Source organism: Bidens hawaiensis, unplaced genomic scaffold, assembly GCF_021521415.1.
Source record: "Bidens hawaiensis isolate Kalapana, Puna unplaced genomic scaffold, B.hawaiensis_p1.1 tig00007137_1, whole genome shotgun sequence".
Lineage (NCBI taxonomy): Eukaryota > Viridiplantae > Streptophyta > Magnoliopsida > Asterales > Asteraceae > Bidens > Bidens hawaiensis.
The window spans coordinates 240486-312574 of record NW_027491491.1 but is presented as its reverse complement, the minus strand read 5'-3'; the positions used below and the strand labels follow the sequence as shown (position 1 = coordinate 312574).

The 72089-nt window shown below is 36.3% G+C and overlaps 5 protein-coding genes and 1 pseudogene across 9 annotated transcripts; 2 read left to right on the top strand and 4 right to left on the bottom strand.

Annotated features, from left to right (window-relative positions):
• The first annotated feature begins 1988 nt into the window (after positions 1-1988).
• Positions 1989-4331, top strand: LOC143634608 (vacuolar protein sorting-associated protein 9A pseudogene; annotated as a pseudogene). The gene is made up of 2 exons (XR_013153891.1): positions 1989-2171; positions 2761-4331. The product of XR_013153891.1 is annotated as a vacuolar protein sorting-associated protein 9A pseudogene (transcript).
• Positions 4332-4499: 168 nt separating this feature from the next.
• On the bottom strand, positions 4500-5924 carry LOC143634609 (uncharacterized). The gene is made up of 3 exons (XM_077102646.1): positions 5734-5924; positions 4857-5193; positions 4500-4763 (listed from the first exon to the last, which is right to left on the bottom strand). The coding sequence occupies exons 1-3, from the start codon at positions 5877-5879 to the stop codon at positions 4698-4700; spliced, it is 549 nt and encodes a 182-aa protein (XP_076958761.1). The 5' UTR covers positions 5880-5924; the 3' UTR covers positions 4500-4697.
• A 14235-nt stretch (positions 5925-20159) lies between these two features.
• LOC143634596 (LOB domain-containing protein 1-like) lies at positions 20160-22342 on the top strand. Its single transcript, XM_077102626.1, has 2 exons — positions 20160-20716; positions 21408-22342. The coding sequence occupies exons 1-2, from the start codon at positions 20423-20425 to the stop codon at positions 21735-21737; spliced, it is 624 nt and encodes a 207-aa protein (XP_076958741.1). The 5' UTR covers positions 20160-20422; the 3' UTR covers positions 21738-22342.
• An 11964-nt stretch (positions 22343-34306) lies between these two features.
• On the bottom strand, positions 34307-38007 carry LOC143634607 (uncharacterized). The gene is made up of 7 exons (XM_077102645.1): positions 36586-38007; positions 36093-36510; positions 35872-36016; positions 35661-35776; positions 35505-35583; positions 34933-35166; positions 34307-34865 (listed from the first exon to the last, which is right to left on the bottom strand). The coding sequence occupies exons 1-7, from the start codon at positions 37673-37675 to the stop codon at positions 34524-34526; spliced, it is 2424 nt and encodes an 807-aa protein (XP_076958760.1). The 5' UTR covers positions 37676-38007; the 3' UTR covers positions 34307-34523.
• Positions 38008-39858: 1851 nt separating this feature from the next.
• On the bottom strand, positions 39859-41646 carry LOC143634595 (mitochondrial import inner membrane translocase subunit TIM14-1-like). Its single transcript, XM_077102625.1, has 3 exons — positions 41567-41646; positions 41127-41305; positions 39859-40240 (listed from the first exon to the last, which is right to left on the bottom strand). The coding sequence occupies exons 1-3, from the start codon at positions 41567-41569 to the stop codon at positions 40084-40086; spliced, it is 339 nt and encodes a 112-aa protein (XP_076958740.1). The 5' UTR covers positions 41570-41646; the 3' UTR covers positions 39859-40083.
• A 2919-nt stretch (positions 41647-44565) lies between these two features.
• On the bottom strand, positions 44566-46956 carry LOC143634606 (protein IQ-DOMAIN 3-like). Of its 4 annotated transcripts, none has more exons than XM_077102643.1 (6): positions 46786-46956; positions 46416-46527; positions 46000-46312; positions 45675-45902; positions 45487-45606; positions 44566-45385 (listed from the first exon to the last, which is right to left on the bottom strand). In XM_077102643.1, exons 2-6 carry the CDS (start codon positions 46448-46450, stop codon positions 44825-44827), a joined length of 1257 nt encoding a protein of 418 aa, XP_076958758.1. In that variant the 5' UTR covers positions 46451-46527; positions 46786-46956; the 3' UTR covers positions 44566-44824. The 4 variants fall into 4 exon arrangements, with proteins under 4 accessions (XP_076958758.1, XP_076958756.1, XP_076958757.1 ...); XM_077102641.1 differs by having other exon boundaries at positions 46000-46329; positions 46434-46527; XM_077102642.1 differs by having other exon boundaries at positions 46416-46956.
• Between the last annotated feature and the right edge of the window lie 25133 nt (positions 46957-72089).

The following is a 72089-nucleotide window of genomic DNA, read 5'->3' as shown; positions in this document are numbered from 1 at the left end:
CAATTCCAATTCGAAAGTTGTGGTTTTCTAGGGTTTGCAATTGAAATTGAGGCTAACCAGATATACCATCACAGAATCTCATTTTCTTTGAAATTGATTATTTGAACATAAAGATATTATATTCAGTTTTCTATTTATGAGTTATCATGAGCCATAAAAATGATATTGTTGCATTGAGTTCATAGTCCAGTGTTACTGCAACATTAAATATGAACATTGTGTTTTAATGATGTTAATGATTGCATTATGATTTCAATTTTCAAGCTATAGTTTCATGGTCATAATTCTTTCACTTTAGCTCAATTTTGCAATTTAATTTGCTGCATTTTGGTGTGCACTTTGGCTGCGTTTTTGCATTAATTTACCTGCAATCTCTCGTGAGGTCTAGTTTAGTGTATAATAGGAACTATGAACTCTTTTGATTTGTTATATATATGAGGTCTAGTTTGTTTTTCTTGAATTTTCTTATATTTTTATGTGTAGATGGCAAGATCACCTTCCAGACAAAGAATAGTTGCCATAGGTGCATTTTATGTCATTTATGTTACGATTCGTTGGTGGATGTTGTGTACTTATCATTTGCGTTGGTCGATTGAGTCAATGACTTTACGTAAAAAATATTTAATGAGTTACCATAATAGGCGTGAAAACATGGTGAGGATGGTTTATGAAAGTGATGTTACGAGTGTTGTTAACATAAGAATGAATATACATGCATTTACAACACTTTGTGATATGCTAGAAACCAGGTTATTTAAATGGTGTTCAACAATTGCTAGATGTAAGTCTTCCTAACTCTGGCCTCAAAGCAGAACCACATATAAAGTCTAGGATGAAGACATGGAAGACACACTTTAGCATTGTATATGATATGGTGCATACAAGTGGGTTTGGTTGGGATGAACAAAAATGTTGTATTATTGCCGATGATAGTGTTTGGAATGAATACGTGAAGGTATATTCTAAAAAATATATTTTTAGATTTTAAAATTTTAGTCTAATTTATTTGTAATTGTCTTGTAGTCTCACAAAGGTGCTGTGAATTTTCGTGACAAGTCATTTCCTTTCTATGACAAATTGTGTACCATATTCGGTAAGGATAGAGCTACTGGTAGTAAAGCAGTTGACCTTGGAGAAGAAGATGTTGTTCAAGAGACGCAAAAAAGCTCACCTGTTGATATTGAAGACTTTGATTTTGTTGATGAAGCCGTTCCAAATGTTGATAGATCTGAAGGACAAACAGGAAGTGTAACAAGTAAGGGCAAAAGAGGTAGAAGCACGGATGCAGATGAGATATATCGAGAGTCTTGCAAAGATATCAAGGAAGTTTTGCTTCGATTTGGGGAGATGGTGGGTGAACAACTTAGCAAAGAAGGTATGGAGGCTCGTGAAATCTATGAAAAGGTTAGTGATGAGTTGAAAGCTTTACCAGGTATCACTACGAAAAAACGGTTCAAAGCAGCTCATTTGATTGGTAAAGATGTGGATCTAGGACGTTCTTTTCTTGCGTTGATAATAGAAGAGAAAATTGAGATGGTCGAGTTGTATACCGATGGTTCAATGGGATAGTTGTGTATGGTTGAAGTATGTTTTGTATGTGAATTGGTTTTAACTATGGTTGATGTTTTTTACTTAAAAACTATGTTTTGTATGTGAATTGGTTTGATCAATGCATATTTTGGTTGGAATTTATGCATCTTTTTATATGTTTTTTATTTTTTAATAGTTATTTGTTATGAAAAAAATACTTGTGCTAATGATAAAGTTGATATAATTATCTGTTTATTTCCTATGTACCAAACAAGAGAAATGATTCTCAGCTATATTTCTCTACTAAAATCTCTGTACTACCAAACAGAACAGTCAATTCTCATTCTCCTGACCAATTCCATTTCTCTGCAATTCCATTTCTCTATTCCATTTCTCACCAATTTCATTCTCTTTACCAAACACCCCCCTAGTTTCACTCCTCACTCTCACAATCACAATCACAATCACAAGATCCGACTCCAATTCCCCTAAAATCTTAATCGCCCACTGAATCGTCCATCAGTTACATCATCACCTGATTGTTTCATCTATGCCTACCAAGTGTTCGATCATTTGCCTCACTGAGCCCTTCAATTAAAACTTGCTGGAATTGGTTTATCTTCATTTCGGATGCGACCCAGGTACCCGATCTACCCAATTAGTTAGTTAATCAATGAATCTTGATTGGTTAAATAGATGCTAAACATATTGCCGTATTTAATCGGACTCGGTAGGAATGTAATGGTCTAATAGTTCGTATAAATAAAAGATTGTTGGTGGTATTTCATTATGGTGATGACTGATGAAATATGTAATAATCTATAGTAAAAGAAGAAGATAATATTGTGATAGTTTCGTATATTAATAGTGGAAATATAATAGGACTTGGGGATTGAATATGTTTAGTTATTTGAAAGTTTAGTGTCGGATTTGTTAATCACTCCCGTGTGTCTAATCCAATACCTGACATGAAACTTGGTTAATCGATATTGACATCTAAACTTCCAAATTAACGATGCATGTTCAGTCCTCAATGTCTGTTATATATCCTCTTTTGTATACTAACTGTTACAGTATTACATTATTATTCTTTTGCTATGCGTTATTAGTTATTACACTCTTTATTACTGTATATTAAACTATTAATGCGATCAATAATCCTTTAACATATTTAACATAGAATCTTTGCTAAAAATGTATCTGTGATTGGTTAATCACATGCTGGTACAGGACAAAGCTTCATTATTTCACAAGCTGATAATCTTTAAGCCTGGTTATCATCATGGACAATGTCGAGCCCTTCAGTGCCTCAACCGCACCGTTGACATGGCACGACTTCTTGGAACATATGCGACATCCATCCGCATCAGAATTTGTCAAATCAATAAAAACCTTCATTGTTTCCTTCTCAAATAACACTCCAGATCCTGAAAAAGACAGTGCAGCCGTACAAGAATTCCTTGGCAATATGGAGTCTGCTTTCTGGGCCCACCCACTTTGGGCGGGCCGGTCCGAAGAAGAGTTAGAAAGTGCAGGTGAAGGGCTCGAGAAATACATCATGACAAAATTATTCACACGTGTCTTTGCTTCACATCCTGATGATGTAAAAGTAGACGATGAACTATATGAAAAGTTGGCTTTAGTTCAACAATTCATTCGACCCGAACACTTGGATATTAAACCGACGTATCAAAACGAGACATCGTGGTTGCTTGCTCAAAAGGAGCTACAAAAAATTAATCTTTACAAGGCGCCACGTGACAAACTCGTGTGTATCTTAAGTTGCTGTAAAGTTATTAGCAACTTGCTGTTTAATGCTTCGACTGATACAAACGAAAGTCTACCTGGCGCTGATGAATTTCTTCCAGTTCTTATCTACGTTACCATAAAAGCAAACCCGCCTCAGTTGCACTCAAATTTGTTGTACATTCAAAGGTACAGGCGGGAATCTAGGCTAATTGGAGAAGCGGCTTATTTCTTCACAAACATGCTTTCTGCTGAGTCGTTTGTAATGAACATAAATGGTGAATCGCTTTCAATGGGTGAAACAGAGTTTCAGAAGAACATGGAATCGGCTCAAGCTCTGATTTATGGATTATCGGGTGATTATGATGGTGGTCAAAGTGGTCAAAGCATACCAGAACCTAAGGAAGTCAAGAAGGAAAACAGTAGTACTGTTGCAGTTGAGCCAACAACCGAAGAGTCAAACGTGAAAGACCAACCAGTGAGTAAGATCCCATCAGTTTCAGATTTGGAGACAAAAGGAGCGAGTATGATCTTGAAAGATGAAACGGCGATTAAAGAGTTTAAGAATTTCCCGTATTTGTATTCGCGTGCGGGAGATTTGACTGTGGGTGATGTGGATGATTTGCTGCACTGTTATAAACAACTTGTGTTGATGTATACGAGTCTTGCGAAAGGGGTGGGTGTTTCAGCCTCACCGGTTGAAACCCAAAACAATAGTGTAGCAGCTTCACCAGTTGAAACCCAAAACAGTAGTGTAGCTACTGATGCAGCAGATGAGGGGAGTACAGGGGTTTTCAGTGGTAGTTCTGAATCAAAATTAGCCGAAGAAGTCGTATCTCAAGCCGAAGACAAAGCTCAATAATCGAGTTTTGTGACTTTTGTCTTTTAACATACATAGAAAGAAGCCGAGGTCGCGTCGTGGGTGTGATTGGGTTTTTTGTTTCTTGTTTTTGATGATGGATTTTGTGTTGTTCACTAGGACGTTAAGTTTTTGGAGATGTAATCTCAATTGTTGTATTGTTTGCAAAATTATGCAGGAATACCTTTTACTTATATCCACCATTTGTTGATGTACTTGCTGTATAACATAAAAACAATCAACATTCTCTATCACATAATACATTATTATTTTGGTACCCCGCTAACCAATAGGATCATGTAAATCATCATTTATGCTTCATAAGTTTACGGTAGGAAATCGTTCAATTATAATAACACGCATATACTAGTAACTATGCAAATGAAACAAATGGGAAGGTTTCAAAACACAGACATGCACAAACATATAGTAACACATGAATTCCAGTCATAGTAACAAATAGATACTATATTTACTTTGCAAATGAAACAAACAAGGTGCCAACATGTAGATGCACAATAATTTTAGCCAATGTCTTCCACTCGTTTTTCGTTAGTATCAACTAGTCATCAATCACAAACATAGTCGCGTCTCGTTTCTTGAAATTATAGCTTGTAAAATCCACCACCTATACAAACACAAAAGGAGGAGCTGCAATCAAACAAAGGTATACAAGAATCCAACACGAAATGTTAGTTAGGTGTTGAGTACAAGTACTTACATTAGTATTGCTGAGTTCAAGATTGTAGAAATCCATGGTGTGTGATTTAAACAATGGCCCCGCATGCCAAGTCCCCCGATGCAGCTTCAAATACTTTGAACCCGTGACTTTGAAGACCTGAACATCGTCAACAGCAGGAGGCACATAAAAGTGACCACTCCGTGCTTTCAAAACATTATCGCCCTTGTTTTCCTGTTTCGTATCCACAACAGACGGCTTAGCAACTCCAAGATACCAACCATCCCCGCCAATCGAACCGAGGCATTGGGTCACATTTGCATGATGTGTTATGCTGGAAAACTTTAGAGGCTGATCTTGAAGATGCATGATGTGGAATCTGATAGAACACAAAAAACAACATAAATCTCAACCAAGATCGACTCTTTTTTATTATAATTCTTGACACACTTACCGTGACCCCTGACCCATCTCATACCGATCCTCCTTAAACTAAACTCAAAACTCCTAAAAACTATAATCTAGATGAATTTGCAAAACATTTAAAAACTAAACAAACAAATACAAACTATCCTAACTAACTAAACTAAACTTGCTACTTCAACCCCTCTAACATTCTTCTAACTCGTTTCAAGATTAACTCGTAAGAAACCGCACTTACAACTTGAGATTTTCTTGTTTAATTGTTATTTCCCCAATCGCATTATTATTGGTCAAAAATATGGAAACAAGCGAACTCGTTTCCATATTTTCAATCAAATTTCCATCTAATATAATCATTACATTTTGTGACCATCTATTTATATTAAATAACTTGGTAAACAAATTATTATGACTGAAACTCCTAATATCTATTAGTTAGTTAATTAATTGAAACAAACAACTAGATAATTAAATCAATGAAACAATTTAAATAAACCTAGGAGTGCCTTGAGAGAGGTCGAGTTGAGCATCGTGAGGACCGAACTCGTCTCCGTCACGTGATGCCTGAATCACTTGACCGAAGTCTTTAAAGGTGTCTGGTGTTGCTTCCACGGCCTTCAGTTTCACTACACTCGGTTCCATAATCTGATCAATCTGGTCTGGTAAACCACTATGGTTGACCCATACTACAACAACACAACCCACCAAACTATTTTTATTATTATTTTCTTGGTTTTAGTTTTTTGAGAAAATCTTTTGTTTTTTCTATTAACTGTATATACAACAATTAAAATACCCCTAAATATTTCTTTATTATAAAAAAGGGAAAATGTCATTGATTCATTGAATATTAACAGTTTTAAAAATATTTCAATTATATCACTCATTTTATATTTTCTCAAACCGGATCACTAAATTTTCAAGTTAAGTCTTACCGGATTTTTTGTGCGTCAAGAAAACAATGGAGGGTAACATGTGGTGGTCAGGATTTGTAATATACATACTTATATTTAAAAAAAAATAAAAAAAAAATAATTATATTAAAATTAAAAAAAACTCACATCACCAAACATTGGCAACGTCAAAAAATAGATAAAAAGATTTCTTATGAGAAACAAAAAAGAGAAATGTAAAAAAAACATGCTAAAGTCTATAATTTAAATAAAATTAGAAGCGGAATGACCTAATTAGAACAATTTTTAAATTTGAGTGACTTAACTGAAACATTTTTAAAACCGGGTTAGTATTCTATATAACTATTTTATATTAATACCTAACTAATAAACATGAGCATCTTTATTTTTATCCTTATCTCAAATTTTAGTAGAAGTTATTATTAAATTATTGTAATTTTACCTATAAATCGGTTTCCCATCTCTAAATTTAATGGAAAATGGAATAGTAAAACATCGAATTTGGGGTTTCACTATTCATCTCTTATAATTATTTTATTATAATTTTTTGTAAACAATTGTAAGTGAAAGAAAGAGAAAAATAATATAAGTAGAATAAATAAACATTATTTAATTGAATATGATATAAATATGAGGAATGAGATGTGAGAGGTTTCTTAAATATGTTTAAATTTTAAGTATAAATGAATTTTTATAATTAAATAACAGTAATGGGGACAAGGAAGTTATTGTGAATGCTCTATGAAATATTGTGTGGTGGTAAGATGCTCATCTTTATTTTAGATATGAAAGTTCAAATCCTACAAGATGCATGTATTGATGGTTTATAAAGATAGTTAGGAGTATTAATATTGTTAGAAAAGTTCACGTAGCAACATGCATTGTGACCTTGTGGTCATGGTTTCAAACGGTGGGAAACAATCTCCTACCCAAAGTATAAGGTAAGAAAACATACATTAGATAGCAAAATGATTGGGCCCCTCTTCACACCCTGCGCAAACACAAGAGCTAAGCCAAGCACCGGATACACTCTTTTAAAAAAAATCATGCGCAATAAAAATTTTAAACTTTAATGATATATTTATAAAGCTTGGTTACTATTAAGCTATTTAGTGAATTATTTTTTCCTTTTAAAATTAATTCAACAGGAAAAACTAAAAACGTAACCACCAAATACCAACAATAGAACTTGTTTAACAAAGAATAATTTTGATTGAAAACTAAGAGAAGTGCACTTCGGTCTTTCTCACCTTAAATCAACGAAATACTACATACAAGTATATTATATGATTCTCTGCTTAAAATTGTTTCCGTATCAAACACGCTTCTCGACTAATACTTACCTTGGTACAAGATCTTCGATCTGTAAATACGAAATATGCATAAATTGTTGGTCAAATTGATAAATTATAGTTGTATGTCTTTCTTTCTTTGTTAACAGGCCCTAACTGGATGTATAAATGGAGAAAGTACGATAATGGATCACGTCAAAGAAATAACTGTTGTCGATATTTGGATAAGTACAACATGTGAATCTAAACCAGCAAAATGGCAGTTTTTATGTCCATCAGTCCATGATACTTTTAGCCATATTTATAGCAGGACTAACTGGTTTCATAAAGGTATATTACCAACAAGTGGCATCATGTGAAAAAAAAATATTTCGCAGACACGATGAAAATATGACTACATGATGATTTAACATGTATCATAAGATGACAATGTAGTTGTCGGTGAATATATCGGGTTCATCTCAAGAACAAAGAAATGGTTGATCCACGTTGACAAACACACTGTGTTAGATCTAACATTGGTTTAACACATGTTTTCCTACTTTGTTATATCCAACATTCATTTACACATGTTTGCCTATGTAAAGCTTTTGATCCTTACTGAATAGTCAACTGGTGAGAGTATGCACAGAATTTACATAATGCATGTACTTGTCATTCTATTTGAAATGTATCTTATTATAATACAATGTAAGAATAAATTAAAATAAAGGAAAATTTCTATTGGTAGTGAGGATGTGTATATTTCAATTTTCAAGACCAACAATACCTACTTTCTTTGTATTTCTAGCCAATGTCAACTATGAACAATAAACCATATACATATATAGTGCAAACATCTTTCATTAGAAAAATTGGGTCCTATCTTGTGGGCCCTGTAGTGTGTGTGTATATATATAATAAATAAAATAACCCTTCGTTACTAAGAAACAAGTATGAAACCTAGAAGTAGATCGAGACTAAAGAGTAAATGAACATTGTATAAACAAATGAAACCTAAGGATTATGTGCAACCAGGAGTTCATACTGTAGAATAGGAATGTCACTCTCACAAGTTGGCTCTTGACCATTAAAGAAGAACAAGGACCAACATGACTTACTAGTTGAGCCTCAAGTCACGTCCACCCAAAGCCGGCTCACCTCTTTCTCACCAGCTTTCATATGTTTTAGATAATATACGCGATAAATTTATTAATGTTACATGATCCCATTGGTTTACAGGGTATTCACAGGTCCAACAAGATTAGTGTTAAATGTATATATTGTTATGTCACGTATTTTGTATTTATTATGTTTATTTATTTCTCTAGTAGTTCATGTATTATAGGATTATAGTTGTAAATCTCGTGTATATATCCGGTTGATTTGGGTGCATTACATCATTTTTTGGAATATTGATCAACAATCACAATTATGGTCTTTTTTCTATCACAAGCTAATTATGCATCTCGTCAACACGTCTGCCAAGTTAAGCGTTACAGACGAGAACTCTTACAGGATGGAGCACTATATATCATGAAGCCTAGCCGGTGCTCTTCACTAGTTAACCGTCACCAGACCTGATATCTCATATGTGGTACAACAATTTATATTTCTAAAAAAACCCAAACCAACACGAACGTACAAAACATGTGGAACTTGATACTCACTTTGTCAGAGATAAAGTATTGGAGCAGTTCGCGTCTTACACGCTCAGGTAGATTATCAGTACGCATATATATTCACAAAGGGCTTACCAAAACAATTATCCCATTGGATAAAATCCAGTTTAAACATCCGACCATTCACCGTTTCGACTGTGGGGGTGTGTAAAATGTATATTATTATGTGGCATTTATTGCATGTATTATATTTACTTGTTTCCCTAACTAGTTCTTGAATTGTAGGAATGTAGTTGTAAATCCCGTGTAATAAGCTATCAAAACATGCCTTATCGTGTTAAACAGGTTATAGATGACACACTTAACACTTGTATCAAACATGAATATGACCCAATTAACTATTTTATATCTCATATCAAACGCAGTTTTGAGTTTCATGTGCCAATTAGGAGAAACCATGAAACCTAACCTACTAATTTCAGTTATTCGAAAAACAAAAATCACATAGTGTACTTTTTTATTAACAGGTTTAATCGTGTCTTAAACAAATGCCTAAGACAGACTCTCTGTATATATCTGGTTGATTCTCATGAAAGTTTATTGAAGAATTTAAACCTTTTCAAATACGAGTAACAAGTTCTCTCGATTAAATAAAAATTGTCGTTTGTTACCTGATTTTGTTGGTTAGCGAGGAATTGAGTACATGTCTCATAATACCGATAATAGGTTCTGATGTTTAAAAGATTTTGTTGTTTGTTAAATAAAGGCCAAAAATGCTGCTGATTTTATTATAAAAAAAATAAGTTGGTTATCATTTGAACTTTTCAACCAATACACCATATTTCGCTGTTCAAAAAAAAAAATACACCATATTTTATCTTTTTGAATGAAAAAAGATTGTTTACTGTGAAACCGTGTCGTAGAAAGATGAAAATAATCTGCAAGAATGCTCGACAGGCTATTGTCTACTTATGCTTTACATGTTAAATCCTTTTCTTAGAGTAAACCTTTCACATCATATTTGTTTATTGTCAAACAAAGAAAATAAAAAGTCTAATGAGATTATAATTGCATTCGCATCATTCATAGACTTTTATCGCTTACTATTTTTGTTTTCTTTTTCTATTAAGTAGATGAGTAAGTTGCATGCCGGGTCACTATGATTAATTTCATGTCGTTTGTCCAGAAGGTAACGCGTCCTATGATCAAATCATCAAGAATTTTCAAAGTACATTCGTTCTATTTCACTCTTAGTTAGTTTGATTTTTCATCTAGAGGCTAGAACCAAGTTTGATATTTAAAGTATAATTTATTTTAGCATCGACATCTGCGTCCATCTGGAAGAGTTTTCAAGCCGGGCCTGAAGCGTCAAATAATCGGGAACGGTTGAAATCCAGATAGACGCAAGAAAAACACCGCTAAATGAAAATATGCTAACATGTTTCGTTTCAATTCAAGAGCACTTTTGCCAAATTTTATGTCTTATATTTGGTTGTGATAATATTTTATTAATCAAGCTATATATGTGATTAGTTAAATTTTAAATTTTCTTTGTGGATGTGATGTTAATGTTAGCAGTCACGTTTTCTCCTTCTTCCAATTAGTCACAAAGAGGACTTTGAATTGTAGGAAACACCTTTTTTCTATAAATGTGTCCAACTATGATTTTTATTAACTCTTGATGGTGATTTGTGGATAAATTACTGTCTTTTGTTGAATCCATTGTATCAATGTATGGATTTCTCTTAATGGCCAACTTTTAATGGATGTAGATGGGTAAGTATTTATTTATATACAAATGTACATTTATATATACAGCTACATCATGTGAGTATATGGAATTGTATGATAGAGACTAAAGATGCCTTTATTTACAAGTTGAAAACAAACCATTATTAACGAATTATTGTTCACGGTAAAAAGTTGTTACTAATTACCCACTAGAAAAATATATAAATATCCGTCTGTGATTATTGACTGATAGTCTAAACCTATAAATAATAAACAAAAAAAATCACCGATGAAACTTAAATAGGATAAATCCCGACAGATTAGCGAGAGACGATTGTCGATGAACCATATAAGATTCCTAGTTAGATGTTTTTTTTTGCTATGTATTGTTGTTGTCATTGTTAGGTGAAAGCGTTGGCAATGATAATTCTATACTTTCATTGGTAAAGGTGATGATAAAACTTCAATTCCGTCTTTTCAGATTCTAACATCAATTACCTCGTACAATGACTAAACCAAAACTATAAAATGACCTGTTGATCTTTTTCTTTGTTCTCTGGTGTAAGCAACTTAAATCCGAGCTCCTCCATATGTGATAGAACTAGAAATGCAATGTGATGATTACTATTCGACGACTGCATATTCTTCACAACAAATCTAAAGAAGCTAGGATCATCTATTAATCATTCTTAACGTAGGGTTTCTTTTTCTCTTTTTGAACAACTTAATATATATATAAAACAGTCACTGACTAACAATGGCATTCCATGTCCTAGCCACAATCTCACAAGAACCAAACAAATGCTCCATCATCTCCACCTCTATTATACAATAACGGCAGAGATATTAATACCTTTATTAACCAAAATTAGTCTCGGTAGAATACGTTCAACCAAGATCTTCCAAGCAAAAATATTTACCTTTCTAGGAATGAATTTATTCCACCTAGTCGTACCACCCCCATGTGGAAAGATAATACACTGTATGTACTTTCTCACATTGTTCATTGTAGACGTCTCTTCAATCTTCAAAATTACAAATCCGCCTATCTGGATGTTCTGACATTGGTCTTCTAACAAAGACTATAAATCAAGTAGCTATGAAGCCTCGCCGTCTCCTCTAAGAGGTCGCTGCCAATTCTACTTCCACCCATCTCTACTATGATAAATGGACACTCTTAGCTTATTGCATCAATAATGTGTCAATAACCTAAGGGTATTTGTAATGATTTCATTAAAAAGTGAAAAGCGTTGTAGGTCAGTGTCATGCAGATACAATGACTTTCACTAACCGGAACCACTAAAGTGTATAATGATTTCAACAGTGTTCCACTTTCGAAAAAATATTCTAAAGATTGATGAGTTGAAAAGTTTTTATTGGGTTATAAAATAGTGTCAGTTTGTGTATGATGTTGTCGGCCATCGTTTATAGTGCCTCGTATAGCCCTCTACGGGTCGTATAGGCCTATACGGCCGTGCAGACATTTTTTTAGGTATATTATGTGACTTACACCATATTTTTTTAACAATTTTAAACGTTCTCCTTTTCGACCATTTCATGTGTTGTTTCACTTATATAAAATTATGTTTTATATTGAACAGTTGAATGGTATGATATTTTAGAATATAATAAATTGTCTATTAATATATACATAACACGTTTGGCTAAGTAATTTGTAGTTGTACCCCAATAACATATGTTTAAGATTATATTATGTTACACTTTATAATAGTCCATACACAATAATCAATCAACAATTAAGCAAACAAGAAAACATTTGACCAAATCTGTCTATACGGGTCGTATAGCACCATACGGCTCGTATAGGCTCGTATAGTCGTTTTTCGATACCGATTAAGGCAGTCTGAATTTTTCTACAAATATTTTCTATACGATCGTATAGTCTTTACGACAATATAAGTTTTATGGTTTGTCAGGGAGCAATACGAGTCATTTAACGTCTGTACAACTCGTATAGATCTATACGATCGTATAGGCTACACTAAACTGTTTTTTTATTTTGCCCCATGTCAGTCATTCGTACCCTATACAGCCGTATAGACATGTGAGGGTGGTGTATGAGAATCATATCCCATAAAACCAAGTTCAACACACACAAAGGCCCAACATGCCCAAAACGCCTAAAAACAACAATGAAGAGCAGTGCTCCGAGCGTTATCAATCCGATGTGACGAGGGTGTTCCTCCGTTAATCCTATATATAGTTGCAGAAAAGTTAGATCTACTTTTTTACGGATATCAGTGTGGCTAACTATTAAGTATTAACTATCAAAAGAATAATTAAAAAGAAATTTATTTATCATTCCATTAAAAAAAATTATGTGTTATAGTAAAGACTTTAGTAGCGACAGTCGTACTCGTTCAACACGAGCCAACGGTACTTACCAACCGTCAAATAATTTCCACGTACACCACGCTGAGCTGTCCAACAATATATTATTTTTCTGAATCTATTCACACGTGTCATTCCTTCATTAGTACACACCACGTGCTAACACCCCTTTCATACAAAGCATACACACTTTTTTGTTGAATTTGATTCGTATACTGTGTGTATAAACTTATAAAGTTGTAATATCAAAGTTATATATAGCCTGAAATTTTATCAGGTAATTAAATATAAATGGGGTTTATCCTTTTTGTGTTTGTCTGTAACAAAAGTTCTTTACTCGCTTCGCGGCTCGTTTGCACTTATTAATACTAAATGTATAGAGGGTTCGTTTTTGATACATTAATGTTGTAGGTTTTCTTTACTTTAATAAAAAATAATTTGAAAGTTTAGAACCGTTCAACAGTTAAATGAGTTTTGAGCGAATGAGAATATTTAAACATGTTTAGGTTATGCAAATATGAGTTTATAAAATGTAATTTACACTAACAATGTATGACACGGATATTAAATTGTTACTAAGCTATATATTTGTGATCATGCATTCATGATTCATACGTAAATTAAGGTTGATGAAACTTATTTTCAGACATAAAACTTTCATTTTTATGTTTAGTTTTTCACTTTTTCATTATAACTATATTTTATATAACATATATAAATATAAAGATTAAGGGCCTTTAAAATTCTTGTAATTAAACTTAAATTCTAAAATGAAGCTACATAGGGAGGATACATGGTCATGCATTCATATTATTTATTATTTACACAATGTACATAATAACAAATAAAAAAAATCTTTTGGTCATAAATTGGGACATTCGTGGTCCAAACTAATACAAGTACTAGCAACTAGATAATCTCATTATCACATTTGTTTTTACCGTTGCCCACTATAGATGAGACGAGTAGCACCTTTTAGAAAACCAAAGTTTATTAAAAAAATTAGGATCAACGCACATGCCAGAACTCGAACACTAAGCCTTTTAGGAAAAGGCACCATTTTACATAACTTCTTGATACTATTAGGCCAAATATCCTTTAGTACAGCAGGTGGTGATTGTCTTGTACTCTTGTTTCATGATTTTTTTTTGTTTTTCTCAATGTTTTTAGCTTCTTACTAGTTTTTTCTTTGTTGAAATGAAATTCTATTTTATGTTAAAAAGAAATTGATTTATTTATAAAATTTATGGAGTGACTGAAGTTGGTAAGACCAACCGTAGTGGCAACGTTGCCACTACGTTATGTGACGAAAACGCGGGGGGTACACCGCCCCCCCCCTGTGACATCTGACCCGATCCGACCCGACCCAGGTACCCGTTTCTCTGACCCGATCTCTTTCTTTTATGATTTAATATTTATTTATACTTATATTTTACTTTTAATAATAATAATATACTTTTCCTTCCCGCCTCTTTCTCTCTCTTTCTTTCCGCCGTTCCGTCCCTCTCCTCTCTTTCCGCCTTCTTTTCCCTCTTGTCGCCGTCCCGCCCTTACGCCTTGTTTCCCTCTTTTTCTTCTAACTCTTTGCTTGTCCTTTGTTCCTTCCCGCCTAAGATTGTCTGCGCAGCTCCACGCGCCAGACTCCCTTACAAGGAATCCTGCGTGAAGACCACCTGTTTCAGCGATACGCGAGACGAACTCTTCTCGCAGCGCGCTAAGAATTGTAATTCTTCTCGCAGCGCGCTAAGAACGGTAGTTCTTCCCGCGACGCGCTAAGGATTGTAGTTCTTCTCGCAGCGCGCTAAGAATCGTAGTTCATCCCTCGACGCGCGAAGAATTATAGTTCTTCCCGCGGCGCGCTAGGAATTTTAGTTCCTCCCGCGGCGCGCTAAGAAATGTGATTCTTCCCGCGGCGCGCTTAGAAATGTAGTTCTTTCCGCGACGCGTTAAGGTTGGTTCTGTCTGCCTTCGCGCTCGCGCTCTCTTGACCTTCTGTGTCTGCCTTCGCGCCTTAGCCTTCTCGCGCTAAACCCTTTTGAGTTTTCTTCTGTTTAATCTAGCCGTTTGCTTTTGAGTTGTCTTATCTTTTGAGCTGTTGACCTAATCTGCTTTATGTCTGAAAAGTTACTTTCAGCGCAGCATGCGCACCAACCCCATTGGTTGGCAGATAAAGTGACTGACATAATCTTTTGAGATCTGCTTTTGCCATGCTTGACCAGTACTTTATCTGTCCTCTCCCATGCCTTTTTCTGAATCCTGTCAGCCTTTTTCTCTTTTTCCTGCTACCATATCTTTTGATATCTTTACTTTTCAGAACTTTTTACTGTTGATATCTTTTCTTTTACTTTTGGAGATCTTTTCTAGGGTTTGTGTCCCCTAGGGTTTGCCTATATATAGTACTATTTTCTTAACACTTCACACACCACACTTATTCTCTTCCTCCCTTTTTGCTCTCTGCCGTTGTTCTTCAGCCGCCTCCCTCCTCTCTTGCCTCCGTTTTCTCCTCTCCTCTGCCCTGTTTTCCGGTAATATATTATATATAATAACTTATTAATTATGCTAACTTATAATCAAGACTTAACCCAATCATTAAAACAATAATCTTGTTTATAGGTTAACTTGTGCTTGTTTAAAGTTGGTTCTTGCTTTATCTATCATCGCATCTTTATCAAGTGAGTAATCTCGTACCTAATCCCTTTTTATTTTTAATGTTTTGGGATGTTCATGTGTTCGTACAAACTTAGAGTCTTAAACTTGTTTATGAACTTTAGTCGCGCAGTATCCCATGTGTTGAGGACGTTTACTTGGCTGTTTATTTGTATGTGTGTATCATTAACCGCTTTGTTCGGCCTATTCCGAAGTTTTCATGGATCCATTAGATGAACACGGGAGACCTATCGTTTACGGTTTTCTTTGTTTACACTTGCACAGATGTTTTCCCGTTTTTGTGCTCAATTGGGAGCACGGATTGAACTATGAGCTATGATCTATTTAGGCTTGATCACAATCTGATTGCACCCTTGTTAAACACCAGACATACACATGTTGCGCGCAGATTTATTGCTATCTATGTATTGTATTAAACTTGATTTCTCACCAACACGCAAGTGTTTGACGTTTATTTTAACACATGTTCAGGTTTGCAGTAGCTGTTTTGGAGCTTGTGGACACGTAGGAAGTTTTCTTTATTTTTGACCTAGATTAAAATGTATCAAGACAAGTTATTGCTGTTCGGATATTATGATTTATAATATATTGATTTATGTTGATTTATATTTGTGTTTGCTTTGCGCGTGCGCGAATGAATGTATTTATTAAATATTGACACCCAATAGTGTCACGAGTAATGAAACAATATGTGGCGCCCCGATGTATAATCCGCCTTTGGTCGGGGTGTTACACCCCCCCCCCCCCCGCGTTATGTGAAGCTTGTTTTTGGCTGCGTTGTATACAAAACGCGGGGTTGGCACAGAAATCAAAAAAAATAACCGTTGGAGCCGTTGGGAATTTTAAAAAAAAATTATATTAATTATATTTATACTATATAAACAAACCAAACTCATTTTTTTTAACACACTCCTTCCACTTCTATACCAATTTATATCTTTTACACTAATATTTCTACCGCCATGTTTCCAAACAACAACCAAAATATTCTCAGTTTCGGTTAATATGCCCGTCAAGGCAACCAAAATCCACAACCGGTTCGTCGTCGGCAACGGGTTCGAATCCCGAATTGGAAAGCCAATTCCAATTAATGAACTCTCGACTCCAAAATTTACACCAACTTGGAACCCAACGACTTCAAATAAATTTGGACGCCGTCGACCTACTTCGAAAGAATGAGATGAACAAAGACATCGATATTTTATCAAACGAGCTATCCGAAGACGACCCGATAGTCCAATCTCTAAAAGCCAATCGACGAGCGAAAATTTTAGAAAAATATAAATGAGTTTTAGTTTTAATAGTATTATTTATGTTTTTTTATTTTAATTTGATGTATTTTTTTTAATTTAGTTTAATGTATTTTTTATTTGGAAGTTTAATGTAATTTTTAATTTTATGTTAATTTATTTAAATGATTTAGTATTTAAAAAAACAAATAAAATTAATAATGACTGGGCGCCACGTGGCGCATAACCCCTGGTAGTGGAGAGTTATGACTACAGCCTGTTTTTATACAAAACCATAACTCTGACTGTGCGCCACGTGACGCATAACCCCTGGATGTGAAACTTTATGACTACACATGGTCTAAGCTCAAGTTGCAAAATAATAAATGAAATCGTTAATAGATGAGCAATTAAGATGGAAAGTAAAGTGTATTAATTGCTTTCGAGTGGCAGAGAATTTGTTTGTCAACAAAAGATCGACCACCTTTTCAACGGGGCGGCTTCTGTTCTCATGATACGTGCACACACGTACTAATACTCAAAATCTTTTTCGTGAATCATGCAATTAATTAGTATAACAATTAGGTCCATTTTAATTATTCTATTCTATTTATCTGCGATTAAAATGGTCACAAGTGTCATTGTGGGCTAGCCCTCATCCATATGATAGATGTGCAAACTTCATATCATGGGTACTTGTGATTAATTGTTGTCGGCTGTTTTATAATTTGTGGGTACTTAATAATAGAAATTAGCCGGCAGTACATAGTTGATCACCAGTGCATGGGTAATAATCAAATCATCAACCTAGCAATGGTGTTATTACTCTCCAACATGTTTAACACATTTATAAGATGATTGCATCCCGACAAACCATTTGATTCATTTAGATAAATGGCTTAAACATACGTGTTTGGTTTACACGATTATATGTGTGTGACTTTGTCCAAGTTAGGGGTGATATTTTTACATGTATAAATGAATTAAGAGAAAGGTTGTTAATTCCAAGCTATAGATTGACCAATTACATATTATAGATAAATAATTTGATGTCGTCATAAGTTGGAATCTAGTTTAAAAACGATGTTCTAAATAAGTCATGAGGAAGCCCTACAAGTTATTATATGTTTGTATGATGGTTAAGTGTGGAATTCTTACGCCGCAACCTATCATTGTACCCACGTTCAAAAACACTTGTTTGCACAATGTTTTAAATACGTCTTGGAGAAGCTTTGCAAGTTAGTGATTTATTGGTGTGATGGTTAAGTATGGAATTCTTAAGCCGCAACCTATCATTGTGCCAAGGTTTGAAACCATTTGTTTGCACGATGTTTTAAATAAGTCTTGGAGAAGCTCTACAAGTTATGATTTGTTGGAGTGATGGTTAAGTGTGGAATTCTTAAGCCGCAACCTATCATTGTGCCCGCGTTTTGTAACTCAGTTGACTTAACGAAAACAGCATCATTATAAACCCTTTAGTGATCACTATATATGACTAGTAGTTATTATATCATCATTTGGTTTTCTTCTTGACCTGTAAATTCAACTTGTCTCTAGTAGGAGTATGATGCTAAGGTGACACTATGTCTCATGTGTCATTGTGAAGTTAGGCATTAAGTTCATCATCCATGAATAAGATAGCACACTACTACTTGTGGATGTTCAAGTCTTGGGCTATAGTGGTTGATTTTTTAGAAGGTGGCACTATAAGTCGCATTTACCACTGTGAGTAAGCCATTAAGTTCATCATCCATGATAGCACACCACTCATGGATTTTTAAGGTTTGGGCTATAGTGGTCCGTTTTTGAGAAGGTGTCATGATTTACTTGTTATAAGTGTATATTATCACTCTTTATTTTAATAGCAACTTGTAAAGACTTTGCTAGCGTCCTCTACTCTTATTTTCTCCTTAACAAAATTATCACGGTTAACGACTCACACAATCAAACCACACATGTCGCTTAGACTCAAACACATACACATGCTAAGATTCAAGAACACACCCAAACCCATATTCAAAGAACTTACTCGGTTGCGTTTACAGGGTTATTGCTGAAAGGCTTGTAAACATACTTAAAATATATTATTGGCAAGCTAATTTGCATTTCTCGATCGACCTTTATAACTGTATTGAGGGCCGAAATATATTTAATGGGCCTTTGATCATGAATAAGATCCAATCTAGGTTGAAAGGAGCAAAAAGAAAAGCCATGTTTTTAAGGTCGATTTTGAAAAAACTATTGACTCGTTAAATGACTTTCTTGATTTTATTGTGGGACAAATGGGTGTCCCGAATTTATGACGGAGATGGGTTAGAAATTGTTTAGCTTCTGCTTGACCTTCGGTGTTGATTAATGGAGCGCGTACGAGGAATTTTAAGTGCGAAAAGGCATTAGGCATGGTGACCCACTCTCCCCCTTTTCTCTTTATTAATTGTTATTTGAATGGAAAAGAAATGAATATATGAATGAATTATCAGTTACTCTCAATGTACTTAATGAAATGGTATGTTTATTCAAAGAAAGAAAAAGAAAAGAAGCATTTCCATACCTATATTTGTAGCAGAATGATGGAAAAGACTGTAAATTAGTTAAAAAAACGACTTTTGAAAAATTTGCAACTGGTCAAGTCTATACTTCATGGACCATCACAAACTTCCAATTTAAAAGAGACAATTAGCAACTTGATATGCTAGTAATAAGTGTGCTATATTCCCAAACTAAACGGTAAACCCCCTATGGTTCCTTTCCACTTCGTAGGAGTTATTCACATTGAAACCTTTGTAATCATATTTTTATTATATAATATAAAGGAAAAAATATTGAAAACAACCAAAAAAACAACATTAGAATCTCTATAATCGAGAAAAATTTAGAAAAAACTGATGTACACTCTAAATTTTGAGGCTTGTATTTAAATTCTCTACAGATTTTTTTATTTCGGCTCGACCAAAGTATTTAAATCCTTGGAGACGGGCCTGATTTTCATTTCGGTGTATTTGGTATCGATTTCATCCCTAACGATGTAGTACTAATTACTTATAAAAAAATGTTAGAATAATGAAAATTGAAAGATGGGTATAACCTTGTACTATATTAAAATTTAACTAAATTGCAAAGTACGATAAAAAAAATATCGGAGGTACAGGGACATTCTTTCTAGTCCGTATTGTTCGGTGTACGCTGACAAGTCCTATAAAATCCAACATTACCGAATTCATGACCAAATCATGACATCATCACACTTCATTTTCTATATTCCATGATTTCCATCCCATATGTGCCTCTATATATATACACACATTCTCTCACCGCTTTTGCATAATCAAACTAATTTCTCCTAACCCTTAATTAGCTTTAACTAGCAAACACTTTTATATTAATATTTTTCTCCCTATAATGGAATATTCCGGTGACAGAACTAGTGGCACCACCTCACCCATGCCCATTCCCTCCGCCGTACACTCTCACTCACCAAAGAATTCTAATAACTCATCATCTCAACTTAGTCCCACTAGTGTTCTCATTCCCCCTCATCCGGTGGTTCTTAGTCCTTGTGCCGCCTGCAAGATTCTCAGGCGGCGGTGTGTCGAGAAATGTGTCTTGGCACCTTATTTCCCACCAACCGAACCGCTTAAGTTCACCATCGCTCACCGTGTGTTTGGAGCTAGCAACATCATAAAGTTATTGCAGGTAAAACCAAAACTAAATATTAACTGTTTTCAGACTAATATGAATGAATATGATGTTATGGTAAGGTGTCTCTATTTAAAAAAAATAAAAATGACTTTAAAACTAATTTGTGCAAGATTCCTATGAAGTTTTTATACATTTTTTTTATTTGTTTTTACACGTTCTAACGTGCTATTTACTTACCTGCCATAACAACAAATAATTATTATTATTCAAGGGGCAGAAATTAACCGGTTTTAGTGTGAATTCATGACTTTGTATATTTGCTTTTGTCCTCCTACTTTTTTTGATGGTGGTTCAAAGTTCAAACTTCAAACTGTTGTTGTCCATTCGTAACTTCTTAAATGTTTTTAGTCATTTTTTAGCTCATATATAACTTTAATAAAAAATAATTTAAAAGGTTATATTTGTAACAACTTAAAATCAAAAGAAAATGTACTAATTTCTAAAGGAGTGTCCTACTATGTCGGACCATTTAAAACGGTCTCAAAAGTTGACATTTGCTCGTATAATATTAAGAAAATGAAGAGATAGTCGTTGCAAAGGCTATTTAGTAATATATATTGACACCTAAAAGAGAAACCAAAGATTACTACTTCAATTATTTGACTTGAGTTGTTCTCATTGTATTCATAGTAAAAGACTTGTTTGTAAATTGCACTTATGTGTTTAATGTTTGTATTGTTTATAGGAACTTCCTGATTCTCAAAGAGCAGATGCAGTTAGCAGTATGGTATATGAAGCTAATGCGAGGCTTAGAGATCCGATTTACGGGTGTGCAGGAGCTATTTGTCAACTTCAAAAGCAAGTGAGTGATCTCCAAGCAGAGTTAGCCAAGGCGCAAGCCGAGGTTCTCAACATGCAATGCCAACATTCGACTTTACTATCTATGATATGTATGGAGATGGATCAACAACTCGTGTCTCCACCAACACAACAACAACAAACACCTTACGAGAACCTAAACTTCTACGCCGATGATGTGAATTTCGGAAGTGTTTTCGAGCCACTTTGGACATGATACTAAAGACCCTTTTCAAGATCAAGTTGATTAATCAAGTTAGATGGAAAAGAAAGAGATTATACTTCAATTTACTAATTCTATAAAGATAAACAATAAAAGAAAAGTTACTGGAAAGGATATATAGAAAGAGAGGGAGAAAAATGTCATTGCACTTAAAATATGCCAATTCTAGATTTAGAATCATGTTATGGGTGACCTAATTTTATCTAGTCTAATTTATTAAATTCTCCATTTGGCATATTTTGTCAATCTTGTTATTGACTTAAGTTCCCTTTTGACTCTTTTGAATGCTATATTTTTTTATGCATGTTTAGATTTTGTGAGTCATGACCAGATGGATATTTGTGTAGTTGGGGTTTCACCCAACTTTTCAAACATGTGGAGCTTCTATATTGGAAACAAAAGCCTTGAGGGGGGTGTCACATCATTCTGTTATACTAAATAGTACAACACTATATAGTTAGAGAAATTTATTGCATCTTAATGGAAAATTTCAATCTTAAAATGATTAGGCGTAAATAAAGTCCAAGACTAAGAATTTGTTGCATATGAAAAATTAGCTTCTAATCTTGGAGCATAAACGATCTAGAACCCGAACACAAGCTTATATATATTAAAACTCATTATTAAATGAGCTCGAGCTCAATGTTCATTTATCAAGCTCGATTACACTCAAAAGTATGAAAAGTCTGTTGTATACAAACATTATTTTTTATGTCATATGTAATATAACAATTACTATTATGTATAAAGAATGATAAGAGTAACTAAATTATATTTATAAATTTTATATAAAAAAAAATTACAGTCTCACACACACACACATATTAAAAAACAAAATAATCAATAAATAAAAAACAGGCCGACCATGAGTCAAACTTAAGTTTCAAAAACTAGTTACTTATGAACCAGGTTTGAACATTAAAATGAAATCTAAATGATACGACACGATCTAGTTCTCTTTACGATTAGTTCAGACTCGAGTCAACTCATTTACACTCTACAGTTACATACGACTATGCTTGTTAATTAAAGTTCTCTATATTAATGTTAGTTTTTCCTTGAATAAATCATATGTTATATTATTTTGAAAATTAAGATCACACTTTCTAGCTTAAAACAGTATAACTACTTTAGTCAAAACTATTCAATTCACTTCCATAGATAAAATTCAACATAGCATTTGTTTAATTTTGTCTCTTTTATCATGTTTACGTATTTGATTTTTCTACAAGTCTAAATAGCAACATCAGTTCGGCAAGCTTGTTTGAAAAAGAAAAAAAAAGTAAAAAAATGATAATTTGCATGTGCATATTAATCCTGCCCGTAATCATCATTTAGTTATATTCATTTGACTTGGTTACATATTAAAGCATATCCGGAACAAGGTGTCTGCTGAAAATACCAGTTGCACGTCGGCCTTCTTTAATGTTTCTAGTTTTAGTTGGTAGAAAACATAATGTGCCATACAACTTATAACGCGTTTACAACTTTACATGATCACGTGCATATCTTTGGATAAAAGCCCTACATCACGTGAGATACCTATTTACTGTCATCATAATAATACAAAAAAATAGATAGTAATATTGTATTAACAAATTGATGTAAATGTCGTGGTCTAATAAATAATAAAGTAATTATCGATCTTAATCACCTGTAGCTAGTACAGTCGTACAGACAAGTAAGATCGTCTCCATCATGACAAGTTTTATGTTCGTGAGGCAATAATGGTTCGTCCCGACTCCCGACCAAAGCCGACAGTATTATGATACGGTTACTTTGGGCTGTTACAAGTCCAATCTTTTTCTCCTTCAAGTTCCACAACTCGAACACCTTGCTCGATTCCCCTGAGAACCCGGAAAGGTATGCTAGGGGGTACTTACATATTCACACGTACGGTGCGCGTGTATGGTGTCCGTTCATCCTTATAAAGGTAAACAAACATAGTTTTTTCACAAAATAATATTGTACCAAACACCACAACTTTAACCGTAAATCAAAAAAGTTTTCAAACATTGTAATGAAAAACCAGTATAGTTATAATGTTAAAATGCATAACTATCACACAACTTAATTAATGTTATTTTTTTAAAAAAAATTGTATAAATCTAGCAATTTTATATGCATATTTAAAAAATAAAAATCTTGATATTGTTGTATCACTTAATGTTAAAAATTATACCAAAGTATATACATTTTATTTTGTATTTTGTTTAATATGGTAATATCAAATCATTAAGAAGATTCTCCAATTTTTGTTGTTACCTATTGGTACTTTAAACAACCGATGGTACATAAAGCTCCATTCTCTGTATTATAATCATCGAATAAATAAGATAGTAAATAAAATATATAATTGCATATCTTATTATTTTATATACAACATACAAACATAGATTAATTGTAAATTGTTATTTATCTAGAAGGCTGATTGGGTCTTGCCCATTTTCGTGTGGGTCCCAGGCATACAACTCAGCAACGTACGATGGGTCATAGATGATAGATTACATCGGTTAAGCAGTCATTTCTCGTAGGTGGGGCTTTTGGTTCTTTCTTGCATTTACATAATAAAAAATATAATAATTTTAAATGCCGGTCAAGGAAAAGAAAAAAATAACTATATCCGTTAGATTATTAAATTTTGCACGAAGAAGTAAAGTCATAGAGATTTTTTCCCTTTCAACTTTTAGGCATCTTTGTTTTTACTCTCTTTCGCAGTCAATATATTAGTATATGTACTACAAATGTATATATAATTATATACAGAAAATTAGTAAGCGTATATAAATAATTACGCAACATATATAATTTAAATTATAAACAGTAATTTAAATAATCATGAAATTGAGGAAAATTTTCTGTACTTTCATTAACAAGCATAAGCCCTAATATATACAAGTCAAAATAACAAACTAACAGTTTTGACTAACAACTAAAACTAATTGTCATTAAAATAAATACAAATAATAATAACATAAGTCAACATTTTTAAAGCCAGGTTTTCAAACAAATTAAATAGGAAGGCTATACTCTAATTACATATAATGTTTTATGATTTTATCAATCATTTTCTTAATCATTTTCTGTCCTTTGTATTATTATTATTATTATTATTATTATTATTATTATTATGATGTTTCACTTAGTGTAAAACGTTAAATTAGTGAGTTCGATAAATAAGATTATTTACGGCACTTTGTAGAATAATTCCAATTTGTTATAGATACTCATTATATATCGTATATATCTAAATTAGATTTTTAACCTAAAACTTGTTTAACCAATTTTTTAATTTTTAAAAATACAATTACATGTTAAAATTATATTTAATCTAAAAAATTGTAGGAAACTTCAGTCTCTAACAATGAAATACTTTAAAAAATCCATCACTATGCGTGAATCTTTAATCTCTAATTTGTTACCTTTGTAACTTTATTTTCATTCAAACGAAGAAAGTTCGCATAAGAAAAGAAATTCATGGGGTGTCGGTAACACCTAAGCCCAAAGACTAGGTTCATCCTTGCTATCGAGTTCGATAATAATAATAATAATAATAATAATAATAATAATAATAATAATAATAATAATAGTTATAATAAAAGAAAACAGAAAACAAAAATAAAAAGTTTGAATTGTATTTATATAACTAGTAAAAATGAGATAGGAACGATACATTTAGCACGACCATAGAATAATGATATATAGCAACATATCATAGACAATTTCAAGTGGATGGTCAAAGACTCTAAACATGCATTAAATAATGTGGCCAAGTCGTAACAATGTGGAGTTTATAACAATTGGCTTGCTCTCGAATCAAGGTTTTTATTCTTAAATTCAATTTGTTTTTTAGCTATTATACGGTTGCCCGCGCAGTGCGGCGAGAAACAAAAAACCTTGTAATCATTTAACAATTATGGATGTTCAGGGATCGTATGAAACCTTGAAAACGTTTAAACTAATCATCACTTTTGGTCAACCGGTTTATGAATATTCAAACCATAGCAAACGATTTGGTTTACGATTTACACAATAAATCGGCTATATAAAACCAGATCGTACGGTAAACTTACTATTGAAGCTCAATGCGTGAAACCAAACCATTAGTAACGATTCATTTTAATATGTCAACAATTTAGTTCTTTTTTTATAATGACAAAAAACCAAACCAACGGTTTGGCTCATAGTTTAACTTAGAAACTGTAAAAACCGAATGAACACAAATACGTAGCATGTTATTTTTTTTAATTGAAAAAAACTATAATAATACAATACCCAAATAAAAGAAAATTAAATGTTCATTTCTATGGTGTTATTTTTTTTAAAGAAAAACATTAACGTATGAAAAAACTACATACGTTTGAAAATCAATGGTGGGAAATTGGGTAAAGATGAAGGTCTAAAGTTGTAAATATTTCTAAACATATTTTTTAGTGAACACGTTTACCCTATCTTATGCATTACAAATTGTATATTACTTACAATGTAGGTGTCCTAATTTGTCCATCAATAATTTATTATATATAGTATAGATAGAATATCACAAAACTAACCGTCCTTATACAATTCTTTTATAGTGTATTTGTAGTTGAACTCGTAAGTTATACTTGTGCATTGCCACGAAAAATCACTTATGCGTTACAAAAAAATAAGACCAGGTATTTCGCGAAAAAGTAGCAAATGCAAATTTCAATAATGCAATAGTAATAATAACTAACGGAATAATAATGATTCTTAAACAATTTCGAAAAAATGGTATTTGATAGATAACCGACATATATTAAAACCTAAATTTTATAGTTTTATTGTTGAGTAAGCTGCTCGCTCCTATGATCCATAAGTAATTAACAACGAATCATCCACGATCCCAATAAATAACTTATTTTTACAGTTGTGTTCCCACTTTGGTGGGGTGGTAAGGTGGTATGGGTGTAAAAGGGAAGGTCATGGGTTCAATACCCATAGTGTACAAAAAAAGAAATTAGCTGTTCAAAAAAAAGACGGGGGGAATTCATAAAAAAGATATACGTAATAGTTTGAATAACCATAAACATATATGATATAACATTAAGGTTATTTTAACAACATGTAATGAGCAATGCTAGTGACATTGCTCTTAGTGGAGAAAAAGAAATTAAGCTATATATTCAGAGTCAAGTCCTAAACCACATAACTATCTACTATCTAGACATGTTGATAACTATTAGACCAAGTAGGAGTCAAGTTCGTCCGCCCGGTCTTTTAATCTTTCTAAAGTCTAGACTAATTATATTCTATAACCTATACGAATTCTCCAATGAATACGACTTCAAGTTGAGTCAGTTCATACTGACGTTAATCTCTCATCAATCTAATGAGTCTTTTAAGGAACAAGTGCTTCCATCATGAGAATTTATGGGGCAGTCGTCTTAAAGAAGAAATACAATTGTAAACTTGTTAAAAACTCAAGAAAGTTTACTTTAAGGTAATTTTTGCCATGGAATATTAATAACAACTGAAATGAAATGGATAATTGAAAATGAATAAAAAAATGAAGGCTTTTGATTGGTCAATTAAATGTAAGACTATCCGTTAGACCATGTGTGGCACGGATGAGCAAATTCGGTATTGTTACCGGTATTTCCCGAATTTTATCTTAAGTACCGGTACCCAACCAAATATTTCGTTATCGGTACCGGTACCAAAAAGTTGTGATTCTCAGGTGCAGTTTGGTACCGATCTCATCTCGGTACCGATACCAAAAAGTTATGATTTTCGGTACCAGTTTGGTACCGATCTCATCTCTAATGTGTAGTGGTGAGGTGTATATGGTTGTGTGTGTGGTTGGTTGGGGGCGGGGGGGGGGGGGGGGGTCTTGCCATGTCATCTCTAATGATGTTTGGGGTAAAACTTTTGTGAATGACATTTTGCGTATATGGCGGTAACGTAACAATATTTTTTTGTTAGTTAAAGACTTAAAAGTCTCTACATTACACATGGTCTCAGTGGCAGAGCCACAAGTTGACCACCGGGTTCGACCGAACCCGGTCATTTTCGGTTTTATGTATAACCTATAATATCGAATTAACGAGCGAACCCATGCCATGTCATCTCTAATGATGTTTGGGGTAAAACTTTTGTGAATGACATTTTGCGTATATGGCGGGTAACGTAACAATATTTTTTTGTTAGTTAAAGACTTAAAAGTCTCTACATTACACATGGTCTCAGTGGCAGAGCCACAAGTTGACCACCGGGTTCGACCGAACCCGGTCATTTTCGGTTTTATGTATAACCTATAATATCGAATTAACGAGCGAACCCATTATAATTCAGCGAGCGAACCCGGTTTCATTTCAAAATAAAAGGTTCGAACCCATGGATTATGAAAAATTTAGTTATTTTTTTTTTTTGGAAATGAATACCTTCTTTATAAAATATAAAAAAACTGAAAAAAACTATAAAAATTACTAACATCATAAACATCATCCAAGGCCACTAGCAGGTAAACAAATTTATATAAACAACTAAAACTTGCGACGCCTTAGGTATATGTAGCTTCTTTTAGTAGCGTTTCCATCAGCGTTTTACCAAAAAATTAAATGAACAAACATTAGTAATCATGTAATCGTGTTCATAGGGCTGTTGTGAGAATTCTATTAGTATAGGTTCTGTTCTATATGGTAGTTTTTGTTGAAATTATTGTAAATATTATTATTTAAGAATTAAAGCTACTTATTATTCCTATTAACTACAAGATGGATGACAAAGGGGGGGGGGGGGGGGGGGGGGAGGCGGGGTAGAAAATCTTAAATTACATTTCCGTTGTTGCAACAGTTATATTTAATCAAACACATTGGCTTATTTTAACTAATTTAAGTTAATATATAAACACATTTTTAAAGGTAAAATACATAGGCTTAACGGGTTTTTGGAAGAGCATATTTACGTTAACCACACACGTACTTATTTCATCGTTTAATATTTTTTACAAATTGTCTAACAACCATCTGCAGATTACATAGGAAGACTCGAGAAAAAGTTTTCCCGGAACACAAGCAAGGGTGAAAAGCTTAAGAAATTCGTCATACAAGATGAATGGTAAGAGATAACATATTTGAATCACAAACCAAAAAGAAAATCTATATCAATACAGGTACACTGACATACGTTATTGCTACAGGAAAAAGGAGGTTGAGATAACTTTCTGGAAAGATATGGAACATCTAGCAACTGATGACATACGCGAAGGTGACATAATTGCTATAACATCAACAACTTCATCGAAATATAGAGGTATAGTGTCAACCTTAGAAACCATACATAATCCTTATGGGTTCCCATAGCAGTATCGAATAGAACAGTACGGGTACCGGTACGGTACTTAATGAGTAACGGGTACCCATACCCGACCGAATAGACGAGTACGGGTACTGATACGGTACTTTACGAGATTTTGAAGTTGTATATGCATACATAACCAAAACCTAAAATTATGTTTGTAAATTTAGTAAATAGAACATTTTAATTGTAAATTGTCGCATTCAGTTTAAAGTAATGAGTTGGGCCAGTAGTTAGATTAATATTACAAAATGGGTAAAACGTATAAATTAAGGAAAAAGGTATAATAATCTAATTAACATCCATCTACAGTGGAACAACTGGAAACTACAAGGGCCACGACACTGCACGTCAACCCTACATTCCCTGAATTAAAAGAAAAGGTTGCCATACTGAAAGCTCTTCCACCTCTTCAAAATGTAACAATACACCAAATGCTCAACAGCAATCCAGGAAACAAGGTAACCACACCATCTTGCTATCTCAATTGAAAATTGAATTATATTCACATATTTATCCTGTCCTATAGCCATTAAATTCCACTAAAATAGTTCTTATCATTTGACATATATAACAACTAATTCACTAACATTCAATTACCCAGTACTCAAACTACAAATGCATTGCTCGAATAAAGGACTTTGAGGCTGACCGAACATGGTATACTGTCAAGTGCTCAAAATGTGCAAGAAAACTAGATGAGGAGGAAGAAAACTATGTTTGCGTAGACCATGAAAACATCGATCCAAAGTTCAGGTAATAACACACAAAACACAACAACCGAGTTTACTATATCTCACTAACAACTTCATAACCCACTTGGTCATAGCTATTGTGTCAACGCCTACATCATAGACGATACAGCAACAACAAAAGCCGTGTTCTTCAATGAAGCCATGACAGACATACTCCAAATCTCCTGCAAGAAATTTGTCATCGAAGGTGCAAACAAAGATACACGAGTCATACTGCATGCGCTCGCAGCACACATCGGTCAACTCAAGCAATTTGACCTAACAATGAAAGCAGACGGCGGAATCATTGTCAACAAAGTTACAAACATAGAAGACAACCAGACGCTCAATACACATCGACCAACTCAAAGACCCCTCAAAATCACACCAACAACACCCGAACCCAAAAAACATGACCTGAAAAGAAATGAACCTGATACCCCTACCCTAGGTGATCCTCTTATATTTCCTCCTTTTTAATTGATACACATTATATGTACTAACTACAATGTTATATGGCAATGACAAGTGCAGGTAACAAAAAACCGGAACTGAAAAAGCCTAGGAACTGAAACAGGGGAGAAACTCTTTTGGCTACCAGCACCTCCTAGACTTTTGTAAACTTTTGTTGCCTTTAATATGGTAGAAATATAATGCTGCTATGATTATGTAAACTAACTAGGGAAAGCTTTTGTTAACTACCAATATTATAACCCTATTATATGGCATTAATTTGCAGCGTTTGTAATTATATTAAACCAAAACTACTTGGCGAATTATAAAATCACCTCTACGAATACTCACAACCCCGCCGCAACGCGGGGGGTATAAAAACTAGTTACTTTATAATGTGTTAAAAAAAGTTTTTTTTTCTTTTCTTTTCATATAAATGTCTCGATAAAGTGATGCATACAGCGGTGTATCAATATCTTTTTACACGATACATATAACATTATACAATATATAATGGTCTCAATATCATTCATCTGTGTACCAGTCAGAGTAACTCTTTCATTTTTATGATTGGACGACGCATTTATCCTTCACCTCCTTGACACAAGTAGTGTCCTGTGCTTCTTATAGTTTTATAGAAGTTTGACTAATTATAATTTATATGCAGAGAGAGGGTACAATGATCCAAACTTATATATTTCAAGTACTTAAAGAAATAGTCTTTTTACAATTTCATTACAAGCTTATTTATTTAAAGAAACTAACGTTTTTAAACATTTTGGTTATTATTTGTTCATGGACAATTCACCGTGAGTGTAGAAATTGTACCCTACAAATCATTAATACTTTTTATATATTCAACAATGACAATCGGTATATTCCACCATGTTTGCTTTGACGATCTGTAACTTCCATCATGTTGTGTCATCTTTTTGATACATGCTACTAAGAACTAAAAACTTTTGACTTTGATAATTATATACGAGAACGTTGTGCATTATAGTAGTACTTAATTGAATATTATTGGCTATGTCGTTGTCATTGTTTAAATACTCATTAAGTATATAGTTCTAGAAATACGAAAGTATTTTTAAATAACAAGATATCAAGTTTGCTGATATGTTTGCTCATATAAAGCGAACATAGTTTCAAGAAGGTATAATTAATGTAATTAAAGTTTAAGGATATAATAGAAAACTTTATAAATTCTAGAATAACGTTTTTTTAATGACTACTAAAATACAAAGGTGAATTCTATAAGGGACACGCTTATTATAAAACCATTCATAGCAAATTCTCCAAATCATATATTTATTTCGGGGGTTTGCCAATCACAAATTAGTAAAATTAAACCTTATCCTAACGTGTTCACCATCCGATGCTAATAGAGGTGGAAGCCTCTTAGATGCAACATTTATTGATAAAAAAAAGTGTATTATATCAAATGGCAAGTCAATGTTGTGGGATAACTAGCAAGAGTTAGTTATCGCGTCACGTCACTATCACTTTGGATAACAGGCCACCCGTTAATTAAATCGTTTTGAGCCTAACTAGCCACTATAGTCAAAATAATTACCAAACTATTTAAAAATAAAATATGAGTGGTAAAGTAGAGTGAGGTGGATTTTCTTTATTGTTTTACAAAATCAATTCTTTGATTGTCAGCGGAGTGGATCCACCATTTGTTTTGTATAACATTGTTATTGGGGTGACTTTCCCCACCTATGGCGCCCCATATAAATTATCGGGCGTGGTGTAACAGGCTCCATCATGTTTATGTGACATGGATGACATCTTTACCACACATTGGCCAGCAATTAGTAATTATTGTTATCGTAGCCCAAAGCTACCAAGATTTGTATTTGGAATATAAACTTCCTTTGTCACAATTGAATATTACAAAATCACAAGAAAACTATATATTGTCAACCAATTATAAAAACTTTGTATCCTTAAATTCTAAGGTTAGAAAGCTAAAACAGAAAAGAAATGTTAAAAAAAATACGTAGTTCACGAAGTTTTACGTACGTAGTTCACTTCGTGAACCTTACATCAAAATGAAATAAACAAAATTAAGAAAAAAAATGGTTAGTACTAGTGTCTTGGTTTTTCAAATTTATTGTCACAATTAAATTTGATTGTCTGCTAGCTTTTAGATAGTTTTTATCTTCTTTAATTTTTTTGCTTTCTTCCCAATCTTAATCGTTCGTGTTTTAAAACCCGCATCTCCAATTTCTCGGGTGCACAAAAAAGTTGCACTACGGTATAGCCTAAATTGCTTTTAAGGCGGTATAATTACACAAGACACAGCCGTTGTGTTCATTCTCTGTCTTAAAGTTTATTATTGATATTCACAATTTGATTACAACAGTTATTAACCTAAGTTAAATCGTTACAAATTACGACCAAATAAAAGCAAATCGTTACCAAGTTATTGGCAATAATCCGTGTTTTTTAACAAACGAAATTTGGATGGGCCAAGTATAACAAGCCCAAATAGCATATCATCTGAACCTTGGCCCGCAGCAATAGAGTTGACCCGTTGAGGTCAGAGGTGTACTAAAAAAACCGGTTTGGGACCGGTTTTAGGCAAACTAAACCAAACCGGTTTCACCCAACCGCCAGTTTCAGGACCAGTTCCCCTTAAGATCTACCAAACCGGTTTTAAAACCGAACCGGTTTGAGGAAAGCATGTTAAACCGGTTAACCGGACCGAACCGACGTGACCAGGCCGGCCTATCTTGCTTCTAAACCGGTTTATAAATCGTACTGGTTTGAGTCAAACCGGTTTGGTTTATAAACCGGTTCGGTTTGGTTTAAAACTGGTTTTGTACACCTCTAGTTGAGGTGGGCAAATCGGCTTTTATTAGAACCGGGCAGGAACTAGTTCGGGCTTGGCCTACAAAGTCAAGTACCAAGTCGGGTAGGAACAATATCCAGGTATGTTTGGGGTTTTGGCGGGTTTAAATCGGCTTTTGGCCGGGTTGGGTCCAGATTGTGACCTGGTAGAGGCAGAAGGTTCGGTTCCGAGTACGTGTCTCTCTAAGCAACTGCAACATGGTTTGTACCTCGGGTCAGGTAGGACAGGTCGGGTCTGGAACCGGGTGTTTTATGTCCAAGTCTACGCAGCAGGGTTTAGATGAATATCTTTTTGTATTTAGGTTGTGTGATTTGAATATTGGAGCAATATCTCAATAAATATCCAAAAGCGGTTCATACAAATTTTCCCTTCTATAAATTCACAACCAAGGACCCAGTAAGTTACCTTTGTTAACTAAAAGACTTCTTATTTATATGTAAAGAGGCTGTGTCAAATATTCTTTTTTGTATATGTAACTAGTCTTCTTAAATTAATACTCTTTCGAACATTTTAATCTTAATTTTTTTTTCTTAAAAAATGTTTTCATATTTTGTTTTTCTAGGTAACCGATACGTTTCTAAGAAACCGGTGACAAATTGAACCGATTCTGATCGAACAACATCAATTTCAGAATCGGCACTAACACAACATCAATGTCTGATCGAACAACATTCTGTTGAAACTGTTGAAACAAATTTGTTTTTTAAATAGAGTACCATGACGAACCCAATCCTAATATCGATACAGATTTATATTATCAAAACCGGTACCAACATTTGATTCTGTGGTTTTCAGTCAATGTAAAACACATGTTTATATTCTAACGAGCATTCACAACTTTACTTTTGGGTTTATTCTTACAGTTGCTACAAGTGCAAGTACAGTAACAAACTGAACTGATACCAACCGACAACCGAGCTCCTGCCACATCACATGAAAATACCGCTAGTTACATATTTTGAAGCCTTTTGACCCTTAAGCTTCTGTCAAAAAGGTTGTATACAAATACTCATAATCATGATAAAAGGATCTCACATGTTCCATAATGCAAAAACTGTCTTGAATGGACGTCTCTGTTCGAGACTGTGACACGAAACATACTTAAAAACAAGTCATGAAGAAATTAAACTGAATGCTGTTATGCTTGGTGTGCTTTTCCTGATAAAGCTAGACACAACTCAAATATTCAAAACTCATGAAGCAAAAAAGGACAATGCTATTTCCTCATGAAATAAGTAACAATTAACAAACAGTTCATAACATCCTAGAAACAGTCCAAAACAGCATGAAGATGTCGACGAATTAAACTTGTAGCATGTGTCACTTCCTAATCATGGAAAATCTTCAAAACTTCCTTGTAGCATACGTACACATGCGATCATCCATGAATAATAAAACAAAACAAAAAACTTACTACTTCTGCTCACCACCAGCTTGTTCTAGAGCCTGCTGTTCTTCGGTTTTGGACATAGCATTTTTCATGAGCTCATAGCCTGCAAAGTTCATAGCACCGAGAGGCGCGATCCAGAAGAACCTAGGTATAGCCCCTTTGAACAACCCGAGTGGGCCTTCATGACGAAGAATAGATAATGCAATAAATGACATGGACACAGGTCGCCCTTGAGGTGCAGTCATCATTCTGGTTTTCATCACATCAAAAGGTGTTGTTGCGACTGCAGCCAGACCACCAGACATAGCACCCACTGCAATCGTCTCCCATGGTTCAAGTTGTCGTCCCAGGATTTGCTGGACAGCCTGAATTTATATTTAAGAATTTTATACAATGTGAAACATATATTTTCAAATGTAAAAGAAAAGAAACCTTTTTAGATTCTCCATAAAGTCCCATGCCCGCGACATAAAATGGAACCTCACGGCATAAAGTAGCACCAGTCCCACGAAAGAAACCTTTGACACCATCTTGTTGCCATGTGCAGATGATTGCTTCCCCCACGTTGTTAAATATGCCTGCCTGCAATCTTTGTTTTAAGACTTCACATGGAATTCTTACTGCTGTCCCCAAAACCGTGCTGCAGAATGATGCAACAGACTGAACCTGGAGTATTAGAAAAACATGAGTCACATAATACTTTTACGTAAGGCATATGTCACAGTGGCAGCGGTCTCTCTCCCAAAGGGTCATAGCACTTGCCATCCCCAATCCCTCTTACATGATGCTGCCCATATTTCCAGAGCATGCACATGAGCCGGGAATCAAACCTGAGACCCCCAAGGAAACCCTATGTAAAATCTCCTGACCACCCACTAGAGTGGTGATGGCATGCGTCACATAATATAGTTACAGTATAACTAAGCATGCAAAAAAGAAAGATATTTCCTAAAAAAAGGAAATATGGATTCAAATCTCGAGTTGGTTTATGGTATATTGTTTACCTGTATATCTGGTAGCGTTGGGGCAACATTTATTAGCACGATCTTGCTTGCTTCAAAGATTCCGGTTCGCAATCCATGGCTGCAGTCAGATATTATTATATGATATGCCAGTGTAAAGATTAAACAAATTTGAAAAATAATGAAGTGAATATGAACCTCGAAAATTGTCCTATAATTGCAGGAATGGCGCCTCTGTATACTCCACGAAATCCAACTTCGGGAAGCTTTGCAATCATTTCTGGGAAGCTAAGTGTTGATGCTTGTACTCGAGTCTGAAACAAGGAAACATTTTACCAATATAAAACTATGGTGGGATAATATCAAATCACCAAGTATAAGTCTTTAAATATAGCAAATAAAAAATTACCTTTATTGTGTCAATAGGGTGCAATACAGATGTAGATAATGCAGAAGCAAGACCACCTGCTAATGCAGATTTTAACACACTTCCGGTAGGTACTTCAACTGGTGGTGCCACCGCCACAACTGTAGCAGCTTGAAACCACAGGTTCCTATAAGATCAAGCTAATGGTTAAAATAAAGTTGCATAAAATAATAATCGTGTGTGTATCACGGGCCCGTAATTACCGTGGATCTTCTTGAAGCTGGTCAGATGGGAGAAGCAGCATAAAGTTTCTAAAATGTCCATACGAAATTGATTCTTCAGTGTCGGATTTGAGAAATCGCAACATAGCAACCGCATTATCTTCGTTCGCAGGAAGTCCTGCATTCCTTAATGATGCTAAGATTTCACTTTTTTGCAGTGTTCCGGATTTGGTTAAACAAAGACTAGTATAAGCCCTAAGGATTGTCGGTTCTTTCTGTTCCATTAATGACAAAAACTGATTCCAACCAAATGATTTTGAAAATAAATGCCTGCGCGCGCGACGCATTAATTCATGCGCGTATCTTCGCGGAAGCTTCCTTTTTCTAGTTGCAACTTCAAGATCTTCTAGAGTTACTTGTCCATCACCATCTCTATCTAACTCCTCAAAAAACCTCCTTCCTGTAACAAAATAATTAATAAAAAAATGCCACATATACAAAGTGATCATCTTTTTAGTAGGCAAAAATAATATACCTTCTGCTTCTGTGTATCTGAAAAAATCCTGAACCGAAAAAAGTTTCTTTTTATCAGGGTGGTCTTTAGTTGACCGCCCTAACTGAGGTACAAGCTCAATCAGTTCGTTTAATGAAACAGTGGATAAAGTAGACCTCAAACGCTCAACATTTGATAAAGGAATACTTAACAGGCCATTAGCCATCTTCTGTGAGAAACTTCTAACATTCTCTTCTGTAACATTCGAGCTAACAGCATCATCACTATCATCTTTTTCAGGTGATGTAACGTCAACAATACCCGATGGAACGCCTCCAACTCTAGCAAACTTTAAATTCCCCAAAAATCCACTTAAGTCTGCCTTTTTACCTTCTAAAAGATCACCAACTGCCTTTATATGGTCAACTTGGATTGAAGGTGAAGGAACAGTTGATAAGTCACTTTCTTGGAAACCTAACTCAAACTTATGTAGATTTTGAGCAAGCTGATCAAAAACAAACCCGATAAGGTGCTCAAGTGACAACCCATTCCCATCTTTTGTTTTCAAAGTTTCGTCACACGACACCAAAGCCTCGTTTTCCAACTTTGTTCCTTTAGCTATAAATTTATTTCTACCTCTAGAAATCTTTGACTTATGCTCATTCACATTCATATGTTTAAAAAGCTTATCACCACTACCCTTCCTCTGCAGCTTCTTCTTACCACCTCTAAACGGATCCGGAACAGCCTGAACAAAACTACTAACCAGCAACGACCACGTGACCGCAAACTGCATGCAATTAATGCACGTTCCATCCTCTTTATTGCACTCCTGCACATCTACCTCTTTTATAGTCACATCACCCTTCGGTTCCTTACCATTTAAACCAAAAAGCCTAACAAACGACTTAAACGGGCCCTTAGTCGATACAACCTTCTTTCTCTCATCACTAAATAATTCAACCTTGCTAACATCTCCTGTTTTATAACCATTCTTACCACCCGGCCACCGATGTTCTAAATCCTTAGCAGCTTTCCTAAAACCAGACTCGATCGGACCAAATGCATTCTTCACGAGTCCAACCGAGTTAAAAAACGACTCCAACGGATCACTCCCGTTCACATTCACCATCACTAAACAAACCTATAGTCAAACCCTAACTATAACAACTTCAACACCACAGAAACCCTAATTTTTCAATAACCTAAACCAATACAATCAAACTATAGGCAAAATAGATCAATTCAACGCGATTAAAAGCATCTGTTGAATATATATTATTCTAATTGTATATACACATGCGTATATTAAACGATTACTGTGCAGTGAAGGTGAAATCTGTATCTATAGGTATCATTTCATGATTCGAAAGTATTACCTGTAGAGGATTGATTAACTGTGTGTATATAATATATTATGATGGATGAGTGTATGTATAGATATAGATACGGTGATTGCAGAAGCAGAAGAAGAAGAAGCAGAAGAAGAAGAAGAAGAAGAAGAAGAGGTTATCATTTATTAAGTATATATGATGTACTTCCAGATTTGTAAATAATATTTATAAATTCAGGAAATGAGTATTATTAATGCAAAAAGAAATGAAATTTTATTGTAGTTAAAAAATAAAATAAAATAAAATAAAAAAATGCGAGGATAAGAGATGAGTGTGGATAATGATGATGTGTATCCTACCTGGATAAGGACACCCTGTGTTGTGTTATGTTTCTTGTTTGGGGTATTTCGTGTGTAATTTAGTGTAGAGATTTGTTGTAATATCATATCATATGATAAGTTGATAATAAATATCCTGTAATATTATTTTATTAAAAGATAATCTTAATATGTTATAGTCTTTAATATACTTTCTGATGATATGGTGTTTCTCTCTGTGTTAAATGTTAAGAATTCAAATCATGAAAGATACATGTATCGATGATTTATTAGAAATATTTAGGAACCGTTAAAAAAAACCTAATTTATAAGTTTTGCCCCTTCTTATAAAACTTGGTAACTAAAGACAAATGTAAAATTTTAACATTTTATTTTATTTTTTGGATAAATATGATACTAAACAAGTTCTTACATGTATAAGTTTACACATACAATGGTGTAGGACTTGGTCAACTTGAGTCCTTGGCGTTTTGCTTGGCACCCTTCCAAAGTGATTCACTCCAACTCGGCCTGTGTTAATCGGACTCGAATCTAGATGATTACTTTTAAGCTACTCGACAATTGCTCGAATCTAAATATATAATTCATAATTATTTGGATCTAGTCAACAACTACTCGAATCTAGCCAGTGGTCAACTCAGAGCTACCCCCCCCCCCCCCCCAAAAATATATATATATATATATATATATATATATATATATATATATATATATATATTACATAGACCAAGTACTCACAAATCATTAATCAACCAATCTTGCTACGACAACAAATTACGTAATCATGTATATATGTAAACTTGTCTCTTAGTAAATACGAATTTTCTAGTTATTTCAACGTATTTTGATAATAATTATAATACTTTATTATCCATAAAACTTTTCTTGTATCAAATATCAAGTTGGATCTTGTATTGTTTAATACATGAAAAGTGATAAGGTTTATTACTTTATTTAGTTTGGTTAAATATTTAGACTATACGGTAGAGTAATACGTGTAGCATTGCATGTGGAACTTTATAAATGCATTGCCACATGGCATATTGCGGCTCGCTCTACCTACTCCCCCTTGCCACGTATTTCTCACTCATTTCATCTTTTTAGCAAATAAATATCGGATTACAGCATTTTTTTTTTGTAAAATCATGACTTTAGTTTTGACTTTTTTACAATTTACTATTTTAGATCATTATTATCATTATAGTTTTAAAATGAAATATAAACTCATTAACTCAACAAATTAATAGTCAACTCTTTATGAAATCCTTCATCATTTAGAAAATAAGTGTATAACCATTCATCAGTTTTGTGTTAAACATACTAGGCCTATTGTTTTTTACTTGCTTGATTTTCAACTTGCTACGCTAGTAATATTTTGTTATTTCGTTTCTTCACAGTAAAAGATAAAATAACCCTTCGTTATATAATGTACGCGAAGGAGATTATGAAGAAAATTTAGGTATAGGTACGTATAGACAACACATTTATTTATTAGTATCTTAAAGTGACATCTAATTTTACAAAATTCAAGATTTGTTTCAAGAAATGCTGCAAAGTGCAAAGGTTGAAAAAAAACTTTGACAAAAAAAGTCAAAGTCAAACTGTTAGATCTAGATGAAACTATCAACAACTCTCTAGCATCATCAGAACATGAACATTAATAGATTGTTTTGCTACCTTTCTTTACTTATTAGTTATTACACAAACAAAGAAAGCCAAAGAAATGACAACGGACACAAATTTCTGTAAATAATTAACACTTTTAATACTTGAACTAGGAGTTCTGTATATTACCATATCGATTGTTCGTCATCATAAATACATTAAAACACCAATCTTTTAACTCGATCTCACCCGAACGATCCAAATCAGAATGCAGATCCACTGTTCTTGGTCTTTCCAAGCATTACGTCTTTGGCTTCATTGATCTTCGAAGCTAAGTAATGGCTGCCACCGGCATCCGGATGGTTTGCAACCATTACTCTTCTATGTGCTTCCCTTACCTTGTCTGCTGCTGCGCTCTCTCTGACAATATAACAAATGTCAAAATTACCCTTCCCATAATAAACAAATCTAACAAAGGGTATATTTGTTCCTTCTTCAACAGTTATATCAATCCATATCTCAATCTTAAACTAGCAATAAATGATATGATAAATAAATCTACATGGAGCACGTCAATAATTCATATACTTACAGAGGTCAGCAACTTAAGTGATCATTAGGGCTGTAAACGAAACGAAACGAACTGAACAACGCATTGTCCATGCTCGTCTGTTAAGCTTTGATCGGACAAGCGAACGGTTCATTAACAACTAACCAAACAAATTTTCTTGTCCATGCTCGTTCTTTAAGGAAATGAGCATGTTCATGAATGGTTCACGAACAGAAATAAACACACACAATATTTATGTGATTTGCCTAGCCGAGAATGGTCAGTGTCAACGGTTCAGTCTGATTACGAAATTGTGTTGGTTTTTTTTAGCATACATATACATATGTTAATTTTACATATAAATTAATCACATAATACTGATATGTACAATTTTGTTTTATATTTAATAGTTTTGCTCAAATCTACATGATGAGATTAGAAAAATAACTAAAAAGTATTAAAAACCTTAAATGAACAAACTTAAACAAACATTAACAACAAATTATCGAATGTTCACCAACACAACGGAGCAAACATGGGCTCTGTCCGTGTTCATTCATTTAGTTAATCGAATGAAATTCCTTGTTCACATCCGTTCATCTACTAAACGAACTAAAAAACAAACTTCACGCCTAATAGTTCGCCGAACGTTCGGTTCGTTTATAACCCTATTGGCATAATCATACAACATTATACTAAAGCTACAACATTTAACCATATATCAAGTTATCAACTATCATGGGGAAGTTAGGGTACCTAACACCGAGGATGAGAGCGGCTTCACGCCTCGTCATTGTCTGTTGAAAGCCGCCTTCATAGAACCTGCACGATCGGGGTCTCGGGGGGCGAGTCTTGAAAGAATGCCAAGCCTGAATTCCATATTTACCAGCCATGGCTGCAGCAGCAATTGCAAGCCCAGCAATAAATGGTGTCGCCTGATACACACATCTAAACTCTCTTAGTTATTATTTTTTAAATTCAAAATTCTAGTACACAATAATAATAATAATAATAATAATAATAATAATAAAAGTTAGATGAATTGAACAAAATCACGTATATCGGATGGAACTGAATTAAAGTGAGTGATTGTTAGGGCAAATTGAACGATCCCAAAATGGTATCTCAATATAATAAACTTTAGAATATGGAAATATATGAAGGGTAAAAGATACATATAAAAGTGGGAAACTGACCATTAGGTTGTAACAATTTGGAGGTTGAAGACAATGTTTGCATCAAATCAAGTTTCTTGATGATTCTAGTAAACGATATATTATTATACAGAAAAAACTTAAAATGAAAAAATAGGATTCGGGCATCTTCATTTCGTTTATTGTTTTGGGCCTTTGAATGGGCAACTAAAAAAGAATAATTGGGGCTTCGGCCCATTTTTTGGGATTTTGGCCCGTTTTAAGACTTCTTGTTTTGGTATTACGTGTTATTAGAGGTGCACAAACCGGATATTTTTATGAACCGATTCTGGGTACGGTCAACAAAATTCAAAACCAGGTCTGGTAGGAACCAATTTCAGGTATAGCCGGATATTTGACCGGGTTTTCCGGGGTTTTTTGGGTTCCGGGGAGAAACCCAATATCAGGTCGTACCCGCCTGTCAGGTAGAGGTGTACAAAAAAACCGGTTTGGGACCGGTTTTAGGCAAACCGAACCGAACCGGTTTGGGTTTAAAACCGGTTTCCAAACTGACCCAAACCGCCAGTTTCAGGACCGGTTCCCCTTCAAATCTATCAAACCGGTTTTAAAACCGAACCGGTTTGAGGAAAACCGGTTAAAACCGATTTGAAACCGGTTAAACCGGTTTATAAACCGAACCGAACCGGTGTGACCAGGTCGGCCTATCATGCTTCTAAACCGGTTTATAAACCGAACCGGTTTGGGTCAAGCCGGTTTTGACCAGTTGTTGACCAAACCGGTTCGGTTTGGGTTTAAAACCGGTTTTGTACACCTCTACTGTCGGGTACGGTAGAAATTGGTTTCAAGTTGGGTTCATATTTAGGTATTTTGTGCACCTCTGTGTTATATTTTTTTTAAGGTTTGCGAATCTCAGTTATAGTTAGCATGTATAATAAATTAATAATCACACCCAGTATTGGAGCGGTTTAGTGTAAAAACAAGCTTATCAGGTTTAGTTTGCGCCAAAGGTCTTTGGCTTTGGTTTACAGGTACCTAGGATTCGGATGAAGTGATGCTTCCAATGGTTGGAGGTTTAAGTCATGTGTAAATAAAAAAAAAACTGTGTAATTTAGAAGTAGAGTAAAGAGCGTGTAAGTTGTCGTTAAAAAAGTTAAATTTGGATTTCATTTCTTATTGTTTTTTCTGCATGATTTATTCAAATGATTTCAATTTTAATGTTTTTGGTTCGAAACAAATTACGCAATTAACTTGATTAAATTTCTGCAAATATTTAAGTTTAAAAATCTTTCTAAAACGTAAGAAATTCAACTAAAGGAAATGAACTCTCCGACTACTCACCTTTGTCACATTCACCAATGGTACGAGTTTAATTAACTTACTAAATACCAAATACCAATTCCATACATTTCTTTGTTTTTAGTTTTTACTCGTGTCATGTTAAACTTAAAAGTAACTTTCTTTTTTCGTCTTTGTAATCATTCATAAGTGTTGTGTGAGGTTAATAATTTTTTTTAATTCTTCGAAGACCGTTTTTCTGACATGTGGCTTTCAGAATATGTCAGATTTGTTTATTTATGAAGCTTTTGTGAATAGTTCAAGAACTAACCACATTCATGCTGGTCCAAAATAATAAATCTAGCTACATTCATTTCCCTTTTTTTATTTATTAAATGAATAAATTGCTATCATGATTTTACATCTACTTAATTGAATAAATGAGTACTAATGAAGGGCTTTCATAATATATAAGATTTTAATAAAATAGTTGTACACATGAATACAAAGAAATCTTTAAATAAAAATAAAAAACTAATCCTTTCAAAATAAAGTATTTTTTAAGAAACTATTAAATAAGTAAATCAAATATTTATGTTCATTTTCATATGTTTGTTTATCATCTTGAATGAACAAACAATATACTTCTTTTTAACTGAAACTCCATTCAAATATTTATACTTGTCAATATTTATCTAAGAAATAATTTATTTTATCAACTTAGCAAACATACTTCTAATAGCATAACTCTACGACTTTAATAAACAAACATTAAAACCTAAAACAATTGACGATATTTTATTACTTCTTTTATCATGAAGCTGAAATTTATTAAACTCTTCAAAATCCAACCCAAGATCCGACCCGATACACGTTCTTCAAGTACCAATATCTTGTACATGAATTAGTGCGTCCTTATGATTCCTTGTCTTTTTTAATGTGGTTGGTAAAAGCACTCAAATCAACAAAGCCTTGCGACAACCAAATGGTTTTGAAAGGTAAAAATTACTTTAAAGAGAGTTTATTTTAAGTAATTTTCAATCATAACCTTTTGTGATCTACAGAATGAATTGTTGGAACACTTTACTAAAATGTTAAAAATACGAGTACACTTCACATTTTTTTAAATATATAAATGTAATTAAAAATGTGTATAAAATAGTTAATAAATAATAAACGAGCTGAACTCGAACTTTCGTAAGTCAAAATGAACCAAACTCGGGTATAGTCGTGCTCGGCTTGACTCATTACACCCTTGCACATATAAGTCCTAAGGTTGATGGCCCAATAACACTGGTAACGATTTTAAGATAGGTCCTACATGAAATGTGCGGGAAGTAAAAAAATGAAGTTTAAAGGAAATATATTATAGGTTTTTAATAACAAACTTATGTCAATTGAGAAATTTAAACTCAAGACCTCCCAACTTCGTTAGTGTTTTAAAGACTTTATTTTCACCAAGTAAAAAAAAATATATTGAATGTAAAAAATTGAGACCTCGTGATTTTATGATAAAAAAGATGGGATTTTCTATGGGCCCTACTAGGGGAACCCCACACCCTATTATATGCCCCGTATAGGGCTATACGCGGGGTTATACGGGTGTCCATACACGCCGTATAGTGCTATACATGACATATATAGAGACCTATAGCCTTATACGGGGCATATTAACGGATGTTTTAGTAAAATGGAGGGTGTGTATAGAAAAGGATAATATTGTTACCCTGACAAAGCAAAGTACAACCTAATGCTATTCTCTCTATGGCTAGCAATTTGATACTGTTTGTCATCCAATCATTTTACCTTTCAACGCAAGTCTCTAGCATCACATGTTTGTACCACTCAACACACTTCCAAAAAGTATCAAACAAATACATCTGTCCCAAAACTTATGCATCAAACACAAGTACACAATAACAAAAACATACAAAAAACACTTTCTAAATACATACAAACTACAACCCATAACTAACAAATCACAAACCAAACAAACAAGAAAAAACACCACACATTTTTAAATTTTTAAGAATTTGAATCAGTCATCAATGGCTCGGTGAACCTCTTCGTGGTCCGAGCGGGTGACCCCGAGAACGAAAGGCGTTTCTTGGCTAACCCGGCCACTAAACCCTTTTCCGAACTACTTCTCCTTCCTGACCCTAATGGACTTGGACTATGAACCGGACTAGCCATTCGAGACCGAGCCTTGGCAGACATTGTTGAAGCCATGTAACTAGGAACTGTTGGAGACGAGTCGAGGCTCTCGTTATCACACACCGAGCTAGCCCGGCTTTGTCGTCGGTTGCGGTCCGATTGCACGCTGTAGAAGCTAGTGGAGTCTTCATCCACACTTCCCTTTTGGCTTTCGGGCCTGACCCGTGAACTCGATGATGGGGCCCGGGTAGGTGGGGTTGAGGGCGATTGTCTGCTAGGTGGACGGCTAGCCCGTTTGCCCGTTTCTGACCCGGGTTGCGTTTCCCACGGACGCGCAGCCATCCAACGTTCGAGCCAACTCCAGCCCCAGTGTGGATTGTTTGGGTCTAGAAAAGTTGGATTTGGAGAGTTTGTAGAGTTCTTCCACATTTGCTGTTTGACAATAAAACATAACATTATTTTCAATGTTACATTAAATCAAATTATAAATAAATTGCTAGTTAAAAGTTATAGATCTATTAATGAATCAATGCCTGATGAGTATGTGCATAAGCTAATGCTCGTTCTCTACGTATCGCAGCGTCTTGTTTGCTTTGTAAACTCGCTTCGGTTTCTTCTTTCGATTTTCTACTATCATTCCATGTATTTCCTAACTGTAATTCAAATAATTAGATTCTCAAAACAGGAAAAAGATAGTGAATAAATAAAAAATGACACTTACTGAGGATCTAATGTTGTTGAGTTCTTTCTCATGTTTAACAAGAAGTTGTTGTTGTAAAACTCGATTCTCCTCGGACATAAGTATGCGCCTTGACCGAACCTGAGACTGTACCCGATCCAATGTCTGCATACATTTCAAGGTGGATATCGCTTGTCGTTTGACCGATTGACCTTGAATCAATGACTTCAACCTCCCAAGCCCCCTCACGGCCCGCACCGCCCGCCTCGCCTACAATATCATTAAACCACATAAATCAAAATATGAACAAAGTTTCAAGATATAATTCTACAACTTTTATTTAATATATTTAGTAAATATTATTTACCAAGTGCCCGCGATAAGCAGCCTGAATCTTGATGGCTGCGGTTTCTTCTAACGAAATGCCTAGCAACTGGGTTGTGGATGTCAAGCGAACCACCTCAGCGGCAGCATGAGCCGCAGCTACTGCGGCTTCTGCTGCAACTGCAGTGGCATAGGCGACTGAATACGCGTGCTTTCTCTGTTCGTTCTCGGCTTCAATGAGTTTTACATCCGTGGGAGGCGAAAGCGGGACCGGAATAACATGATTCACCAATGCAGCTTCTGTTTGTGAGAAATCTTTATCCAAACTCCTTTTTCCAAACCAATATTTCTTAGAACTCTTTTTATTAGATTTCTGTCATGTTAAAAAAACGCGTATCAGTCGTAAACATAGTAATTTAAAAACAAAAATCTCAAAAAATTAACTTTAGATTATATGACATGATAAGATATACAAACCTTGTCTTTCTTGTCATTGGAATCAGATGGGCTTAAAGCTTTCTTAACTGCAGAAAACCAACTACCTTTCTTTCCCATATTGTGGTCAAATCATCTTCAAAACAATAAGCATCATTAATGATAATATGATATTAAATAAAAAAGGAACATTGTAACTAAACAGAAAATGCAAACATTCATAATAATAATAATAATAATAATACAGTTGAGCACATTTTGGGGGAATGCAAAGGTGAAGTCAGTGTCTTAATTTATTATTACAAAATATGAAAAATAAATCAGAATGAGACGTTTCAGTAGAGAGAATAATGTTGAGAAACTGAGAGATGCACACAAGATTCAAGATACCCACATGAAGTTTACTGACAATATTGTTGTGTGGAGTTGATATATTAAGATAGAACATGCATTTAGTATTGATTTTTGTGTGAGTTAGAAAAGGTTATTAGTTGGTGGTGGAAGAGGTTTTTGGTTGGTTACAGATCTTGTGAATATTTGTATGGAGTTTGAACAAAGGGAGATATGGCAGGACCAACTGATTCAAGAGGGAGAACAACTCACATTTTTTTATTTTTTATTTTCTATACTTAAGTCTCAAAACATATAAAAAATTATGTTTTAGCGAATGTATCATTCATCTGCTAAATTCGTCACGTAATCTTTCTACGTTTACTTATAGAAGATGCGTCAATGATATCGATCAGGTTCAACTGGTTGGAGGTGGAAAGGTTTACCCAGTTATGTGGGGATCCTGCACAGGAGGTCCCAAGTTTGATTTTCGGCTCATGTGCACACTTTGAAATATAGGCAACACCATTGTAAGAGGGATTTAAATAAGACAACTAGTTTCACTTGGCCGTTTAAAACAAACATGATGGCCTACCCACTCGGTAAGACGTTTGGTTTGTCGATCCCAACTTAGTTAGCCGTTCGTTTTTATAATTTTCTTTGGAACCCATTTATGAACACCCTAATGCATTTTACAGATTATACTATTTGATTTTATGCTTTAACGTTCTTTTGATTTGATTTGGTACTCAAAATTGTTGAAACATAATACAAAACAATTAAAAAAAAAGGTTATTTGTCCAAGTTGAATTGTGTTACTTTCAATTTCTGAAATTAAAGTAATTTATAGTGATATAGTTGAAATATAATAAGATAACCCAACCCACATGGATGGAATATAAATGTATGATACAAAGAAAGAACAAACTACTTATTGCATCAATATTTTGTCCTGCACTCATAAATATTTAAGATTTAATCATTTAATCTCAAATATTGTTTTTGCAATAAATAAATAATATCTGATTTTGTTTTTGTCCTGTTAAGTTGTACATGACTTAATTTATTCCATAAAAACATAGCACCATTCCATGGAAGGACCCCCACGTAACGTGTCATGTAAGGACGAAAATATTATTTGAAAGTTGTTTTATGTATTACTTTTACTGTCTTATAGCATATAAAATATTAAATATATAACTAAATTAGAGTATTCTAAATTTATAAAAGAATTCTCTTAGCTTTTATCTTAAAAAAAACCCTTCAAGATTATTCTAAACATTATGCATTTTTGTTAAATATAAAAGATTAGACCAACTCACTCAGCTTTTTACTTTAGTGCAGGTAGTTGAAGATGTTTGAAGACATGGGGATATATGTCTTGTGTTGGAAGGTTTGTTTATTAATGTCATCACATGCTACAGCCAGTTTTTCCCTTTACCATTTATTTTCTGTTATTATGATGAGTACGATGTTATTCTTGGTCAATTAAATTCGTAGATTTCAAAGATATGTTGGTCTCAAATAATATGTTCCAAGCAAACAAATCACTATGTATGTTAGTTAACTAGCTAAAACGGTACATTTTATCTTTTTTGTTATTGCTACCAGCAGTTCAAAAGAAAAAAAAATATTAATGTTTTCTTGTAATTTTGTTTAAGTTAAACAACAGACAAGGGTTTGTTAGAGACATTTGTATCTCTTTATGTACAGCTAAGGAGATTTACAAGTTAATTTCCGTAGAAACAAAATCAGAAATTCATATTGATGGATAATTAATTAATTATACATCTTATGAGTAAGTTATTCACGTATTTGTCCTAAACGTTACTTCTTTTTAGGAAACTACCAAACTTCTTTTTAATGTGTTAAGTTAAACGTCGATAAAACAAAACTTGAATACATTCATAGATTTTTAAAGGTCGTCTCAAACTTTTTTATTTTTGTAACATAAATATTGAATACACGTAAATTTTTTATAAGTTATTTTCTTAAATGAATAGACACAGATCTTGTTCTTTTAGTGTTAGATGAAATTAGCTATAGATATAAAAGGTGTTTTATTAAACGTCAAAACACAAGGCCCTACAAGATTTGGATTATTAAAGGAGAAGTACCAAATGGCTAGTGCCCTTCCCCACGGGTCATTAAACTATTATAGTGACACACCCAAATAAATGTACTATTTTGAAGCAATAATATATACTTTTAAACATAATGTCATAATTTTTTATATGAAATTAGTTATAGGTAAATAAAATGAGATATTATAGGTAACGACTTTTTAAATTTGTTAGCAAGCAAGCATAATCTTCGTATATATCTTCATTGTTACTTGCATGCTTATACAAAGACATACCGGCCATGACAACAATTTTCACGTTATAGTGCAGTTGCAAAATTGAAGAGGTAGGTCCCAGCAGAGCCCAGTTGGACCCGCAAGACTCACCTTGAAGAGGAACGTCTGCGCAGAAACCAACTGGATCCGCAGGACCAACCATGCTCAGAGACGTGACGTCCTTACGCGCAGTACGCAAGCTGGTCCCGCAGGAAATGCCTCCCAATGGTGAAGGACTCCGCCTGTCCCCGCAGCCTCGGATACAAGCCATCAGGGAAGGCCACCCGCGCAGCAAGGCTACACGCACAAGGCACTTAGCTCTCAATCACTCAGTGTCACCTGAAGGAATGAGCAAAGCCGGGAACAATCCCGCACAAGGGCGGGAGGGGGAATACTCCCGCCCAAATAAGCCAGTCCGTACGATACAGGAAGATCTTCTGTACTGTACCTGACGAGGTATGGGAAAAAGATCTAGCTAAAGAGACGACAGCTTACTGACACAGTATGGCGAGCAGCATGCTCCTGTACTGTGTCACTATTAGCCGCTGCCTACTCACCAACTACTGCCATACCACGTGCGTAGCCGGCAGTTGGTGGAAAAGGAATAGTACACAGCAGGCCTGGTCACTATCAGCCGCTGCCTACCCACCAACTACCAGCAGGGCACGTGCGTAGGCCACTGTTGGTGGAACAGGAACACTGTTGCAGCCGGCCATACCTCCTTGGAAACCTACCTTCGGCTATAAATACCCCAAATGGTATGACCATCTTATCTTATCTTGTATCATCATATATACCTGATATATGCTCTAGCAATCTCTTAATATACACTTATATTTAAAGAGCAATCTAGTCTGATTCTCACACCGGAGGGTGGTCACAAGGAGGAACCCCCCCCCCCTTCTCAGTGACAAGCTCACGGTGTCTGTTTTGCAGGTTATCAGAAGAACCATCTTCTCAGGGTCTAACCCCTCGTGGGAAACATCTATCTAACCCCCAGGTTACCAGTAATCTGCCCGGGGTCCGGTTAGTGTTTCTTCATTGGCGCCATCCGTGCATAAAGCTAGAACTTCATTTTTCTCCAGTTTTTTCAAACTTCTAAGATGGTTAAAGAAACTCCGGTAACCACAACCCCAGCTACTGGGGGGAATACCGGCAACACAGTTTTTACAAACACTACCCCAGCTACCCAAGCCGGGGCAAGTGAAGTAAATTTTACGAACACTACCCCAGTTACCCAAGCTGGGGCAAGTGCAGTAAATAATCGCTCACTGGGAATCACCGATACCCAGTTAGAGAAACGAACAAGACTCCCCCGCCAAACACTCGATGAAGTTAAGGCATGGGCGGAGGCACGACAGAGGGAATTCCAAGCTGAGTTGGACGAACGCTTGCGTTCCGTCCAACAGGCTGACGAATTCGAAGATTACTTCGATGACTCGGAGGAATCCGACTCCGACGCGAACCCTCGCCAAAGGGCAAAAGGGAAGCGTAAGGAAACGGATCCCCAACCGAGAAGGCATTTTGGACAAGCCTTCAAACCAAAAAGCACAGGTGGAAGTCCGCGAGACTTCTCCAAAACATTCAGACCAAACGTTGCAAATGCGGGAACGTCCAAATTTGCAAGGGACATTGCAGAAGCAATCGCCCCTAAAAGTGCCAAACAAATGTCCAGCATAGGCACATATGATGGTATATCTGATCCAGACGATCATTTGAACAGGTTCATAGCGGGGGCAACCGTCAGTAGTTGGACGGAACCAACATGGTGTTACATGTTCCAAATGACGCTGGTCGGGGCTGCTAGAGCATGGTTCGACCGTCTACCGGTCAACCACATCTACGACTGGGCCGACTTCCAAGAGAAGTTTAGCCAACACTTCAGCCAGCAAAGAAAGTATACCGAGGAGCAATGGACAATCCTCAAGTGCATTCGAGAAAAAGATGAATCTTTGCTGGACTTCATCACTCGCTTCAACTCGAAGAAGCTAAGTCTGGGTAATATCAGCGAAGATCTTGTTCGCGCTGCCTTTATCCAGGGCGCGAACGACCCAGAGCTCATCCGCACCTTAACGGGTAAAGATGGCATGCCATCCACATGGGATGCCATCATGACAGCAGCTAAACGCTTTGCGGAAACAGAAAAGCAATTGGGTAGAGATCTCCCACAGAGCACAAACCTCTACACCCAGAAAACAAGGGAAGAGAACGTCCTTACCGCCCGATTAAACAAAAAGCGGAAGCTAGGCATTTGGCAGTCAAGGGTAAACTTTGACACCTCATCCGGCTTGCAGCATCGGTTAGGTGGAAGGGATAGCGTACAGTCCAACAAGAACTCCAGATGGACGCCGCTCACCAAAAGCGTCACCGAGATATTCGCCACCGAGGAGCTCCCATGGCCAAAGCCTCAAATAATCCGACATCGCCACAATGCTGATCGGAGCAAGTACTGTGACTTTCACAGGACAAAAGGCCACAACACCGAAGAATGCATAGATGTGAAGGACATGGTCGAAGCATTCGTCAGAGATGGGACGCTCGCGCACCTCGTGGCGCAATGAACGCTGAGCAGGCTGATGCGTGTAGAACCCCAGCTGGGAAAAACACGAATAAAATTCCAGCTTCAATGTGGAGACTACATGCTGCGTAAAGAACGAGATCCCGAACCAGGTGCGTATCGGCTCGATGGCACTCCCATCCCAACATGGAAGGGAGCTCATTTACACAGTTTGCATGTAAATCAATTCCAAATTTGTAAAGAAAAGGCCAAGAGCCACTTCTAATGGAAACGATTCTCCTTAAAACATTGACGCTGATGATTTTACATTTTTATGAACTATCAACACGGATATGCCGGTTTTCACCGCATAAATGCGTGGAAAGTCGTTGCGTGGGGAAGACGGCAAAACCCGCATAAACCCAATAAACGACAAACCTTCACGCAGGTCACTCGAAGGGGAAAAGTTCAGTCCCATTAAATGAAAGTGCCGGTCTATCCGCATGAATCATGAAAAAGGGAACTGAACACTAACCTATTGACAGACGCGCGTCGAACGGTTCAAGACAATTTCTAACAAAAGATGAGGAAAACCTACACGCAGGTCAGATGGTAAAGTTTAGCCATCCTACTACGTGCAAGTGACGGTCCTACCCGCACAATCACGGAAGAGGAAGCAAAACTTCACACCTATCTACCACGTTCAAAGGTTAACTTATCCTCAAAAGATAAGGAAAACCTACACGCAGGCCAGATGGTAAAGTTTAGCCATCCTACTACGTGCAAGTGACGGTCCTACCCGCACAATCAAGGAAGAGGAAGCAAAACTTCACACCTATCTACCACGTTCAAAGGTTAACTTATCCTCAAAAGATGAGGAAAACCTACACGCAGGTCAGATGGTAAAGTTTAGCCATCCTACTACGTGCAAGTGACGGTCCTACCCGCACAATCACGGAAGAGGAAGCAAAACTTCACACCTATCTACCACGTTCAAAGGTTAACTTATCCTCAAAAGATGAGGAAAACCTACACGCAGGTCAGATGGTAAAGTTTAGCCATCCTACTACGTGCAAGTGACGGTCCTACCCGCACAATCACGGAAGAGGAAGCAAAACTTCACACCTATCTACCACGTTCAAAGGTTAACTTATCCTCAAAAGATGAGGAAAACCTACACGCAGGTCAGATGGTAAAGTTTAGCCATCCTACTACGTGCAAGTGACGGTCCTACCCGCACAATCACGGAAGAGGAAACAACACTTCACACCAGTCTACCACGTTCAAAGGTTAACTTATCCTCAAAAGATGAGGAAAACCTACACGCAGGTCAGATGGTAAAGTTTAGCCATCCTACTACGTGCAAGTGACGGTCCTACCCGCACAATCACGGAAGAGGAAGCAAAACTTCACACCTATCTACCACGTTCAAAGGTTAACTTATCCTCAAAAGATGAGGAAAACCTACACGCAGGTCAGATGGTAAAGTTTAGCCATCCTACTACGTGCAAGTGACGGTCCTACCCGCACAATCACGGAAGAGGAAACAACACTTCACACCAGTCTACCACGTTCAAATGTTAACTTATCCTCAAAAGATGAGGAAAACCTACACGCAGGTCAGATGGTAAAGTTTAGCCATCCTATTACGTGCAAGTGACGGTCCTACCCGCACAATCACGGAAGAGGAAGCAAAACTTCACAGCTATCTACCACGTTCAAAGGTTAACTTATTCTAAACACTTGGAAAATAGCTAATTTAAACTAAAGTATGCAAGTCATACAACGTTTACAAAGCAAGGAACCCAACGAAAGTAGCGGTCTTACCCGCACAAATATTTATATTTCATAAGTATTCATTACAAGAATGGCCGGGTAACTACCCGCCTACAAGAAAATAAACCTATACAAGCTAAATCTATCCTAGCAGCGGGAAGGGATCTTCAGGATCAGGCTTCAGGGCCACTTCCACTTGGACCAGCCCCATCAGTAGAGCGCGGCAGTTCAAGGAAAGCCTTAAGGATAGCTAGCCCATCATCAGCAGCAGCAACTTCATTCACCTTCTCCACCACCGGATGCGGGAAGGCGGCATACTGATTCACTGCTTGGTCGTAAACAGCTTCAGTATCAACATTGTACAAAGGGAAGTTGGATGGCGGGACGCCTTTCTCAACGAACCCTAGACCAAGCAGGAAGCCGACCTTTTCCCCATCCTCGTGAGAAGCGTTGAGGGCTGCGCTCATAGCATCGTCGTAAGATGTCTCTGAGAAGACCCGATGCACAACCTACAAAGAAAATATACAAGTGTCAAACCTTTTCTATTTACAAAGAAAAGCGTAAAGACATGAAAACATACCTGAGACAACGCTTCTCGAAGAAGCCATTCCTTGGCAGCCAGAGCTTCTTGGAGGGCAGCTTGAGCTTCGTTACGGGCGCGTTCGGCTTCACTCTTGTTGAGGTTGGCAAGCAACACCTCTTTAGCCGCAGCCTCTTCGACGCCCTTTAGCTTACGCTCGGTATGGTCAAGCACCCCCCTCTGGTCCAGGATTTCTTGAAGCTTCTTAGCATCCTCCATTGCCAAGGCATCATGAGCCTGCTGGAGAGCCTCTAATTTTGCTTTAAGCTCTTCATTCTCCACGCGTAGAGGCTCAGCAACAGCTTCAGCCTTGGTGGCCCTCTCGGTTGCGTTCCTCGCAGTTTCCTTAGCCAGCCGAAGCTGTTCATTAACAGCTTGGGCAGCCTTGGAACGGGCCTCGAGTCGAGCCTGAACTTCAACCTCAAGGGCCTTGAAGGCCTTCTCCTTCTCCGCAGCCGCTGCGGAGAGTTTTTGGTTCTCCTCCCGGATAGCCCGCGCCTGAGCTACTTCTTTAGCGCGAGATGCTTTTAACTTGTCGTTTTCACGACAAAGCAGCTCGACGCGCGGCTGCATCCGGGCGAGGAGAACCCGAAGCTCATTGCTTAGCCTACCCTCCTGGTAGCTAGCCATGGCTTCCCCCAACGCACCACTGGGAGCAGCGTGACGAGCCCATTCCACGCACTCCACAGGGGTACGAAGGGTTGTTCCTCGGCGTATGTTCCATCGCGGAACATACACTTCATTGGAATCCGACACTGCAGAAAACAAAAGGCAGTTAGGAAAAGATGATAAAAAATATATAAGTGAAAAAGGGCCAAAGGAACCCTACGCACCTGTAGGGTCTATAACAGGCCGATAGCCGCCGAACCCATCACCTGAACCCAAAGGAAACCCATCCAAAAGGTCAGGCAGATGGGAAGGTGGCAAAGATTGGAGAGAACCCCCATGTGTACCTGATGGACCGGCCATCGTTGCCGGTGGCGGGGGCATGGTAGCAGCCGCCGCAGTCGCTGCCGCAGAATCCGCAGCAATAGTAACCGCCGGCTCGGTGAAGGATGCTGTAAAAATCGCACTCACGGCCGGCGGTGACGTCATCTCGGCTGGAACAGTCGGCTCAAAGGAGTGAGCAACTGGACCAGCGGAAGCAGGCGCAGGCGCCTGGGTCGTCGCCTCAGGTAGGCTGACCAAGCCTACCGTCATTGGCGGAGAAGTACTACTCTGCACTCCACCCTGGAATGCGTCAACATCCACGCCTGCACAAAGAAGATAAGTGGTAAAACGATATTAAACTATGAAGATAAAAGCTAAAGGAAAGTTGTACTTACGGGTTTTCTTGAGCCTAAAGGTACGGAGAGGCGGGGACGGACCCGATGGAGCCGGCCTCTTTGCGCCGGTCACCGTCGTCTTCTTGGGCTCTCCGGAGGTGACTGCCGCAACTTCCGGAGCAGTGGTCTTTTCAACACCGGGATTCCCCGCCACCTCTTCGCTCTCAGCCTCCGAGTCAGACAGAGGCACCGGATCGGCAGTGGAGGCCACCTTCTCCTTTCCCTTCCCGCCGGCAGCTTTCTTCTTCCGCACCAACGGAGGACCATCTGCGGATTCCTCATCAGAACATACGATTAGAGGAATTCCAGCAGAGGTTTCAGCATTGAGGGGTACAGGGTCGAAGAGCGCCTTACCTGGCCGACGGGCGCTAACGATCTCATGGCCTTGCGGATAGACCTCCACGAACCGATCCGCCGTTTGTTCCAGGATGGGCAACTTGTTCTCGTCCAGAGCGCGAGTACCCATCCGAGCGGGACCGTCAGTCTCCCGCGGGTTTAGGAGCGACTGCAAGTCGTTCCCCTCTGAAATAAACAGGAAAAAAGTTAGAAGAAATTCTAAATCAACAAAAAGAAAGAAAGCATACCGTAAGGAACAGAGTTCGAACCGTATTCGAGGACGATGGGGATCTTTTGCGCATCGGCAGCCTTCCACACCCGGCTCATCCCCAACATCACCATCCCGGACTCCGCAAACCGGTAAACCGGAGATTGGACCCGAGATATCTTAGAAAACCATTCCGCCTCCTGGTAGCTGGAGGCGTGAAGGCTTGGGAGCGCTTGCCCGTTCTTGAATTTCATGGCAATGGGGATGGCGCGAGCGGATATGAAAAAGAACTCTCGCTTCCACGAGCGAAGGCTGCGCTCGGTCGCGCAAATCTTCAAACCCTTAATCCGGGTTGTCAACGTGTACCACCCCTGGATGCACCTCCAAGTGTAGAAGGTCATCAGGCGGTCAACGTAGGGCTCAACGCCCAAAATCCGGCACACCCACTCGAAATGGCGAATCTTGGCGATCGCCATGGGGTGCAACTCGGTCAAATGAACACCGTGTCTCTCAAGGACACGGTAAACAAACTTTGTCAATGGGAACCTAAGATTCCCATAGACAAAGAATGCAGCATAAACCCCGATCTTGCCTCTGGGGGCATCGTACACGGTCTGATGGGGTTCAGGAAACTCAGGCTCGAGAGACTCGAGCATGAACTTCCTGACAACATACCGGTACAGATCGCCAGGCAGAGCACACTGGCACTCGCCAGCAGTACTCTTGTCATCGGCTGCAGATTCAGCATCACGAGACGACATCTTGTGAAGGAAAGAAGAAAGCGATTTCGAGAGAATGCTTGCCTGAAAAGGGGAGTATTCGCCGGAAATCGCTTAAAAAGATGAAGAGAAGAGTGAAAGTGTGGATTACAAAGAGCCCTCTACCCCTTTATATACTAATCGCAATTAATGCGATGAAATTAATGCGGAAGAGAGAGAAAACGAAGGTGCAATGAAACTATGACACGTGGCAAAAAGCAAGCTGGCAACAGCTGTTGACAGGACGCATACCATTAATTTCGCGGCCACGCGCCCGAAAAATCGCGCCCACGCGCCTGAAAAGGCGTCTGGAATGACCATGTACTGTCACGTCACCATAACTTCCTGCACGATCTGACACAGTCAGAAGAAACCGTCGCACGACGTTTCAGAGTTTTGGACTGTTCTTCTTTCCACCAACTCTTCGAATTTCAAAATTCAAAATCCAAAAAGATCAAAAAGTAGGCGGGAAAATACCCCTTACCTTGGCAAACAAGTAACCGTAAGACGGATGCGGGTACAGTGTTAAGGCAAAACCCTTCACATACCTAGCACCCGCAGGAAATTGAAGCCAAGAAAACCTTGGCGAACAAGTAACCGTAAGACGGATGCGGGTACAGTGTTAAGGCAAAACCCTTCACATACCTAGCACCCGCAGGGAATTGAAGCCAAGAAAACCTTGGCGAACAAGTAACCGTAAGACGGATGCGGGTACAGTGTTAAGGCAAAACCCTTCACATACCTAGCACCCGCAGGGAATTGAAGCCAAAAAAACCTTGGCGAACAAGTAACCGTAAGACGGATGCGGGTACAGTGTTAAGGCAAAACCCTTCACAAACCTAGCACCAGCAGGGAATTGAAGCCAAGTACCTTGGCAAACAAGTAACTATAAGACGGCTGCGGGTACAGTGTTAAGGCAAAACCCTTCACATACCTAGCACCCGCAGGGAATTGAAGCCAAGTACCTCGGCAACCAAGTAACTATAAGACGGCTGCGGGTACAGTGTTAAGGCAAAACCCTTCACATACCTAGCACCCGCAGGGAATTGACGCCAGGAATACCTTGGAAGTAAAGTAACCGTAAGACGAGCGCAGGTACAGTGTTAAGGCAAAACCCTTCACGTACCTAGCGCTCCGCTGGGAATTGAAACCAAGAAGGATCTTCTGGGCAATGCTTGCGGAAACGGAAATAACATCCCCGCATAGCGGGAACGTCGAGAACTACGTTGTTTGAAGCTCCAGGATGGAATTGGTGGCTTTAACATAATTGATCACTATGTTCAACACTACCAAAACCTCAGGGAGAATCCATACAAGTGGAACTCAACGCGCCTGACTTGCGAGGAGGTTACAGACCTGCCCGCATCATACCCAAAGACCAAGCAGGAAACTCGGGAATTTCTGCAAGTGACAAGGACTTCCGCAGGAGGAATCCCCATGGAAAACCTTAAAAAACCCTTTTCAAAAACCCTTTGCTTAAAGTCCAAAAGTTCACCTCACTTTATTAAACACTCATGAGAAGAACATTGGACTGGGGGGACTTGAAGAGGTAGGTCCCAGCAGAGCCCAGTTGGACCCGCAAGACTCACCTTGAAGAGGAACGTCTGCGCAGAAACCAACTGGATCCGCAGGACCAACCATGCTCAGAGACGTGACGTCCTTACGCGCAGTACGCAAGCTGGTCCCGCAGGAAATGCCTCCCAATGGTGAAGGACTCCGCCTGTCCCCGCAGCCTCGGATACAAGCAATCAGGGAAGGCCACCCGCGCAGCAAGGCTACACGCACAAGGCACTTAGCTCTCAATCACTCAGTGTCACCTGAAGGAATGAGCAAAGCCGGGAACAATCCCGCACAAGGGCGGGAGGGGGAATACTCCCGCCCAAATAAGCCAGTCCGTACGATACAGGAAGATCTTCTGTACTGTACCTGTCGAGGTATGGGAAAAAGATCTAACTAAAGAGACGACAGCTTACTGACACAGTATGGCGAGCAGCATGCTCCTGTACTGTGTCACTATTAGCCGCTGCCTACTCACCAACTACTGCCATACAACGTGCGTAGCCGGCAGTTGGTGGAAAAGGAATAGTACACAGCAGGCCTGGTCACTATCAGCCGCTGCCTACCCACCAACTACCAGCAGGGCACGTGCGTAGGCCACTGTTGGTGGAACAGGAACACTGTTGCAGCCGGCCATACCTCCTTGGAAACCTACCTTCGGCTATAAATACCCCAAATGGTATGACCATCTTATCTTATCTTGTATCATCATATATACCTGATATCTGCTCTAGCAATCTCTTAATATACACTTATATTTAAAGAGCAATCTAGTCTGATTCTCACGCCGGAGGGTGGTCACAAGGAGGAACCCCCCCCCCCTTCTCAGTGACAAGCTCACGGTGTCTGTTTTGCAGGTTATCAGAAGAACCATCTTCTCAGGGTCTAACCCCTCGTGGGAAACATCTATCTAACCCCCAGGTTACCAGTAATCTGCCCGGGGTCCGGTTAGTGTTTCTTCAAAAATATAGAGGGGGTGTTGGTGTTTTCAAAACAACACGGCTTCATAGTCTTTACATTGTTATATGTTTCGTTCTAATATCGTCTTTGTTGACAAAGTGACTGACTTTTTCCAATATTTAGTCATGTTATGTATAACCCAACCTTCCATCTAGAGATGTTACACAACACATAGGGATCTTCTATCTAATTTACAAAACGTAACCGGCTGCTAAATACGACACAATTAAATCAAAAAAAAAAAATAAAAATAAGACAGGCCCAATATTTCTGTTATTGGGCTTCGGTAATCTTCCAAAATAAAAAAAATTATTTAGTTATTTAATACAGAGGGCTGAGGGGTTGTCACTTGTCACTTGTCACTTGTCACCAATATTGGGCTTTGTAACATTTATCAATATTCGAATACAAGGAGAAACACTGTGAAATGATCAATACTAGAAGTCTAGAAGTGATTCTTTTAAGTTAAAGATACGATTTACAATCCTACAATATGCATAATAGAAAATTTAATCGGGTTCGGACCCACTATGATTGCCACAGTAGCTAAATTTGGATTTGTTGTTGCGGGTCATAATATATATATCATATTTCCTGGTTCTCGATTCCTTTGTCATTTACATTATATTCAAACATGTCGAGGAAAATGTTCTTTATTATTCAAACTAATACTATGTATTATTAAAGGGAAGAAGAAATATAATCAAAGACGAAGAATGTTTGTTGAAAATATTCTTTTTGATATTTTCTTTTTATAATATTAATAACAGGGCTGCCATGAGAATTCACGTGCTCTAACCGAGCTGGAAAAAAATATGTCCATTGAGCCTTAACGTACTAAATAATGTACACGCATTTTTTATACACCGATTAAAGTTGTGACAATTAACATAACAATTAGCAAAATCATATAAATTAATTTTTGACATATTGAATAGACCAATAGCTAACTGAGGATTTGTGAAGCTCTCATAACATTCTTGATAGGAAATTGGTGAATCAACCATTCGGAATTTATGTTCTCTAATATTCCGTTCTCGATAATCATCACCAACTCGTTAAGTCTTTCTTGGGACATTCTGGATCGTAAATAAGATTTCAGTTTCCATAATTTTGAAAAACTCATTTCTGCAAATGCTACCGTGACTGTTGGTATTCGAAGTTGACTTTATTGTTATCCCGCCTATTCGTTTCTTTTTTATTATTTATTTAACTTTTATTGATTAACTAAAAAGTAATGGGTCTTTTTTTCAATTTTTAATATGCCTATAAGTTTTTGGGTAATTTAGTTTGAGCATTATAAAAAAAAGTGGGATTAAGCGTTCGAGTATATAATATATTTAAAATCGAGAATTTAAAAAAAATTGTGCCCACGAAAAAGAACATGCCCTGACCGGATGCCCGCATGCACACCCTTAAAGCCGGCCTTGTTAATAACTAGTGTGATTTTGTCAAGTGTTTTGACTGTAATTCGTTCTGCTAAGGAATTTGGTACACGCATAACACATAAAATAAATGTTTACAATGATATCAAAGTTAATCAAATAAAATTGTTGTTGTGTTGGTCTTGGTAGTGAAATGTCTAGTTATTGTTGTAAACTTACGAATCTTTTCCAAATTACACATTTAGATTTTAGGATTTGACTGAAGTGTTTTTTGGGAGTTGTGATTTTTGTTGATGTAGTTTTTTTTTAAATATTTATCGGGAGTGTAAAAAATGTGAAAATTAATAATGAGGCAATAGGATCCAAGAGGGGACTGAAGCAAGATTCGATATGATCATATGATTTGTGTTATTGTTTTTCGATCCTACTAGGTTAACTGAATCTGATTGTGGTTGAGGTAAAGCTTTGAAGTGGTCTACGTACAGCTATTGTCGAAGTGTGTGACCGGGATGGTGGTTGTTTATGAAATAGCACTAATATATTGAGTGACATCGACAACAACCACATGATATTATTATAAACAGTTATCAGTGACATACACAGCGATAATTTTATCGACATCATAGAACCAATTATACTAGTTGAACCAGTAATACACACACATTTGAATAAAACCAAACCGTGTGGATCGATCGAGCAATGGAGGATTATTTAAATATTAATGTTTCAACTCGTTTATTTAGTAAAAGTATTATAGATGTATCATAAATAGCTAATAATATATCTTTTGAAATTTTGATCATTAATCTAATGACTCTTTCCTTTAGTTAGTTAAAGAAAAATATATATGATTGACATTGTGAAAATATGGGTCAAGTTATCGTACAAATCCTTAACGTATGTGAATCACGCTCAAAGGCAAAAACAAAACGCTCAAAGGCAAAATACAAAAACGCTCAAGAAAATCGTAATACGCTTAAAACGGGTTTTGTGAAGAAAAGTAAAAAAATTGATCAATTAACAATCCAATCTGGGTTTTTTTTCCGGTGAATCGATGATTAATTGTGTAATATCCGAAAATTTAAAAGGGCCTAATATAATAAATATGATAAAGTATTACGATAGATGATTATATTGGGTCTTTAACGTTTTGAACGTTGGACGTTTGATATTAATTTTAAAGTGTAAATAATGAATATATATGAATTGCAATGATGCTAGTAACATAATAATAATTTATGTTGTGACAAAATAAATAATACGAACTCAAATTACAATTGTATTATATATATAGGGGTATGTTAAAATAAAAAGAGATAGTTTCCTAGGAATACTAAGAATAAACCATAGCCATTGGATCATGTTAATCAATGGTTGATATTTAAAATCACCAATAGCCGACATAGTTTCCTAGAATTATTCTTTCATCATCATTTGAAATGCCAAATATCAAAAATTGACTGGTTCTTACCATTCTTAGGAAACTCCTTATTCTTATTTGAACCCTTATATATATATATATATATATATATATATATATATATATATATATATATATATATATAATATTGCAATCTGAATGAAATCAAAATGTGACTCCATATGCAACACATAGTTAATAATAATAATAATAATAATAATAATAATAATAGAAGAAGAAAAGGAATTGTAAAGGAAGTTAACATGTACAGCCATCATCTTCATCATTCCTAAAATTCGATAAAATGGCATGCAATTTGTTTTGTTTTTAAACTTCAAAATCAACATGTAATATTATCTAATAAATAAATATAACCAGTGCATGGTTAATACTAATATAATAATAAATGTGAAACCCAAATTGAAGAATACATAAACTACAACTTTGGCAGCCGACTTATCAACAAATTGTTAGATATTATCAATTGTTATTATCGCAAAGTTTACGGGAAACTCGTTTAAATATACACGAATACCTAAACAATTTCTTTTATCAAACCCTATATCGCATCCTCCTCTGCCCACCGTATACCCCACCACCGCAGCCGCCTGCGAATCGCCGGAGAAACCGCAGCCACCGCTACACGGGTTCTCGCTGACGCAGCTAGTAGTCATACACCATCGCTCGCCGCCGCTCTCTGTGTTTCCGCATTAGGCTGCTGCCACCGGGAACTCGCTAAGTACCGCCACCGTTGAAGGTAACTGTCTAATATATGACTGATTCTGCTAATTGTTCCCTTCTCGTTGTTTTCTCCTGTTACTTTGAATGTGAAAGATAGGTCTTAAACTTGAGGGTTTATTGGGAAAACTCATTCTTATTTTGAAAACAAAATACGGGCGTTGTGTAACCTCAAGTTCCTATGTGATCTGAGTTATTTGCTACTCTTGGATTTCTAATTATTGTTCCTAATTGCTAACATAAAGTATTTAAAAAGCTAACAGTTTATGATCTTAAACCAAATGAGTAAGTTATATTTTTATGAAAATACGATAATCTATAAATGCAATTTAACTAGTATTAAGTTCTCCATAAATCAAGAGTATTTCTTTGAAATCCAACAAAGTAAATATTGTATAAAACAAGTATAACTATGAGCCTACGAATTTAAAGAGTTATTTTTATGGTATGGCTAAATATTATAAATGAGACAGTTAACTAGAACAATGAGAGTCAATACAAATATAATTTAAGTTACAATAATATTGTAGGTCTTGGTAAAGTTTAATTCAAGTTTAAGTCTTATTACGGTTATCGCCATTCGCTTATAAGGTACGGATTCTGTTTCTTGTTACTTTGTAGTACGGTTTTTGGTTTTCGTTTACTTATAGTATTCAAGGTTTAAAAGTAAGGAATCGCGCCTCGAGGCGTTTTCCCATAGCCTCACGAGGCGTAAGCCTCGAGACGAAACGAGGCGTAAGCTCGAGACGGGATTTAAAAATAAATATAAAAATTATATATCTTATTAAAAAAATTGTTAACATCAAACAAAGAACTTTCCAAAATAATTTCATCATCAGATTCACTAGTCATGAAAAACACACAAAAGTCTAAACCATAATAATAAAAGACAAGTTTGAAACCCGACACCAATTTGGTAGAAGAAGAGAAGTCCAGATCTTTGTATTTTCTTGTGTGATGTGCAGAGTTAAAATAGGTAAAAATTAGGGTTAATACTAGCGTCAATTTTTTTACCGTAAAAAAAAATAGGTTTTCCCGCCTCTCACGCCTCAGCCGTACTTTCCGCCTCAGCTATGAAGAGGCGTACGTTTATTTTTATCCCCTGAGGCGCCGCTTCAAATTCGTTTTGTTACCGCCTCAAACTGAGGCGCGCCTCGAGGCGCCGCCTCACAGCGTTTTTTTAAACCATGATAGTATTGACTCCATTCCGTTACTTTGTAGTACGGATTTGTGTTACGCGTCAGTTATATTTTGAGTTCAATTATTTTATATAATATATTTTAGTTATATGTTTTTAGTTTTAGTACTCTGTTACCCGAGCAACACTTTTTGTGACAGTGTGTTTTAAAAGTTCACGGCGTCTGTAACTAGTACTTTGGTGGTACTTTGGTGTAACAACCCAAATTTTAGTAATTTATATTTGAAGATTAATATTTTGAAAATAAAGATAAAGATATAAAGTGGCTTAGATAAATAAATGTGGGAGAAAATTTGTTTATATATGTTTTGATGTTAGCCATAATAATGTTTTATAAAACTTAAATATAATGAAATCGTAATAAAAGGCAGAAGTATAATGGTGAAAATAAGTGGTGTATCAAGTGTGAATGAATAAACTTAATTTGGTGGATTATAACAAAATAATGAAGTGGAGGGACTTGGTTGCAATTTCTAGAAAATCTCTTTAAAATTAGTCAAAGAAAGGGCTGTTTGGTCAAAACTGAAAGAGGTGTGTGTCTGGGTTCATTGTTTGATAAATGAAATCTATGCTAACAATGAGACTAGAGATAATTGGGTCAAAGAATAATTGCTATTAATCTAGTGAAATTTATGCACACCAAGTGTTTGTGGAAATGCTTAGCTTAAAAGTCTAATGAATGTAAAGTGATTATATGCATCTTGACATGATATGATCTTTTGATGAAGGATTGTTCACGGGTAGGTGAATGCATTAAATTGTATGACTGACCTGTGAATATATACACATGTGAATGTGAGTTTCATAGGACCTTACACTCATGAGAGGAACAAGATGATATTTGACCATGAGGTATGCAAGCGCAAGAAATGGGAGTTATAAAGAAACCACCTATAAGGTAAGTAATTCTAACTTACAACTACTATTCTTTCATGTTTTTGCATTTCAACAAGGGGTACGGTTTGTGCTAACAATAACTCAATGTTGTAATGGTGATCCGATGATTAAATTCAAGTAAAAGGGGGTGTAAATGGTTAATGGGTCGAGCGATCTGGTTGCTGAAAGTTCAGCATATTTTCAGAATTAACCGGTTTTCAAATATTCATAGTAAATTAACCGGGTGTCCACTTAGGGAGTATTTTATATGGAAAGAAAGCTCTCTGAGTCTATTTTACTGACATTATTAGTCTGAGCTTAAACGCCCAGTGTAAATGGGTGTAAATGTTAAACTGCTACAGCTGCGCAACTCTGCTTGAAACTGGAAATTCAGCTTTATTCCAGAATTTAACCTGCTTTCAAATATTCATAGTAAATTAACCGTATGTCCGTTTTGGGTGTATTATATATTGAAAGAAAGCTCTACGAGTCTATTTTATTGAGATTTTTAGTTTGAACTGAAACACCCACTGTAAATGGGTGTAAATGTTAAATTGCTACAGCTGCGCAAATCTGTCTTGAAACTGATGAGTCCTAATTGTATGTTAACTTGAAGTATTAAAATGATATGGTGTATTAACTTCATTAGTTGGAGATATGCTTTTAGTAACAGGAGAGGAAAATCGGGAATTGAGCAAACATGTTAGCCGTAAGAAGAAGATTTGGGGTTGCAGACTTGCACCCGGCGTACCTTACGCTAATAACCACATAAGCAGCTACGCCTTGGCATAGGTTACATCGATGGTGGCCTGTGCTACGCCGACTTTACGTCGGTTTATGTAAAATTGATCATTTTATTATCTTTTTTATACTCTTTCCATATACTTCGCTTAGTGGTGATATTATACAAGATTATGGTTGCTTACGTCGTTTTGATATGTCTTAGGGTTTGCTTACGTCGTTTTGAAGACTGAGATTAGTTTTATGGCTCGTGCGGTATGCTTGAGCAGTTAAGTTACTTGAAGAATCTGATTGGATGAGCATACAAAGAATGTTGACAGTGTGGTGGAATTATTAAACGATAAGTTTATTATGTTCGTTCTACTAATGTTTGCTAGAGATGTTATACGTTGATTAAGTAACATTAACATTTGTCATAATGTTATAATACCTTGAATGAAATTCCAATCTTGGAATCGTATGGCGAAAGATCAAGTGCTCGTGACGAACATCGGAACACACAAGACTTTTAAGTATCGTCCGCATATTTGTGTTGTGGAATGTGTTTTAAGTTGATGTATTTGATACGTTGATAAAAATAATTATTTTGAGAAGCTTGTTCATTGTCGTTTTTATAATTAAGTATGTTGCTGTATATGTTTTTAAAAAAATAAAATGGGACCGTATTTTTTGAAATAAAATATGTTAAAAAGTCGTTTCAAGATTTGGGGTGTTTCATTTGGCCATTTAGGGGCGTATGGATCGATCCTAGTTCAGTTATATGTTACACGCTATATGTTACAAGTTATATGTTATATGTTTCTGGCTCTGTGTGTTTCTGTTATAGTTCTGATATGTTTCCGTATATGTTTGATTATGTTCTGGCTAAGTGTCGGATCATACCTCTGAATTTTATTAAGTTTATGTTTCGGTAAAAAGGTTGGTTTCGAGTTTGAATTGAAGTCCGTATATTTATTTTCTTACGTCTGTCCTTGCCTATACTATTGTTCTTTCCGTTACTGGGCAATTTTTTGCTCAACCGTATTTTCTTGTTTTGTTTTTCGTATTTTGTTTTCAGGTAATCCGGGACTCGGGAAAATTAGTGATGAGAGAGAATAATGAAGTTCAAGCTTTTAAAAGTTAATTCATTTTGGTTTAATAATATGACATAGGTTGCATTGATTTTTTTGTTGTATTTTAGATTGTGGCGTTGATTTGATATCTGTAATGGTGACACGTCAGCCTGTTCCGGTTGGGGTGTTACAAATTGGGTATGTATTAATGATTCCGAGATGTTGAGATATGATTTCATGGATCAATTTCGTAAATATAGGTGTTTTTGTACGTTAAGGTACGTTAAGGATCATTATATTCTATCTTTTATCATGGAGATATGTGTATTCTATTAATTTCGTTTAGTATTTTGAACAAGCTAGTGTTACATTTACCCTACTTTACATTAATAATTTTAACTTGCTTGCTCGTTTTTGAACCTTTGGACTTCCCCTCTTGTGGTGGACATAGTGGTCTAAAACGATGGTGGATCGAGTCAAAACCTTCCTTATCTTTATGGCTTCCATGATATCTTTGAAGAACAAAGAAGAAATGAGAGCAGGAAGAAATTTCGGAATGAGAGATGAATTTTGGCAGGATGAAATGAAACTAAGAACACCATCATCCGTCTTAACTGGTACCGAAGAAAGATGGTGAAGAAACACTAGGTGACCCGGTACAGATTATAGATAATCTGGGGGTTAAGTAATGTTTCCCACGGATGAGGTCTAGCTGAGAAGGCTGTTCTTCAGGAGACCTGCAAAACAAACAACGTAAGCTCGTCACTGAGAAGGGGGGGGGGTTCCTCCTTGTGACCACCCTCCGGCGTGAGAATCAGACTAGGTTGCTCTGAATATAAGTGTATATTAAGAGATTGCTAGATAACTGGATAGCAGATGATCTTACCATTCCGAGATGTTGGAGTATTTATAGCCGAAGGTAGGTTTCCAAGCAGGTACAGCCGGCTGAATAGTATTCCTGTTCTACCAACAGTGGACTATGCACAGGCCATACTGGTTGGTGGGTAGGTTACGGCCAACAGTGACAAAGTCGGCTGCACTATTCCACCAACTGTAGATTATGCACGTCCCACCTACTGTGGATTGTACGCAGGCCATGCTGGTTGGTGAAAAGGTTACGGCCAATAGTAACACTATTCCACCAACTGTAGTCTGCGCATGTCCCACAGTAAGGGTTGGTGAGTAGGCAGCGGCTAATAGTGACAAACAGTACTAGAGGGTGCTCCTCCTCGCACTGTTGTCGGTGAGCTGTCACCCTGTGATTGGCTCATGGGTTGTTCTGGTCAGATCGTCTGTCCTATCCATACCTTGGTAGGTATAGTACAAAAGATCTTTCAGAATCATACAGACTGGCTCATTTAGGCGGGATTGTTCCTGCCTTGCTCATTCCTTCATGTGACTACTGAAGTATCTATTGTCTTGTGCGTGTAGCCCTGCTGTCTGCGGGTAGCCTTCCCTGATGGCTTGTATCCGCAACTGCGGGAACAGGCGGGGTACTTCACCATTGGGAGGCTTTCCCTGCGTGTACAGCTTGCGTACTGCGCGTAAGGTTCTATGAGCATGGTGGGTCCTGCGGGAGCAGATGGTCTTTGCGCCGACGTCCCTGTTCAAGGTGAGTCTTGCGGGACCAACTGGGCTCTGCTGGGACCTACCTCTTCAGATGGTATTCATTTTGGGAGAGGACACCGCTCCTTTCAAAAATTTTGGTCAATTGTTTTGTAATACATTATATATTAATTAATGTGCAAAATCAAGATTACACAAAACACCAAAACGAATCTAAATCCAACAATTTCAAATTGCATGTTTAATTTTACAAACTAGATCAAGTACTTGTTCATTGCACCAAACTAGTTACATAATTAAATAAACCCTTAGCTAATTAATCACCACTATGGTGTCTCTATCGTATCCACCGCCGCAACCAAGGACATCAACCAACCGCCACCAACCCTTCTTCGCACTTCTCTGGCCACCACTGCCGTCACTCTGCTGGCGGAGTTGCCTGCCCTTGATGTCACTCATATCCATTGTAGTTGGAAACTTGCCTGACCCAAAACCAAACATGAACACCTTCCACTTTGACTTGCAAGTAGTTGAAGATGATGGTAATCTATTTGGTACTGACTTTGACCTAGGAGTTGTAACAGTTTGTCTTGAAACATGTTTCATGAATCTGAAAGAATCCGAACTTGACCGGAACATTTGGTCTGTTTGACTACTCGTTTCGGATGGTTTTGATGAAAGTATCTTCCCACAGAAAATGATGTTTTCTGGTGAAGTGTTGTCATAAGAAGATGTTGAACTGAAGAAACCTAAGAAATCTTGGTCAAATATTGAAGATGTTGATGATGAGGAGGAGGTGGAGCTTTGATTTGTTTTAGAAACTTCATCTAAATCAATAATATTATTATCTTCAAATTGAAAGTTAGAGAGAGAGATTGTGTCTTCTGTATCATGCATGTGACTTTCCATAATATTAATTATGGGTTTGGGTTGATGAAATTAGTTTGATGAAAGTGTGGGATGGTTATGAATATTGTGAGAGTTTATAGTTGTGTGTGTATATATATATATAGATAGATAGAAATGGAAGACGTAGGCCATGAGGTATTAGGATCGGTGAAGATTCATAAAATGTTTAACTAAAATGAAGGAAAATGATGTATGTATATTCTTTACTTTGACGATGTCTTTTATGGTTGACAAGTGTGACCAACTGACCATTTTTCCTTGGTCTTTACTTTGACAACGTAAATACATGGATTTCTTCTATTATATTACCAGATTGATTATTGTGTCCTTAAAGAAATAAAAAATGCTATAATATATAACATATAAAATTGTTTTGCACCAACAGATTTTATCAATATATGTTTCACTCACGAATCACCAACAACATACTCACTCACATACTACTAGCGAATATTATCAATGGATTACTGTTATATAACTCACTAATCACCGACAATACACTGATGTCTTTTATTTTTATCAGTGTCGCCTATAGATCAATACGTGCTTATTTTTGTCGGTGTAAGCTATACTTAATAAAAAAAATAAATAAAGATATTGATGTTTTTCGATAAATTGGAATAAAACGTTCTAAACAGGTAAAAAAAGGTCTAACAAATCATTTTTCTACAAGAGTAATAAATTCATTTTATTCTATATTTGTAATACCATACAAAACATATTCACACAATAACAAGTTATGCTAAGTAGGGGTTGAGTGGCAATTAATATTGAATAGTTTTGGCGAATAAAAACGATGAACTATTTAGACGTCAATCAAATTTGTTGAAACAAATTTGCAACTAGCTAGTCTTACTATGACAGGTGTACGTTCTGATCCCTTCTTTTCTGGCTGTTGTTGTGTTTAGGTTGTTCACTACATGTCATCCTCACGCAAGAAATGGGGCTTCGAAACTCTTCTCCATAACGCCCCGTTATGGTTTAAAACTCATTGAGCACCCTAATATATATATATATATATATATATATATATATATATATATATATATATATATGAGAGAGAGAGAGAGAAAAGGAGGACGGCCCACCAAAATCACTCAAAGGCGCCGGTTGTTGTGAAGCCCCCCCCCCGAGCGCCCCTCGGTAGTGTGCAGGGGCTTCGGCGCCCCATGGGAGCCCCCATGAGCTCCCATAGCGGACCGCCTTAGGGTTTGTCCTTGTAATGCTTCCACGAAGCCCTCACGGCTCCACCTTTGCATGCATCTTCGTCTTTCTTCCTCGATAGCCTCAAGTTGTTCTTTAAATGTCCTACAAACATTATACAAATGATTTGTACTTCTTGACGATCAATAACCTTATATAAAAACACACACTTGTATCATCAATAATGGCATAATGTGAATCTAAGTGGTCCCAAAATCAAAGAGGTGATTCTACTTATAGCATCCAACACTTTACTTATAAAAATATCTTGTTATTTTCACAAAATGTTAACTATATATATATCATTTGTGCATGCACAAAGAAAAAATAGAAACACACATTACTTTTTCATAGAGATATGTATGGCACCTAAGAGCCAAAAACTCCCAAATCCACTTATCTAATTTTGGCAAACATTCCAATACTACTATACTATTTCATTGTACCTAGCTACTATATATTACCAAATTCCTTAAAAGGCACCTAAGGTACTATCTTTCTCGTATCCACCACTACATGTACATCCCAAAACATCAACCAGTCGCCACCACTTCTTCCCACCTGTTCCGCCATCACTCTCCTTGCCGCCATCCATCGATGTACTTTGCTGCCGGAGTTGCCTGCTTTTGATGACACTCATATCCACCTTTGTAGGAAACTTACTTGATCCAGACCCAAACATAAACACCATCAACTTCTTCTTACACGGAAACAACTCCTATCTATTTGGCATCGAATATGACCTAGAAGCAACTGACCGCCTTGTAGCAATACTTTTCAACCGAATGAATCTAAACGAATCCGAATTCGACCTAAGAAAGGTACTTTTTTGGCTCGTAGTTTCCGGCTTCAAAGAAACCACCTTTCCACAAAAAACAATGTTTTTAGATGAAGTATCAATGTTACTCCATTCTTGATTAAAAAACCCTACAAAATCTTGTTCATGCAAAGAAGACGACGAGGATGAAGATGAAGTCGACTTGGAGCTATGATTTGGTTTAGAAAGTTGTTCGGGTTCGATGAGAAAGTTCGAGAGAGAAAGTGTGTCCTCTGTGTCATGATCAATAATATTATAGTCTTGCAAGGTGTTCATATTATTTTCTGGAAATAGTTTGGTAAAATGGTAAGTGATGATGGGATGTGTTTGTGAACATATATGCATGCATGTACGTATATATAAGATGAAAGAAGGTACTTTTAAAACTTTTACTAGAAGGAAGAAGATAAGAAATTAAGAATCGTTGACGAAATGTTACTTGGGTGAACAAGTATGACCAAAGTGAACTTGGTTTGACCATGAATATTCTTCCCACTTCCGCCCTTTAATCTTGAAAAACTGTAATCCTGTCATATTGTGTTAAGGAGATATCTCACTAGAAAGTCACAAGAGGTTAAAGATCAAGGAATTCTAGAGATAGTGACTGAACTGGCTGTAAAGGAGACTAGTCTTTGAAGGTACGTTATTCTAGGTTGGCTCGTTAAAAACTTGAATCAAGCCAAATTCAAATGAGCTGCTAAGAGGTAATCGGCAATCCCATTAATATTTATTATGCTCGGATATTTCTGGGCCGGTAGTCCGGTACTCAATTAACTATCGGTATATAAAAAAAGTTAATTTGCAATTCAATTTGACTGTTCGGGTCAGATCAAATTGGCATATAAGTTTTTTTCGGGTTTGGTTTGGCTGATCAGGTCGGGTGATATAAATATTTTTTTATATCAAACAATGCATTAACCAAAAAAAGTATGTGAAACGTCACTAAAAAGGGATAACTAAAACACAATATATCTAAAGTTGTTCTCTATGAATTTTCATATTTTGAAATCTAAATATAACATCTCGTTTAACATATCTAAGTAAATCTTTTCAATGAAACAACTACAACTATCCTGTAAAACGGGTATTAAATTCAAACTTAATTGAGTATTGGATTTAAAATTTGAG

Coding starts and splice junctions, on each gene's coding strand:
- LOC143634607 (XM_077102645.1), bottom strand. CDS start 37,675: ATGGTGAATGTGAACGGGAGTGATCCGTTGGAGTCGTTTTTTAACTCG. Junction 36,017..36,092: donor CAGCTTCAAGAAGATCCACG/GTAATTACGGGC, acceptor TTGATCTTATAG/GAACCTGTGGTTTCAAGCTG. Junction 34,866..34,932: donor TTTATGGAGAATCTAAAAAG/GTTTCTTTTCTT, acceptor ATATAAATTCAG/GCTGTCCAGCAAATCCTGGG.
- LOC143634606 (XM_077102640.1), bottom strand. CDS start 46,511: ATGGGAAAGAAAGGTAGTTGGTTTTCTGCAGTTAAGAAAGCTTTAAGC. Junction 46,330..46,433: donor CCAATGACAAGAAAGACAAG/GTTTGTATATCT, acceptor TTAACATGACAG/AAATCTAATAAAAAGAGTTC. Junction 45,607..45,674: donor TCAACAACATTAGATCCTCA/GTAAGTGTCATT, acceptor TTTGAATTACAG/TTAGGAAATACATGGAATGA.
- LOC143634595 (XM_077102625.1), bottom strand. Junction 40,241..41,126: donor GCTCTCATCCTCGGTGTTAG/GTACCCTAACTT, acceptor TTATATTGTCAG/AGAGAGCGCAGCAGCAGACA.
- LOC143634596 (XM_077102626.1), top strand. CDS start 20,423: ATGGAATATTCCGGTGACAGAACTAGTGGCACCACCTCACCCATGCCC. Junction 20,717..21,407: donor ACATCATAAAGTTATTGCAG/GTAAAACCAAAA, acceptor TATTGTTTATAG/GAACTTCCTGATTCTCAAAG.
- LOC143634609 (XM_077102646.1), bottom strand. CDS start 5,879: ATGGAACCGAGTGTAGTGAAACTGAAGGCCGTGGAAGCAACACCAGAC. Junction 5,194..5,733: donor CTCTCTCAAGGCACTCCTAG/GTTTATTTAAAT, acceptor GTGTTCTATCAG/ATTCCACATCATGCATCTTC. Junction 4,764..4,856: donor TTGAACTCAGCAATACTAAT/GTAAGTACTTGT, acceptor GTGTTTGTATAG/GTGGTGGATTTTACAAGCTA.